At 37.2% G+C, this 72,089-nt stretch overlaps 1 protein-coding gene across 1 annotated transcript; it reads left to right on the forward strand.

Annotated features, from left to right (window-relative positions):
* Positions 1–4,267: 4,267 nt before the first annotated feature.
* LOC109097612 (cadherin-2) lies at positions 4,268–50,328 on the forward strand. Its single transcript, XM_019111240.2, has 16 exons — positions 4,268–4,535; positions 7,542–7,650; positions 29,016–29,224; positions 31,972–32,112; positions 32,273–32,428; positions 34,665–34,809; positions 34,895–35,067; positions 35,542–35,679; positions 35,774–35,959; positions 36,561–36,814; positions 37,739–37,881; positions 43,502–43,735; positions 43,852–44,085; positions 45,086–45,225; positions 46,455–46,619; positions 48,375–50,328. The coding sequence occupies exons 1-16, from the start codon at positions 4,488–4,490 to the stop codon at positions 48,579–48,581; spliced, it is 2,682 nt and encodes an 893-aa protein (XP_018966785.2). The 5' UTR covers positions 4,268–4,487; the 3' UTR covers positions 48,582–50,328.
* The last annotated feature ends 21,761 nt before the right edge of the window (positions 50,329–72,089 follow it).

Raw genomic sequence — 72,089 nt, forward strand, 5'->3', positions numbered from 1 at the left:
TCGTATAAGCTCTTACGATACACACAAAAACACTCTCAGCTCAACCTTTGGCCCTAATAACTGTTAAAGTACTCTAATACATCCATATCCATCTCTCAGCGGACCAATGAGACTCTACGTCCCCATTCAAAAGCCAATCACCGTGAAGTAAATTAATAATGAGCTACAGTTTCCGGCATGTCTCCTGCATCATTAATGCATGGATTCTAAATATTTCTAACTCATGTGAAGACTAGATAATAATTCTCCATATATCCGTATGGGACAGCATAATATTTGCACAATTTCACTTTATTGATATAGCAGATGCTGCAATTCAGCATAACTCAGGACTCAAAGGGACGCCAGGGTACGAAAAACATGGTCTGGTTGAAATATGGTTCAGGGCATGGAAAATGTAGTTTGGAGGAAAACAAATTATTTCTGGAGTCTGTAGGGAGTCTGAAGCTCAAGTGAGGGCCAGCCTCCCAAGAGGAGTGATGGCTAGTTAGCTATAATGCTAATGCTTTTACCATGACCATAATGCTTTTAGCATTGCAGGAGTAGTGGACTGCGTCTACATTTGGATTTTGAAAGGACAACACTGGTCATTTGTTCCCAAATTATTCATTAAGCAGCTAAATACGTGTGACTATTAAGTAGTCGCTATTATTAGTTGTACATAATGGGCCAATAAACATTTCAACCTCAATGAATTGCTATTACTATAACGATCAAGTAAGGCACAAGATTGTAGAATTGAATTTTAGTATGTCTGTTAAATTCCAAATTCACTTCCTCAATTTGAAATGAGGTGACAAACAGGGTGCAGAATTGCAGTTTGAGTTTAAAGAAGTAAAATTAAAATTAAATCAAGGATATTATATTTAACTAAAATTAAAACCATAAACAAAACATGAAATAAAATAAATGTTAACCAAAATAAACGTAATATTTTATTTTTATTTCAGCAACATTTAGCATTTTATTTAGTTTATTTTCATGTATACTAAAATAAACAGACTAAACTGAAATAAAAATTAATTAATATAGGCTTTTAAAAATGTCTTAAAATTCTAAAAAACAACAAAAATTACTAAAAATAACTAAAATTAAAATTAAAACAGAAATTATAGAAATAACATTTTTATTACAATTATTAATAAAAAAAACTTCAATAGTATCTAAAATAACACTGAAAGGAATAAAAATTATTCTCTATTCAACTGCTACAGGTATAGGTTTAGGTTTTATGAGGTATTTTTAGAAATACTGTATTAAATGATATTAACAACTAATGTTTAATATTCCTTGTATATAAATGTGTATTTGTATATATTTATTTGTATTAATTGCGCTAAATTTACATTATTTTATAATAAGATCATTTTATATAATAATGGTGGAATAATTGTATTCAAAATAAATAATAAAAATATATTTTATATCATTTAATATCAGTATTTGAGTTATGAGTTAAGTTTCTTAAAAAATGTCTACATTTAGGTGCTGTATGATATAATTCAAATCTTTCAAATCTTAATCGTTTTGCCAGTATTAACTATAATTTAAAGAAATGAATTTAAAAAAGAAAAAAAATATCTACATATCAGGAAACATAGTTGCTTTATCCGTAAAATTGAGCATGAATGCATTTGTTTTGTGACTGTATTGAATTCCTTCAAATAACAACAAAGAAAATTCCTCTTCTTGTTACTCCCATTCAAATTACAATTCGACATCCTGTGGAATGAAACCAATTAAATTCAAATTCACACTCATTATATGAATGGGGGCCAGTTCTTACATTCTGAATTGTGCCTAATCCTGCAAGGTAGCACTTCTCTATTAACTTTTCAGAATAAATTTGCATCAGGCAATGAGCTGATAGAATGTAATAAGGGTTCACAAAGCAGTTTCAGTTTCCTTAATGAGATGGAAGGAAGATGATATTACAGCTAATTTTGGTTTGCAGTCCAGGTAACTTTAAAATCTTCTTTAAGCCTCTTATAGAGAACACAAGATATCACTCGTCCAGTTCTGTTAGTATACCAGTCAAAAATAAATTCAGAGAAAAATAACACTGCTAAAGACAATACCAATCAAACATATGAATGTGATGAAATTCCCAGGTAACACCAATGTACAAAGATAGACTTTGTGAATACACTTTTTGAAAGTTTTGTCATCATTTACTCAACCTCATGCTTCTAAACCTGTATTTCTTTCTTTCTTCAGTGGAACCCCAAAGGCAAATTTTTAGGTGAATATCCTCACTTTTTCATAATGAAATTAAATAAGAATTGGGACTGGCAATATCTAAAATAACAGCAACAACAACAAAAGTGTAATAAAGGTCTTAGCTTTGTGTGAGAACCTGACTGAAATTATGTGATTATTCTTTAAAAATTCAACCTGTTCCACAGAAGAAATCAATTAATGTGGGTTTTGAATGAGCAAATGGTGCAATTATAATTTTTGTTGAATACCCTTTTAAAATGTATGGTAGGACTACAGGTTCCCCTTTGTTCTTCCCTCTTTATCGCTTATCTTTCTCGCTTTCTGTCAACGCCAACCTCTCTGACGTCACTCAGACAGACCGGCGTCTCCAGTTCGTGTGTGTTTGTGTGTTTCGGCCCGGGCCGGTAATGATGAGCAGATGGTGGTGCACGCTGATGACCGGAGACTCTCTCAGAGTGCGCAGGACATCTGCTCCGTAGACATTCGCTGCTGTCACAGGCACTCCAAGTGCCAGTTTCCCCATCCCTGTCCCTGCCTGTCACAACGAGAGACGCAGTCATGCCCACAAGACAGCAGTGGAACTAGACATCACCTGAGCAAATTCTCTAATCAAGTTTCAGCACTGTCATATAATCCATTAACATTGTCAATTCACACTGTTTAAGATTCACAGCAGAAGACAAGCATGATTTTCCCCATCTGATACTCATGAGATTTTTGGCGTAACTAAAACCAAATTGGCCTATATTGAATTACTTTATCTGAATTTATTACAGAGATTGCTGGAATACTTGATTCTGATTCTGACCATTCATCTTGAAAACTAATGTATAAATAAAGGTTCTTGCTGTTGATGGTTCCATAAAGAACCTTTAGCATACGTGGAAACTTTCCATTGTACACTCTTAAAATAAAGGTTCTTTTTTGGCATCTATGGTTTCCATTTTACAAAAGGTTCTTATAGTGGATTTTTTTTTTTTTTTTTTTTTTTTTTTTTTTTCAAATGTTCTTCACACTTTTAAGAACTGTTCACTGAAAGGTTCTTTGGGGAACCCAAAAATTCATAAAAATAAAATTAAATAAAAAAACAAAATAATAATAATAATAATAATAATAATAATAATAATTAACTAAAAGTAAAAGTAAATATAAAAACCCTATTTATAACGTTTCTTTTTAAGAGTGTGGAACCCAAAAAATGGTTATTCTACACTCTTAAAAATACAGTTTGTTTATTGGCATTGATGGTTCCATGAAGAAACTTTAACATCCAAGCAAACTTCTCATTCCACATAAGGATCTTTATCATAGAGACAGGTTATTATTAAAATGTTATTCACACTGTTCACTAAAATGTTCTTTGTGGGACCAAAAAAGGTTCTTCTATGGCATCACTGTGAAAACCTCTTTTTGAAACCTTTATTTCATTGCTGAAATATATATATATATATATATATATATATATATATATATATATATATATATATATATATATATATATATATATAAATATATAATTTTTTTTAAGTGTATGTGTTACTGCAAATGCTGTTTCATGTCCATACGTCTTAAAATATCCCTGTAAGGCAAAATAAACTCCCAACAAATCTCCCAACAATTTGTGAATTTGTTTTAACACTTCTCAGTTTCACCTCACATAATAAAATAATTTGAACTCCAATTTCAGGTGCATATATTTATTTATTTTTTAGTAGATGAACTTCTTGAGGGTCCAGATCACCCATAGGTTTATTTTGCAATAACAACCCGCTGACTGCGCATCATTCCTCGCATGAGGTCGTCGACAATACTTTTTGAATTACTATCACAAGATTTTTAAAGTAGGCCACCAGCATGAGACATGCACTTTAAATTCGAGTATTCTCAGTCCCTCTTGCCGATTAGCGGGCATTAAGGGGTTGGATGGGTTAAAGAAAGAAGATCTTCCCTTTGTTGTAGTGAAGAAGGAGGGGTCTTGTCTTCTTCGCTGTGACTTCCGGAGGCTGAAAGGGGTGACATAAGGAAAGAAGCCCCACTGTGGGACCACTTTGCGCTGCTAGAGGGCGCCGCTGAGAGCGCTGCTCTGCTGTTGAACTGCGCGAGCGAGCGGAGCCTCAGTACCAGACCGAGAACAGCACGGATCAGTGCCAGAGAGAGACGGAGGAACGATTCAGTCGCTACATGCCGCCGCTACATTACGGAACATTATAACGCAGCGGAAAACGGCCAACTCTATCGATTTCTTTACAAAGGACGGAATTTAAACGATGTACCGTTCGGGAGGCGTGATGCTGGGGCTTCTCGCCGCTCTGCAGGTAAAATTGAGAGTCCGAAAAGCGATGTGCGCGCGGGCACGAGCGCTGCTTTATGTTTGGGCTTTGGCGTATTTGCTGTTATTTATACTCTGCGGTGTTTGTAAACTGCGGAGGAATTATTTGTGTGCGTTTATTAGTCACAATACAAATAAACGATTTTGCTTAGTGGTAGCATATTTGAATAGGGCGATAGTGCCTAGATCAAATTCAGTATTACGGGATTTTCGGTTTGTCTCGAAGGGTTAAAGACTTCATGTCGCATCTAATTTGCTTCCTATGCAATTCTACAGAGTCTTTCTTTGTATTATTCTTGCTTCAGAATTGTTCACAGGAGGTGTAGACTCAGTGTGCGATGGTTTTGTGTTTGTGTAGCCGTTAGATTGTACTGGCAGCCCCGTTTAAACCGTCCCGTGCTGAACCGGAGCCAGTCGCAGATGAATGCGGGTTTTCAAACGCGCTCGCGCTTATTTTGGCACGAGATGGAAAAGTTGCCCTCGGGGAGGTGATTAGGTCACAATGGTCCCTTTCCGACTGATGAAACAAATGTAACAATAATCAGTTAATGAACAGCCCGTTGAGGTGTCCTCTTCCGCTGACTCTGTCTCTTTTAGAAGTGCAAATGAGAAATCTCACGGTGAACAACGGCTCTGTGCGTAACCCAAATATGACAAATCACTCTGACCCGAATCAGCGATCGGAGAAATGAATCGTGCTGTCAGGTTTCGGGTCTGCTGCCCTCTGAATTTCTGAAAATGGGGAGTCCAGCAGAATTAAGATTTGAACGCAGGGAGCAGTCATGCTCAGATGAGGAATTGCGAGCAAATTGTAATGTTATGATGGAAGCAAACGTGTGAAGTCTGCATGACAATAAAGTTAACATTTGGCCATCGGCCATTTGCCCCGGGGTTTAATGTTTTTTTATTGTATTTGTGGTCTGCAGTAAGTAGAAGTTGCAGTCCTGGCCTCGTAAATGTCTCATTGCGGCATGTTTTTAAAGTGTAACATTAATGTCGCATTTTACAACTGTTTGTGTGTGTTATAAAGGTTCCACATGTTTAAAAACCCGCTGCTGTTTGATAGCGATGTCCGATTGGTGAACGAGTCATTATGTTGAGTCGAATCTTTCCAGTGAATCATTTGAACCGGTTCTGCGAGCGAATTGGGCTGAGCTGTTGTCGAGCCAGCAACTCACTGGTTTACTGAACCGAGAATCGTCCGATTCGTAATGAGCCTTTCAAAAATTAAGCGCCCTGGAAATATGTTTAACACTAGATTGAAGAACAGTTCACATAGGCTACAATTCGCAGTTGTTTAAAAAATAACATTGTTTTAAACAAAAACGTTTTCATCCAAGAGATACGAATGATTTTTATCTTAACTACATCAGCACTGCAACAACCTGAACTGAAACACGTGTAATTATAATAAACAGACGTATTAGTAAAAACGTAATTAATACTAATGTTTAGGGCATGTAATATACAACACCGTAATGTCAATTAAGAGCCACGTGATGACGTAATTAGTGATGATGTAAAATAATCTTTTTTTTTTTTTTTTTTAAGATTATTTGAAGTGACCTGTTAGCGAAAAATAGTCAATGCACGTTTTTAAATAGGTTTAATTGTAACTTCTAAACACAAATCTCATTGTAATTTATCTCAGGCACTATAAAGCCATAGTGACAGTGTCTTTATTCAATCACCGTTGGCTTTATAGCGTCTGCTGCCTCTTTCTGCCTCTGATTCTTCATGTCAGCAGGGCCGCTGGTGCAGCTCCATCTAGAATCATTCGCTCTGTGTGGATGTGCAGAGGCAGCATATTGCTAAGCAATTGCTGACAGGACAGTTTAAAGTCAAATTTTCAAACACACCCCTGTAGTGCCAACTTTATACAGGCGTTCTGCAGATATATCATCAGCAAGGCAGCTGGAGATGACGACATCAAAAACCTGATCAGCTCATGGTTGATGATGATCTTTGTTAGCACACAAGCAAATGCTGGATGGGTCGTTGTGTGTAGGACATTAAGTCAGCATCCACTGAGCTAACAAGTAATTAACATGTTTGATAAATTGACTATGGGGCCATTAACAAACTCAGCCAGCCGTCTTCTTCAAGCCTCTGATCTTATTCCAACACAAAGAGGCTGTTTCACAGTGGACGTCACCTTTGATCTTCCCAAGCCTCTTTTAAAAACCAAATTCACCTATTTGCCTTCACTGAGATCCTGACTTTGGGTGTCATATCAGATGCTGTTCATGCTATTAAGATTGAATGATTCAAAGCTGGTTGTTTATTTTTCTAATGAGACAAGTCAAGATTCAAGAATGAATGAGGCTTTGTCCTGAGCGTTAAATGCTAGGTGTGTGTGCCTGTTTTAAGCGTAAACCATAAAGGAGGGTTTGTGACTTGTCGCCAGAGTGCTTTCACCAGCTGCGTGAGTGTGCGTTTGTGTTTTTATGTGATAAGTGCTCCACCAGACCATGCCATTCAAGGTAGAGTGTGCGTAGCCTGGTCAGCTCTGCTTTTCTAACGTCTCGCCCTCCTGACCTCATCAGTCTAATTACACCTACCTCAAAATAACAGATGCCCTAGTGCCGGAGGGGGAGGAGGTGAAAGAGAAACCCCTCGCTCTCCTTGAATAAGGAGAAATAGAGCAACGCAGTAAATCGTCATGCAATGAGCCTTATTTAATTTCGCTGATCTGCTGCAAATTAGCGAGTAATCGGTGAAAAATACAATAGCATTGGTAATTCAAAGAGTTCATTTGGAGCGTGATCAATGGACTCAGCGGCTCTGGAAAGGCTCATCACGGTGCTCTTCTTGAGCAGAGTTCTGCCTCATTTCCTCTGTTTATGGTGAAAGAGCGTGATCGTTATGTCCATCGATTCCTCTAGGGATGCTGGATATTTGGCTCATGCTGTGGTGTAGGTTGGCCCGTGCTGTTTATTAATCACCATTAATCGGGGGATTAATTTGTCTGGTGCTTTTGTGTTTTTGGCAGGTGGCGGTCCAGGGCACGGGAGCGATGCCATGTCAGCCGGGTTTCACAGAGAACGAGTACAACGTCATGACCGCCGACGTCATCACCGAGGGACAAGTTCTGCTCAAAGGTAAACAGAGATGTTTGCATTTATTCTCCTAATAAACGCCAAGTGAACTGGTGCGACAAAGCGCTCACTCGCCAGGCTTCGGTTTCCACCCTGATTCTGTTGGGAAGAAAAAGAGAGAGAGAAGGGAGGATGGGGGAAGGGTGGGCTTTATGTGTGTATGTGAAAGAACAAGATGGGGGGAGGGGGTTAAGTGTTAGGGTTGCTTTAGCAGGGGGTGTTTATAAAGGGGGATATGTGTGTGAGAGAACAGCTCAGTGTTTTGGTGGACTGTGTTTTGAAGGGTCACAGTGTAAAATATTTGGGGGGCTGAATTGCCCTCCCCCACCGTGCTTGAAACCCCTTGTTGTGATCAATAGCATTGATTAGACCAGCCCGTATCCATACAGTCAGTCGATGGCACAGATCCCTGTCAGCCATCTCAGTACATTCAGTCAGTCTGGCAGGGGCCATATTTGTGCTGCGGTTGTAAACTTTGGAGGCCTTATAACATCCAGGCATCAAGTCTAATTACAACACTGTTAAAAGAGCATAACTATGTGTTTTACATTTCCAGTAGATACACCCATGGCTTGTGATTCAGTCGAAATGTTATAGCTAAATTAGTGATGATTAAACATCATTGTTTCAGTCAATGATTTCAACCCCTCAAAAACTATTTAGACTGAAACCAAAACTGCTTTTTTTGCTGTTTCAGTGGAATTTTTTTTGGTTGTGCGTCACTAAGCAAAATATTTTTGTCCCAGAGAACCTTGGAGTTATTCTTTTTCTTGTCTAAAAGTGTTACTCGACTTCTAACAAGCTACATATTTTTACATTTCCATATCGTTGACTTATTCATGGATTACTGAGGAAGAGTGAGTCGTGGAATACGAACAGACGGTCGCAAGCTGTAGCTTTGTGGCTCTTGAGGTCTATTTGTGAACTGTGGGACACAAACACACGCACACACACCTGTGATAGTTACAATAAAAGTGAGAACACTTGCTTTAAATTTAACACTAAGAGTCGACATATCACACCCTGATAGGAATTTCCCAAGTGAGTGTGTGTTTGTGTGTGTGTGTGGGTCAGGAACTGCTGATAGCCGAGTTGTATCGCGCTAACAAAGACCGGTCCAGTCATTTGATCTCACAGTTGACTCACTGATTCACTTCTTATGTCCTTTTCAGTGGAAAGGTGAGCTGTATTGCATTGGGCACACAAACACAAAAGCGGCTCTCGTTTCATTACCATTTCAGCCTGTATGGTTAGCAAGTCAATGTGAACTCTGTTCCGCACAGTGCCTTTTGCCAAAGGACATAAGAATGTGCTTCCCATCATCATCCTCCCTCCCCCTTCACTCTTTCTCCATCTCCCCCTCCTGACTGAGGAGTCTCTTGTTAAACATGAGGTGGATGTTTTGTGTCTCTGACATTCATTCATCGCATCCTTTTTAGGCAAATGACTTAGGGATGAAGACTTTCTCTTCTCCCCTGCAGCCTCTCTTTCACTCTCTCTCCCCCTCTGTCCCTCCTTTTCTTTTTTTAGTGGGACAGAGGAATGTACAGTTAGTGCTGTCTCACTGAGCCCACTTGGTGATTCCTAACCAAAGAATGTGTTTATGCAGGCTTTGCTGCTCCAAAGGATTTTAATTTGCTTCCTGTGGGTCTGGAAGATGTATATACAAAGTAAAAGTTTTTTTTTTTTTGGCTGTTATTATATTTCGATATTTGTACGTGTCAATTTACAATAGCCATTGTTTGCTAAGTAGATTTAAAATGTGTAATGTAAGAAATAAAATATAGTAAACATTTAGTTTAACAAAATTAAAGATCAAAGCTTGTTTTTTTCATCTTATTTCTTAAATATACAAATATAGTAGTCTACAGCAAAATTTACATGTAATTATATAAAATTATGTAAAAAAGTTTTTATTTTATTCTATTTTTTGAATGCACTGCCATTCAAAAGTTTGGGCCTCTTATGATCACCAAGGCTGCATTTATTTTAATCAGAAAACAGTAATAATTTTAAATAACTGTTTTCTACTTCATATATTTTCCATTTTCATTTATACCTGTTACTGCAAAGCTGAATTTTCAGCACATGATCCTTAAGAAATCATTCTAATATGCTCATTTTGTTTCTTTGGTCATAAAATGTTTTTTTTTTTGTTGTTATTATTAATATTGATGAAAACAGTTGTTGTGGAAATTTAGATTTTTTTTCAGGATTTTTTTGATAAATGGTAATTCATTTGAAATATAAACATTTGCAATAGTTTTATTGTGTCCTTGATGAATAAAAGTTTCTTAATTTCATACTGACCCTTTTGACCTAATGTGAGTGAAGTCAAACAAATGACTGTCTTTAAAGTTTAAATCTGAGACATTCATATCAAGAAATTAGTGTCACGTCCTTTTTCAGAAACCTAATGGCCAAATAAAATGCATGTTTAAATCATTGTGTTATCCAAGTTGCTTGGTTTTATATTGTCAGCAAAACCATCTGAAACATATCATGAATATTCATGGTATGGAAAGCCCTACATGCCAGTGAACGATTTTTTTATCCTAATCCTCTTCTCCAGCTTTCATCTGTTTTTATTTTCCTCATATAATTCTCTCATCTATTCTGAACAGAGATATTGCTTTGAAGTTTGAGGACAAACTTGTTTTACTAGAGGAGACATTTTGTAACTTTTTTCCCCATGAAATACCTTACTCAAGCCTCTTTTAACCACTGAGAATTTGCACTCCACAGATTTCTCTCTCTCTGTGTCCTCCTTGTGTTCACAGGAACCTGTTTTTTACCTCGTTTGATCTGCTTGAAAAAAAGAGAGAGCAAATGATCAGAGGTAGATGCAGTAGGTGAGAGGTGATTGCCGTATTGCACGCATCGCACCGTGCCAGAAGGTGGTGTTTGTTTTTGATCGCTTCCGATCAGCGCGAACGAAATCCAACTTTCAACTCTGGCTGTTTTTGTGAACAAGTTAAAGAGCCGAAAAACAATAATGAGTCAACACAGAGGGGGGAAGAGAGTGACGGAGACAGAGTGGCTTTTTTGTCTGGCCCATGTGAGGGCTGTTGGTCACTGAGATTGACCAATCGGAACACGGCTGTAAGGTCATCAGCATGCGGGTCACTGCCCTTCAATGGGCTGACTGAGGTGGAATTAAAGAACGGTTACGGGAATGCAGAGAGCAAGGGGAGCGAGTGAAAAAAAAAAAAACACTGAGAGAAAGAAAGAGGTAGATTTGGGGGGTGGGCACGCACTCCTGGTGCTTTGTCCCTTCAGTGTTTTTAAATTTAATATGAAGTACCTAATGAGCTGTCTAAAGATTACCAAGCATGCTATTGTCTTATTTGTTCAGGCACTGTAATCCTTTGTTGTGTCCGTTTACATGTGATAATGCGCTGACATTTTTAATTAACCAAAAAAGAAACATAAAAACCCGGGTGAGAGGAAGCTTTGCAGGAGTGGATTGTTCTCTGCTTAGTTCACCATCAAAATTTGAGTCACAGAGTTCAGTTCAGTCCTAATTTGCCCGTTTACTTGAGTGACAGAGCGAGTCACCCAGTTTGGCCTTTGCTGTCATAGGTTTTGAAGATCACATCGCCAACGACTCTGCTTTCGGTCTTCATTTAAAACTATACTTCACCCAAAAATTAAAAATGAAACCATTTACTCACCCTCATGTTGTTCCAAACTCCTGTGACTTTCTTTTCCTGTGGAACACAAAAGAAAATGTTTAGATAAAAAGTTTTTTATTTTTTTCCCGATACATTGAAAGTCAATGCTGTCCATTTTCCTGTGGAACACAAAAGAATATATTGTCAAAAAGACAACAGAATGAAAGCCATAAAGTCATATTGATTTAGGACAGTTTTCATTTTTGTGTGAGCTGTCCCTTTAACAAACCATCTTCACAATTCTTTAAATGCAACAGGAGGGCGGGACATGCTTAATAAATTGGCGTGTGGAGAGGTAGTCTGTGTTAAAGAGGTAAAGTAGACCGGATGAGGGTAAAATGTGACCTCTGTAAAGTGTCAGCTGTGATCCGCATACAGTCAAACCACTGGGCTTGACAATCGTTCTCTCTCTCTTAGTGGTCGACCGATATTGGTTTTTTGACAGCCGGTGCCGATATCTTGGAAAGTAGGTGAGCCGATAGCCGATATATATATATATATATATATATATATATATATATATATATATATATATATAATTATTATTTTTATTATTATATTATTATTATTATTATTATTATTATTATTATTATTATTATTATTATTATTATTAATATGTAAGAAATTTGAAATCATTTGACAATGGATTAAAAAATAAATGTGTTAAATAAAAATAAACTACTTTATGTACAAAGTTACTTTTAATACAAAAGTATTTTTCACAAATAAATAAATAGATATTTAATAAAAATATAATTAAAAAGGAAGTAAACACTTTAACCAACAGGGCACTCTGTATTCTGGGAAGTTTGTGTGCACTGGGAATCATATTCTTCAAATAAAGCCTGGGTAACACTCATTTTACATACAGCACACAGAGAAAATGACATGAATATGACAGTGGGCAAATGCATAAAGCGCAGCATAATTTGAAATCTAAAGTTTAAAGCATTCAATTCACACAGACCGACCGTCACACAGAGAACACGCGATCATGCTGGATAAAAGTGCACACTTCACAAGATCTCACAACTGGATTCCACTATGTTTGCAAGGTTTGTTCAATTAAATGTTCATTGGCCATTCAAAGATTTGTTTAAATGATTTAAATGCGTATTTGCTTAATGATGACGGCAAACGAGAAAATATTATAATGTTTGCCTTTCTATTACTAATAATATAAAAGAAATCATTGTAATACTTTCTGTATACATTAATTCCTTCAATTAATTCCTAACCGTTCTATCTGATTATTAGACAGACTTCTATCTGTATTAGACAGAACTGTTAACGACAAAAGCGAACAAGAGGGAGAATGTGAGCTGTGTGCACTCAGGCGCTGCCTTTCTCAGCGCTGTCAAAATAAACCTCAAACACATCAGCCAAGCAGAACAACTTATCGGCTAGTGCCGATATTTGCAAAATGGCAAAAATTGGCCGATATATCGGCCTTGGCGATATATCGGTCGACCACTACTCTCTCTCCCTGATTTGGCCACATGGACTTTATTAGCCTAAATCAATCTGGCAAAACAAAGACCCTAAGAGTCTTGATCAGAGCATGCATATGTGAGAGAGCTGAGGCATGTGAGAAATGAAAGAAAGAGAGAAGAAAGAAAGGATTATTCCTTGGGTAGTAAACCTGGGAAGTACAGAAAAATAGATCTTTGGATGTCATAGTTCAATATAAATTCGAGTGGTCTGTACCAGACATATTAGGATTACTGTGGACCTCGAGATCTAGTGTGCTCTCATTAGCGTCTGTGGGTATGTACACCTGTTAATGTTGCATTAAATTACTGTAAAAATCTCAGTTACAGCACCACAATGTTTCTTTAGTCAGCTGGTCTCAAGGTTTGGTGTCGCGGGGGGAGGCGTGGAGCCCATCCAGGGTGACATCAACCCTTTCCACAGATATTTTTAGAGAATTGCTTTGCTCTAACATGTAAGCTGTGTTTTCAAAGAGTAAAGAATGACACGAAGCTGTGTTTGATGGTCATCACTGGCTGCTCATGGTGCTGGATTGTAGTTTTGGCAAAGCTTAAGCAGGGATCAACAATAAGGATTTTTTCTCATGACCAAGTCTGGCCAGTAGATCAGATTTGCACTCGGCCTGCCAACATTTTTTCGCAGGCCCCACCATAAAATAAGTTTTCTGTTTTTAGCATTTTTTAAAACAGCAGTATTAAAAAATAGTAAAATAAATGTATTTTAAGGAAAAAAAATTATATAATATAAAATATTATATAATTTAGATTATGGGCAACAAATGTAGTACATATAAATATATATATATATATATATATATATATATATATATATATATATATATATATATATATATATATAGTTTAATTTTTATATTTACAATTTTTAATCAAATAATTTTAAAAACATGGAAAATGTTGTCAAGAGTCGTAGCATTACCTGCCTACATATTTAAGAAAATGTAAAATATACAATTTCTTATAATTAAATGTGAATGTACTATAAAATATGATATAAAATATAAATGTAAAAATTAAATATTTTAATATATTTATCTTAAATATAATTTCTTACAATTAAATATAAATAAACTATAAAATATGAATATGAAATATAAATATATCATATTTTAATATTATGTTTATTACATATAACATATTTAATAAAAAAAATCTTTATTTAATTTAACAATATAGTTAATAAAAAATGGAAAACTGATTTGTTTATCATTTTTAGCCCATTCTAACTTGTGTAAGACTACCACAAGCCATAGCATTAACTTGGTGACATATTTAAACGTGTTAGAAAAATATTAATATAAAATATATGAATATATTAATGTAAATATTTATAAATAAAATGCATTTTATTTAAATAATAAAAACTGTATATACAATTCTTTTTATATTAATATAATTAAATGTAATATTTTAAATGAAATAATAAAAAAGTTGACATTAAAATCAGCAGAGTTCAACAATGCTCAGTACATCTCACACACACACACACACACAAAAGGCATAACAACAAATAACTAATATAATATGTAGTGACAGTGCAACAGTGGGCCAATAGAGCAAGTGACTGTCCTGTTAACTGGCCCGAGACTCTCCCACTGGGCTCGGGGCCGTCTTTGTTGTTGAGTCTTTTTTTTTTAAGGCTACTTGAGGGTGTTGGAACGGTAAGCAAACAACATCAAGTCATTCTGTCCTTTTCTATCTGTCTCTCACATGCACACGTAAGGCCCTTTTGACTGTTGGGGGATTATTATTGGGTGCTTTGGTGTCATGGCAACTGGCTGATTTCATTCTCTCAGGCTTTTTGTTGTCAGAGGTCAGGTGACCCAAAAACTCTGTTGTCTCTAATTTTGCTCTTGACTTTATTTCTCACACGCATACACAAGCACTAACACACATGCTTTTAAAACGACTACGCAAGTTCATACGGGATGCCCTAGTTTCCTTAGTAATGATGGAGTTCCTTCCCACTGTGCTGACCATATTGGATCGAGGGGAGAGGAGGGGTGGAGAGAGAGAAACAGAGGAGAAAAAGAGGGAACTTGGGTGTGGTTTGAGTTTTCATACTCAGAGGATTATTGATTGTTGAACAGAAGGCATTGACATCATTTATGCAGTAATGGTGTTTAACTGCAGGAAACGGGTAATTATATGGCATTTATGCTAATCATAGTGTGGTTACGCGGTGAGCCTAAGAGATCTCCATCGGATCGCGACTCTCGCTTTTTCTGAGCGTGTTTGAGTTCGTATTTATGCAGCACTGGCTGTAAAAGGCTGTTTTTGTGGGTCCGGACCACAATGTGTCATCGTTGACTGACCGCTGCTAAACAGAGCCCATGGTTCAGAAGCCCACTGCTCACGATCTCTCCCACACACACATACACTGGTCAGCGCCGCTGACCTCCACATGCCTGGAGTTTGCGGTTGGGTGCATGCCGAGGTGACTGGGTGCTGGAGCGCTGGGAGAATGCGGGGGTGGCTGAACTACACTGAAGTCTGGTTTCAATCATCAGGCCAAGGCAGGGGCTTTCAGGGGAGAGGATGATTGAGAGATATGAAGGTTTGATCCAAATGCTGGAGTGGAATGCAGAGCACAGTCAAGGTTTAAAACAAGATGGTCAACTAGTCCAAGAACCAACTAGTCAGTTAGTGAGGACTAGTTCATCTAGTTTTTTTTCTATATTATTATTATTATTATTAAGAAGAAGAAGAATTATATTTGTATTAGTTTTATATATGTATACAACATATTTTTTTCATGTAATAATAATATGCATAGAATATGATATAATAATAATAATAATAATAATAATATGATTTGAGTGATGAGACAATAAAATAAAATAAAAAACTAGATGAGGTTGTGAATTTATGAATAATTACTAAATAATATGTATATAACAAATAATATATGAATAACTATTTAACCAAGTTTTAAATATTTTTATCTAGTTAACTAGTTTATGTGTGTGTGTGTGTGTGTGTGTGTGTGTGTTTCACATTACATAAAAGAAAACTGTTTAGACAGGACAAAAATGGACAGAAACAAATGACTGGATTTACTGTGTTTCTTGTTGATTTTAGATGGTGGCTGTGAATGTATGAATCACTCCTGAATCCTGTTAGAGTGTCGCAATTACATGGCAAGGCCAATTATGATGTCATCAATACCAACCCAATGATTCATAGTACTCATAAACAAAACACCACAGTGCTAAAACAGCCCACTGAAAAGAGCGATGCTTTTCTCCCAGTGTCTGTTTGTGTGTGTGTGTCTGTTTGTGTGTGTGTGTGTGTGTGTGTGTGTGTGTGTGTGTGTGTGTATAGATCCGCTCCTATGGCTGTGGTCTATTTCATGCTCTGCCAAATCTCTCCTTCTCCCATACTGCAGAGGGAAGATATGGGACACACACTCTTAGCGTACAGTTGTGTGTGTGTGTGTGTGTTTGTTGGATGGTTTAAAATGCCTGGCAGGAGCTCCTTTAATGCTTTATTAGTGTTTATGTTACCTTGACTTGTGGCGCATACGGCTACCGCAGACGTGAAGAATGCAAGTCGACGCACTTCAAATTCACACACATTCCAGTGAACCCTGCAGACGTTATCCCGTCTCCGTCTCGCCACCCGTCCAAAACACCCTCCCCCTCACCCCTAATCTGAGCAGTATTTGAGTTATTCTAATCTTCATCCATAAAGGGTTACAGCCGTAGACGTTATTGTGCATGAGTGTGCGAGCTATTCACGCCATTTATTCAATAATGGTGAACGACGGGTTAATCCTGTCCTAATGGCATTTGACAACAACACTGGATTTCCGTTTGCACATATGCATGTGTGTGTGTATATATATGGATGTATGCCATCAGAGCCCACTGGTTGACAGCTGCAAGTACCCCCTACCCTCAAGCCCCCGACAATCAGGATAGTTAGTATATCCTTCATCACAGAAGTTATCGTAATTTTTCCCCCTCCGTCTAAGTGTGTGTGTGTGTATGTGTTTTTACAGGAGTTAGGATAGCCTTCATCATAGTGGGGACAGCTGGACTGGCATGTGTCCATCTTCACTTCAAACGAATGCTCTCATCCCCTCATTATTACACTCGTCCTCTCATTCCCCTTCTCCTCACACCTCTGCTTCTGCTATCAGCTCGCTCACCAATTTAGGTGTGTCAGCAGCTAAGCGAGGGGAGAGAGTGTGAAGTGGAATTCTTGCGTTTTCCCGTAAGATGGAGGGATATATTTGGATCAGGGTAAAGCTAGCATGACCTTAATACAGGACAATGGATCGCAGCTGTGCCCGATATGGGTCCGCTTTTTTAAACGCACACACACACAACAGGGGAGGAAGGAATGGCGATTAAAAATGATTTCTCTGGTGTTTAATGAGAAAAGACATAGCTGGCGCAGGAGTTAGCGGGTGCAGGAGGTGATAATTGGACCAGCTCATGTGACTTCTGTTCTCCAGCATAAAGCAGTAGTTCACCCAAAAAATAATTTACTTAGTCTGGTGACAGCCAAACCAGTGTTATTTTCTTTCTTAAGTGAAACACAAAAGGAGATGTTAAGCAGAATGGACAAGCAGCTCTTGACAGTGGATGGTGGTTTTTAATGTTAAACATCAAAAAGCACAAAAAAATAAAAAATAAATAAATAAAAGGTGCATGTTGCCATATTTTGGCCTGAACTTAAGACTGACATTTTTGAATTGCATATCAAATTGGATTACAATGGATTACACAGTTTTAACATGAACAAACATATAAGAACTGATTCATATTTGTCAGTCATAACACAGGTAAGAAACAGGTTTGATTTCAATAGTACTAAAAAGTGCATGTGTTTTTACATACACAGTAACACTTTTGCATTTATTATCAGTAAATTTCATACAGTTTGAATAAAATGAATTTTGGAAATTATTTAATTAAAATCAGATAGATGCAAATAGTTAGAAAACAAACTATGCCATGTTTTTCTCATGGCTTTATTTATTATACTAAATTCTATTGATTAATTGTGTATTTTGCTAATATTTAAAAAAAAAATCACCCTTATTATTTGTTCTGTTTTGCTCCTATTTTTAATAATCCCTAATATTCTGTTTTCTTCCTGTTTTGTTTATTGCTTGAAGTTTTATTTGATCGCCTATTTTTTGTACTTCATTTATACATGTTCTACATTTTCCCTACATTTATGTATTTCCTGTTTATCTGTTAATACCCAATATTGTTGGGGTTTCTAAGATGGCCGCAAGTGACCTGACTTTTGTGAGCTTCAGTGAAGGGGAAGATTTTCAGTGAATTCGGTTCTGTTTATTACAGAATTTCTCAAAATAAGACTTAGATAGCCTTACTGTTATGGTTTTTGGCATTATAAATCACCATTCACTTTCACTGTCTGAAAAAGAACAGCTTGGACCTTGATTCAGCTTTCCTCTGAGGGGCCATCTGAAAACTTACAGCGCTGACATCATCTCGGTCTGTCTCCCTCCGTTTCTCTCTCTCTCTCTTTTCTCACTCTCCCCGGCTGTCTCATCCTGATATTCTTGTCTTTGTGTTGTATTGTCTCAGCCTTTCCTTTGAAGCATCGTTTACTAGTGTACGCTCTCGCAGTTTTTACACTCAGCCATTTCTCAAAGGACACAAGCTTTTGTGTCTTTTGTTACGTTCTCCGTGGCCCCTTTTCTGAGCCCCACTTTTATTCCGCTATCATCTTTCCGTCTTTTATTTTCACAATACCTGTGTGAATGATACGGTTAATACGGCGCCGCCCATGTGCTGCAATGTAAACTCACATATCTGTGCTGGCCGAGCGTTGCGGATGCATTATTACAATGTTTCCCATATGGCCAGAGAGGTGAGAATGTGGGCTTCCCTCGAGCGAGATTTATTGGCCACATATTGATGTCCTTGGGCGTTGCCGATTGATTTGACATGGCCGGCATTGTTTTACGAGCCTGGGGGGAGGTGTTTTGTGAGAGCATGCGGCTGAATGAAACACTATTCCGCCCTTTGCAAAAACCCTTCCCTTTTGCTCCCAAGCTGGAGGCCTTGGGGTTGTCAGGGGCGACCAGCATGGCGCTAGGCAACCTGGCCTAATTCGTCCCATTTGACTGAGCTCGGTTGAGCAGGGACTATTGTTCCTGAGTCAACAGAAAACTAGCCAGGCGCAAATGTGACCGCACAGCCGGAGGAATCTTTGACGTCCACTACAAATCAAAAGCGTATGCTTGTCCAGGAGGGATGTTTGATAGTTTTAGCTGCGTGTTACATCTGCACATAGTTATGTAATTTGAGAATTGTGAAATATATCTCTTGCTTATTTTTCTTCTGCTCGGTTGGCGATAATCCTCACACACACACACACACCTCCCAGCACTCGCACACATATCAAAGTACTAAGTCCGCCCTTGTCCGCAACACTATATCCCACTGTCTCTCCAGCTGTCACCATTCACACACAGAAGCTGACACACTTATGCTAACAGACATCAAATGCGTTCGTTCTTCTGCTAACAGAGGATGCGTTAAAGTCCGCTAAAAGAAAAGCATGTAACTTTATTCCAGACAACTCGTAAAGGCAAATCGAAATGCGTTCACGCTCACACAGACTTCTCCATTGGGGGCTTGGTTATCTGGGTCAGTGCCTGTACAAATCTCATTACACTCCAGTCTGCTATCCTGATGCACTATGGGTTATGTAGTTCTGACCTAGTATTAGAAACAACACCTCAGGCACATGCATTACTTTTGAACTCCTTTCTGCATGGGATTTGATTTGCTTTTAGCATTTGTAGTAGGCATACACCCTCCCTTTGCCTTTAAAAAGGTATCGAGTGTCTCACAGAGGAGCGTCGATAATGAAAGACGATCCTCCATTGCTCATTTTGCGCTGTATGTGTGTGCACAAGCGTATTTGAAACCTCTGTAGGCTCGCTGGAGTCACGTTTCACACAGTCTGCCTGTATCATTAACACACCTGAGGACGGGTACTTCACTTCCTCGCACACCCTGTTCAAAAACATTTTGGCTCTGTTATCTTCTTATATGGATGTTTCTCTCTGAACTGCAGGATCTAATGGGCATCTGTTATGAACAGGAGGTTATGGATTTCTGCTTGCCAAAAAATCAATACTTCAACCCTCACCACATCCGAGTGTGCAAAATCGCAAACGTGGTTCGTTCACAATTTTGTTTGCATCGTATTTGGCCCTCATCGGAGATGCTATGCAGATTTTCTCATACGCAAATATTGTTCCCTTAGGGTTTACCGTGATTCTACACAACAATGTTTTCCGGTTTTGTGTTACAGTTTGTCTTTTTGCTTTTGTCTGTGTGAACGTACCTTTATTGACACAGGAGGTTTTATCACCCTCATCCTCGGCTTCTGTGTGTCAGATGAAGAGATCAAAGAGGAAGAACCTTTTAAACAAATAACGCCGGGATGCCAACACACATGCTACACACGCACTATAAATTTAATCAGGGCTTGAGCTCAAATCACTATTGTTTTCCCAGGAACTCAAGATTTGAGGAAGTCTAATCCTGCTTTTGTCTTCGTTTGTTTGCAGTTTGCTTTTTCAATCTGTGCTTTCTAAATACGGATTAAAAGAAGTCGTGAAAACACGCACGGCACAGAGGTACATACACAAATACTGGGATGTTTTTTTAGAAGAGGAAGATTATAAAATCTGTCATAGATTAAAGTGACTGTTTTTAGCAAGGTGTACTACCACAGGCAGTCAGATAAATTAACACACAGTGCTGTTTCAAAAACTCAAAACAGAGTTGGGTTTGTTGAGCAATCTTGGTAAATTACAGTATCATCTGCGTTCAGCACTGCGAGAGGAAGTGCAGATGTTTGCAATTATTTGCTGTTTGTTATTTCCTGTCAGTCACACAATGAAGAGCGATTACAGTGGTCAGCGTTACTGACCCGAGGGAGTCTTCAATCACTCACACACACATAATCTGAAGCCTCTATAATCCCCTCCTCCCTCCATCAACCTCCAATTAATGATTCCTGTGGCTTACCATGCATTCAAACTCAAACTCTGAACACTTGATAAGAGTATGTGTTTGCAGGTTCACAACGACCCAGTAAATGTTAGTCTTCAAATTATTTATGTACTTCCTTTTTTAAAGGGTACTTACTGTTCTGGAAAATCACAATTTTTATTGTGTTTTACAGGCCTTAAAATGTCATGAATAATAACTGTATATTATTAAATAAATGTAAATATGTATATATACTTTATATTAAATTCATGGTAATTTCTTTAAGATATTTCTATAGTTAATATTTTTAGAATGTTCTGGGCCATTTAGCTAGATATTGAGACAAATTTGAGTGAATAGATTTTTTTTTTTAAAGATAAATCTAAGTGATCTGAATAATTTCAGTCATGGAAATTCATTGGTCAAAGGGGGTGGAAACCTGTCTGTGTTATTTTTGAGTCAACATGTAAATTTTTTTTTTTTCCCATTTATTTATTTCCCCCTTTGTTACTGAACAATAATAAAAGAACCTCTCCCTGAATTACTGCGCTAGTGCCGTCTTTGTAACGATGTCCATTCATGATACTGCAGTGCTTTGTGCTGGTATAATGCAGCAGATCAGTGTTTTTCTTTTGTGTCACTGTCAGACATGCTTCTCTCGTTGTGCTTCTGATCCTCAAGCAGAATCAGGGCTGTGACCACCATAGGCATTGAGAGGGACATATTGATATTCAGATCAATATGGTTTTCAGTGAACCGTTCTATACATTCACTACAGTCTTGGTTATATCCTTACTTCAGATCAAACTACAGTAACCCGACCACATTTAAGTAACAGCAACAGAGAGCTGCTTTAAAGACAACATGAAGTCAAAACTAAATTTATCAGTAAATGTCTCCGGTCATCAGTGTGAAAAGAAATGTGCACTTATATCTAATTCTAGGCCTTTTCCACCTTTGAAACATACCCAAGGCCAGGTGCAAAACAATATTAATATAATATCATAATTTAACATGTTTTCACTTGGCATGATCCAATCAAATACTAAGATATAATCCTGCCCTACATTATCGCCTGCTGAATGTTCTGTTTCACCCTGAAATACCCTCATTACCACACTTAAATGGGTTGTGAATATGGTGAATATGTTATCTTATGTATGCTTTTCTGAATCCCTAATCCCTACTCACATTTAATACATCATGTTTCTCACATTTTCATGATGTATTAAATGTGAGTACTTTAAATGTGTATTACGTGTAGGTACAGGAGGCAAGGGAAGAAGGTTGCAACAGTAATGTCTGTCCATTGACACAGAAAATTTTGTGACCCAGTCAGCATCCCCACAGGCAACATTGTCACAAAAGCAGTTATCTGGGTTTTCAAACACATTATCACACATTATAATAGGCGCCATGTTATAGTGCAATTAAAAGAGTAAATACAAAGTGAAAGTCTCAAACAACATGTAATATGGAATTATGTGATCTGTTATGAATCCTAATGCAATTAATTTGCCTAAATGTTTATAATGTTTGAATTAGCTCAGAAAAGATGGAGCCATTAGCTGTGACATGGTCCGATGTGTTTGAAACAATTTCTGGTTAATGGTGAGAGATGAAGGTGCTGCAGTGTGCTTGTTTAACTGTTGGATTGCATTTTTAAAGGCCCAAGATGTGCTTGTCAGGTAGTCAGAGGCCTTAAATATCAGTTTGTGTTCATGTATTTTGTAAAACAACAGTTTTTATGTGTTTGTGAGGTCAGACAGTAAAGGAATGCGCTGCCGCCCCTGCCATATGCTGCATGTGTGTGTGTGTGTGTGTGTGTGTGTGTGTGTGTGTGTGTGTGTGTGTGTGTGTGTGTGTGTGTGTGTGTGGCTCTGTGCACAGTCATAAATCCCAAGTCCTCGCAGACACCACCAATCTAGCGAGGTCAGAGGTTAAAATGACATCGCACGCATGCGTACATACACAAACACACATGCGAAACTGGAGCGTCGCTATGAAAATTTGTGATTGAAAAAATAACCTAAAGGCCCTTAGTGCTATTATGATGCAGACTGAATAATTGAGTTTGTCTGTGACAGGGATTATCCGGTGAATGCCAGAAAAAAAGATTTTTTTCACTGCATTCAGTATCACACATTTTATTTGGGTCTGTTTTGGAGGTGTCTGCTGTATTGGTATTTATGAAGCTGACAGTGTGAGGTATAGGCCTAGTTGTATTCTGCGTTTTGTTGGCATGTTTAGCATCCACATTGTGTACAAAACATTACTACACACCTTCTAGGGCAAAGCATTTGTCAAAACTCAGAATTTGTATGTAAATCCAAAATATTCAAATGATGTTGTCAGGCTTGTCAGCAGCGAGTAACCAAATGACCCGTTCAGAAATATACTGTGGTGCTACCATGGTGCAGTGACGGGATCAGATTGTAGATGGTAATTGGAGTATCATATGGTATTTACATGGTAATAATTAGATTAGCACAAAATACTGCAAAGTACTTTAAAAAATACCATGTAATACTGTGGTGCATGGCTCCAGGGCTCAACAATATGTAGAAATTGCAAGAATGAGTTGGTCTTAGAAGCATCTGTTAGAATGTGTGGAAAATTGTAAACATTTTAGGGTGTTAAAGTTACATAACGGACAATATAACGACTACTGAGTTTATTTTATTCTATTTTAAAGGCAATTTTTAAGTTTATTGGAGTTGAATTACATTTTATAATATACAATATAGATTTGTATCTATCAGTTTAGATATAATATAGGTTTTTTTTTTTTTTTTTACATTAAACTTGTTTAATATACAATATAATTAGTTTTTGTTATTTTATTTCATTTGAAAGAAAACATTTAATGGAGTTACATTAAAATGTTTTAATATACAATATAGCTGCAATTGTTTTTATTTGAAACAGTTATTTTAATGACAACAATATAGTATGTTGTTTAAAATAAAATGTGTGTTTTTAGTGGTGGAAAAGTAAAAAAAAAAAAGATGAATACTTACTGAGCTGAAGCTGAATGCTCTTTTTGTTAGTGACATATAAAAATATACAAATCTCCCAGTCCTGTGGATGAATTAAATAAAGCATTCTGTTACACTGACATTACACTATAGTGTGGCAGAAAATGAGTGTAATGTCGCTGTTCTCTCTACACATATTTATATGCGAGCGCATGCATTTGCATGTGATCAAGTCATTTAACAGGTTGAGATTGAGCTTAATCAACCGTGAGATTCACCATGTTCTTTTAATCTAAAGTATAAATCTGAACAAATGAGGAAAGAGACGAGAGGATTTTATAAGGGCGGATGTCATATTCTCTTTCTATATTTTACTCGCTTTGTTTGAGGGGAAACAGCATGAGGCGAGTAGATATGATATGTTGTTAGTTGTACTTTTGGATCAAAGGCTTAGATGATTCACATTAACAGAGGAACACATAAAAGCAGCTGTTATTCACCATTATATCATTTTGGCAACTAATCAATAGCCATTGGCTCATTATAGGAGCTACATATTGTGCTAGTTTCCAAAAGAGATAATGAATCCCTTTATGAGCTGAAAAGCTCTAACAGTTTAATGCGCACTTTGGTTTTTGAATTGATTTAGTTCCCATTGGTGCATTTTCTCAGTCTGTGTTAAGGTGTGTTTGTGAATGTGTCTTTTCTTTTTGTGTGTGCATTCTTGATGAGGGAAGTGCATACGAGTTAAACCTAAGTTGATATGCCCACCGAGGGATGTGCCTGAGCGATGTGGCCATTAGAGGAAGCTCACCCTTAGAAAAATCATGGAAAAAGGGCAATTATAGGCAGGCGGTACAAAAGACAGCTTTGCTCAGTGCAGAGTGGGATCGTAAGTGCCACATCTATCTGAATTCTTTCACAGGAAGGCTCAGTATGTCTCAGAGAGCATGAAACCCCAAACGATGATATTAAAACAGTTATTTTACGTTCTTTCATGGGGGTGGGGGACTAAACAAAACTATTTTTCCATTACTTTCCTCATTTATGTCTTGCTGTTACTAAAAGCTTGTACCAGTTGAAGCTGGCTCGTATTAAAACAAAACAAGAGTCCCGTTGGGAGGGAATAACGGGGACATGGTAAAGATGTGATGTTGAATGCTAAATGCTAATGGCAGAAAGAGATAGCTTACAGAGCACATTAAGCTTCAATGTGTGCGCATGGCCAGGTCTTCATTTGTGCTTTTTTGGAAAAAGTATGAGATTTCAAACCTGGATGTGGAATTATTATATTTATTTATTTTATTTTTTTGGAGCATAAAATAAACATTTGTTATGCAGCTATACCACCATGTCATACTACTAAAAGCATTTCCAGGCTTTCTGAGTCAAATTATTCACTGAAAGTCTTGTGTTTTGTCCATAGTCTGTTAATCACAAAAAGATATCTTCTTTGAAATAACAAAATAACGACTTTTCAGTCTGTTCATCACATAAAGCTGTTTTATTCCTTCAGAACAGTTGGAATATAGTACACAAGTCATATGGATGATACTTTTTATTGTGTTTTTTTCCTATTTTGGAGCTTGACAGCCTCTGGTTACAATACAGTGTGGTGTAGGACAAGAATTGCGAAAAAGATTTGTACTTTCGTGCTCCTCAAAAGAAATAACAGCATACAGGTTTGAAAGTTCCCCTTCAATCTGCCTCTTAAAACTCATTCTGGTGATTTTGAAGAGACATAGTGAAGGGCATCTGACTCTCGTCTTGCTTCTCAAACACGTCTGTGGTGTCTGATCACCTTCTCACACACACAAACACGCATACGTGCGCATATCACGCCTCCTAAATCTCCAGCTTGCATTTAGCACTTTGACAAATTATTTTCCATCTCATTGGTCAAGGTGACAGAAAATAGATCTTTTTGTTGTTGTTGTTAATTGCCTCTTATTTAGATTGTATCAGTTCATCACAGATAAATCAAGACCTTGTTTGTCACATGATTTTGTAGCTAAAGGATTGGATATTTTATGTTGTGCATCCTACATCATCAATACTTAACAAATAATACCAGACATAAATGTCTTAAGTACAGACAAGGTTGGTGAATATTATCAGGTTCACAGTGTAGCTGGAGAAACCTGGTTTGTAGAATAAAATATATTTTATCCTAATCAATTTGCGGTTTGAAGACCCATATACGGGCTCATTTGTTGAGGTTTGTGAGAAAACACATGCAAGCTACCTCAGATGTAAATGAATGAATTATTTTAAGCAAACTCTGTCTTACATTAAATCACCCTTGTAATTAAATCACTTTCCACTGTTTTTGCCGTAAGTGTGTTTACTTGCAAGACGTGATGAGTAATGTGGCTTTTACGCGCCGCATTAAGCCGAGTTTGCAGAGATTGCGATGAGAAGAAAGACTCAAAGACACTGCTCTCTCTGTTTCATCCGTTAGAAGAGTAGCCTCAGTAATGGAAGGAGACAGCGCGGTAGACATATAGCACTCGACAACACCCTCCCCCCATCCTCATGAAAACTGCACGAGAAAATGCAGCTGCAGGCAAAACTGATGCACCCATCTAATAAAACGTACTCTGTGCACTTCGTCAAGGTAGACTGATACACACACACACACACCACAAGCACCTACCTCACACCTGCTGAGCGGCACATCTTGTGCCGTCAGGGCAATCGCGTTACATTAAATGCATTACTCTGTGATGGGTACCATTGTGCCAGGGGCTAGAAAGAGGAGTCTTTTAATTTTGAAGAACAAAAATTAAACAACATAGGAGGCACTTTACGCAAGTAACATGCAAGGACGACGGGACTACCAATATTAACAATCAGATAAACATAATAATTGCTCACCCCCTTCAGCAGGTCTTTATCTAATAATCGGTAATAAGGTCTCATTTGTTGCCATGTCTAATAATAGTGAGCGATTATTTTAGCCTACTGTAATACCCTGAGAGGTCCTCACATAATAAATGTGATTAACAAGAGTGAAATGTGTAATTTACCTACAAACCTGCCTAATTGCTATACGGAAAATGCGTTTTACCTCTCACATTTATGTGTGAGCGAAGAATCCAACCCAACTCGCAAAAACAACGCAACACACACACACACACACACACTGAAAGCAGATGGTTTGAAAACCACCTATGAGAGCGAAATTCAGCCTGTGCTCGCTGGTATGTGTCTCTCTGTGAGAGAAAGGATGGAAATTTCCATGGAGATGGAAAATTGGCTTTTGCACCCTTTTTATTGACATTGATAGTAGAGAAAGGACAGGAAATGTTCAGGAGTGACATGAGCTCAACTTTTCCTGTAGGACTATCATAATTCAATGCAATCCAACTCAATCCGAGAAGCTTAGCCATCTTCAAGAAATGAAAAAACTAAAAAATAAAAAAAAAAAAATAAAAAATAAATATATATACAAGTTGAAACTAAGTCTTAGCAATGTATTTGCTACGTATACTGTGTTAAGCTAACCGAAACTTGTCATTTGCACTTACATATTGTTGCTAACCGAAACTTGTCATTTGCACTTACATATTGTTGCTCTTTTGTTTGTTTTGATTGCTTCTATTGTCCTCATTTGTAAGTCACTTTGGATAAAAGCATTTGCTAAATGACTAAATGTAAATGTAATGTTTCATGATTCATTGTGTTACTACTAGGCTGAGGCACAATTGTATAGTTTGTAGAGCTGTGTGTCGATACAGATTTCCTGATTCGATTCAATTCAGATTCAGAAGATCTTGATTTAATTTGATGCCAATTCATTTGGATGTGTTTTTATTATAAAGTCCATTTTCCTGACATATGAAATAATTTTTATCTCTGCTAATGCTGTGAATAATATTTAAACAATTGTTATATTGTATTTCAGACTGATTAAATCTGTAATTTGTCTTTTTGAAAAAGATCTGTGTCATAAGATTCAATAATTTGGGCTACACTAGTGGCACACTGTATTTTTAATTCACTGAAAAGATTCAATTCAATTAGAGTCATTTGTTTGTGAATTGGACTAGTTATATTGGTCAAGTTCTGTGTGTGTTTTTGCATGCAACACACAAGGACCGCAGACTGAATTTGTGCAAAGTTAATTGTTATTATCTGAGAAAATATTATGTTAATGTTATTTGGAGAATGTAATTGGAAACTCAATTTTAAAGTAAATTTGTCAAATTTACTGTGATGAGCCTTGTGAAGATCATTTGTTTACAAATTTGACATGCTATTAATAGCTAATAACCCATGCAGGATGACTCGTATCTGCCTCTCGTATTTGTTTTCACATATTAGTCTTGTAAACATTCTTGTTAAATAATATGCAAATTGATAATGCATATTTAACGGTGTATGCATGTGCCAAAATTGAAGTATCACACCCACCTTAGTGTGCTTACAGTTGTTTTTTATTAATAGTTCATGTCCTGACAGGACTGATGAACAGTAAAATGAATCCCTGTCAGTAATCGTATGTCCTCTGCAGCTATACCGTGTCACGTTAACACTTGGCGATAAATCAGGTGCGCTGTCCACCTGGACTCGATAATGAGAGCTGGCGTTCTGCTTAAAAGATGAAAAATGTCAGACAAATGAGCCCATACGAGGCTCCTCGCAAACAAATGCGTCCTGATAGAAGAGCGTCCCGGCGTCTCTTTCAGTTCTGGGCGTGTAATTGTCTGTCTGTGTTCTCTAATTGCGGCATAATAAATAAAGCACATTCATTTGTTTATGTCTGTACTTCTAATGCGATTCCCTCCAGTGCTGTGCCGCAGATACCGCTCAACTCTGCTTTTTCTCAGTTTTCTCTCTTTTTCCCTCCCCTCATCCCTCTCTCTCTCTTTGTCTCCTTGTCCTCCTGTTCCTCCGTTCCTCAGCACACCTGGGGGCCTGCAGGGGATGTCTCAGCATGAATAATGCAGGAGAGCTTCAGAAGTTGTACCTGCTCTCCTTTCCTACCATCTCTCTCTCTTTTCTCTGCTTTATTCTCGATCTCTCTCTCTCTGTCAGTGCACACTTTCCATCTCTCGCTCTCCTTGTCCTCACTTTTCAAGTAAAACCATTATTCCCTTGCAGAGGAGTGGAATGTGAATTCCTGTGTGCTTGTTTGTAAAAAAAAGATGTTTGCAGTTTAAAAACAAAGGCGAGCCTGCACTCAGTCCACCCACTCTCTCTCTTTTGCAGTGGATTTCGTTGACTGTGGCAGAGGTTCTGGTTTGCGTTTTGAGAGCGGAGACCCTGCGGATTTCCGGATAGAGGCCGACGGGACGGTTGTCGCAGCGCGAACCCTGCAGCTCTCTGACAGGAAGGGGCGGAGCTTGGAGATTAAGGCCAAGGACGTGAAGTCTCAAGAGCAATGGCTGGTGCACGTCAACTTCACCCAACCCAAGCAGGTAAGAAATCATGCACTCTCGCACGTTAACAGCGAACGGTAGATGCTTGACTGCGAATTCACACTAATTATATAACCGTGTCAGATCGCTAACAGCACATGGCATTTCTAAACTAGCCTCACGCTGCAATTACACCATCAAACAACCATTGTGCGAATGTGAGCTCACAAAAATGTCTTTCTTCATCCGTAGGCCCTCTGTGACAAAGCCAAAGCTCTAATAAAACTGTATTAGAAAATTAGCAGAGCACTAACACGTTGATAGTAGGGCTGTAATTAATGTTTAACGATGCTAAAGAGACATTAAGGCGAGAGGAGGATACATTAGACAGCAGAGATCTGGACCCTCAGCTTGGGAACACTAACCATATGTCTCATAGCCCTGCCTTCTGCTTGGAGACAAGAAGAATTTACTCTTTATTACTGATACACACATGCCCACACACTGCCGCCAAGGGGAAGGAGGACGAGAGGAGCCAGCGGAAGAGAGAGCAGATAAGGGCTAGATAAAGGTTGATATGGACGAGGAGGCAAAGGAGGAGAGGGTGAAGAGTTTAGACTAAGGCTGGCTAGTCATGATGCATTCCCGATGAGTTTGCTGCAATGTTCAAACCAAGCCACACTGGGAATATCACTGCGATTTTAATGAGCTTTTAATTTGGCCATTAAGTTTTCTAAAGAACGTGTCATTAGACTAGTTTTGCAACCGGTCTCCTTCCTTGTCATGTGAGATTTAACTGCGTCTGTGATTTAAAGTTGCAAAAGCAATGTTAAAATGGATATGTTTGATTAATTTGTGTTTTAATGAATTGATTCATATCTTAACGATTCGTCATTACTCAAATGTGGTATAAGTCTGCATGGCATTTTTTGTGGATTAAACTGGTAAAAATATATGTAACCATTCAAAAGTTTGGGAAGATCGGTACGATTTTTAAATGTTTTTGAAAGAAGGAAAACAGTAATATTATTAAGTATTTTATATCTTTACTGTTACTTTTGATAAGTTTAATGCATTCTTGGAAAATAAAAGTATTGATTCCTTCCTTTGACGTGACGTGACATACAGCCAAGTATGGTGACCCATACTCAGAATTTGTGCTCTGCATTTAACCTATCCAAAGTGCACACACAGAAGTGAACACACACACACACCATGAACACACACCCAGAGCAGTGGGCAGCCATTTATGCTGCGGCGCCCAGGAAGCAGTTGGGGGTTCGGTGCCTTGCTCAAGGGCACCTCAGTCGTGGTATTGCCGGCCCGAGACTCGAACCCACAACCTTAGGGTTAGGAGTCAAACTCTCTAACCATTAGGCCACGACTTCCCCACAACGTTTGAACAGTAGTGTAGATAAATATAGCTTTTTATTACTATGTATTGATTTATTGGTGCATGTGAATGAAAATAATTACAGTATATACAGGGTTCTCATGATCTTGAAAAACATCATGGAGTTCATCATGGAGAAAAAAAAAAAAGTGCTTTCCAGGGCTGCAAAAATCAAGGAAATTAATAAATGATAATTAATGAAATCTTAAAAGGCCATGGTCCATAGACAATATAAATATTTCTAGACAAGTTCAAGTATTTATTTAGCTACAGATGACTTGATAAGGTGTAAACTCTATAAAAATTCTTATTAAGTAATCTGAAATGGCTAATTCATGGATATGTCATAGAAATGTGTTGGCCAGAAAGTATGGGAACCCTGTATACATTATTCTCGAGTTCATTTAGTGAAATTGTGGAAAAACATGCCTTGCTTATTGTAGAGTAATTTCTTATTGTTTTATTCTTCTTGCATTGAACATTCTGAATGTTTAATGCTAGAAAAAAATAAACATGTTAAATGAAATGAAATAAAATAAACAAATTAAATTAAATGAAAAATATATATATATCGAATATCATCAAAAGCCCAGCCCTGTTTCTAGAGAGAACATGAAAGAGAGAAGCATGAAATGTGGAATGATAGAGAAATTAGATAAATGGAAAGTTAACGAGAAGGAACAGAGGTGAAAGATGTTTTTCCATTAATTCAGTTGATGTTTATGTTGTTGGTGAGTTCGTATGAAGAGATGGTGCGACTGTGAGTAGGTACAAGGGTAATGAGTTAGCTCATCACCTGAGTCAAAGCAGAGAGAGAGAAAAACGAGAGAATCTACCTCGTTCTTCAACACCGAACTGCCGCCCACCCCATGTGTCTGTCATTACCAGCAATATTTCACCACCGAGAGGAAGAGAGAAGATAGGTCAAGAAAAAGGGAGGATTCGTTGATATCAACTGAGAGAAAATATTGAATCACCTTATAAGGGAGAATGCTCTGAGAATTTGTACTGGCATAAAGAATTCATTCTTAAATGAACATTCAGAGGGATTTTGTTCTCTATAACACTAAGAGCAGGGCAAATGTCTGGTCAAGCACATCTCTGGCTGCCTTTGGCTCTGAATAAGAAGGCTCAGGGAGAAAGAAAATGGAACAATACTGCAAACTCAACACACACACTCTGACATTCACTATGTGGGTGTTACTGCTGTGGGATTTAATGATGGAGCTGCAGTGATATTTATGACCCCATTACAGAGGGTAAAATTAATTCTGTAATTATTTGGGGACGGGGCAGATGTGTTGAAAGTGCCGCAGTGTGTATATGTGTGTGTGTGCATCACATAATGTACATTGAGCGTGTGGGTGTTTGTGAATGTAACTGTTGTTCTTTTCGCTGTTTTTTACTTTGCCAGGTGCCAGAGATACTGTTTCCGCGGCACAGTGTGGTTGTCAAGGGCGACGGCAGTGTGAATCGCGTGAAAAGAGACTGGGTCATTCCTCCTGTCAACGTGCTTGAGAACTCCAGAAAACAATTCCCTGAAGAGCTTGTGAAAGTGAGTGTGTACACAGAAAAACAACACTGGTTCATCATGTGAAGTGTATTTTCGAAAACGTACTATCAAAATGGTAATTCATTCATCGGCTTGTTATTCAAGTGCAAGAGTAACTCAATTTTATGTTTATCCTGCAATTTGGTGTGTGTGTGTGTTTCAGATCCAGTCAGATAAGGACAAGAGTAACACTCTGCGCTATAGTGTGACCGGACCAGGAGCCGACCAAAACCCCACCGGCCTGTTTATCATCGACCCCATTACAGGAATCCTGTCCGTCACCAAACCACTGGATAGAGAACACATCCCCAATTTCCATGTGAGTGTGTGTGTAAACTTTTGTGTAGATTTCATCCAAATTATTTATATTTTCAACATTTTTCAGATTTATGAAATCTTATTGAATGCCTGCGTAAGGGTTTTATCTTAAAATACCTATTTTTAATGGAAGATTCCCTACTGAAATAACCACGAGATGTGATGCAATGCATTTAACAGTACTAACACTCAGAAAATAAGTGATGCAGATGGTACATCAAACGTGCCCATAAATGTACATTATACTTGTACAAAAAATATATATATTTTTTCTCAGTTACTTTTCATAAAATATCCTTAAAACAAAAGCCATTTTCCATTCACCTTATGAATATTTGCGTAAGATTTCCATTATTATTCCATTTTAGTGGAAGATTCACTAATGATCATATCATTCTGTTTTACTAGTCCATGACCTCATCTGCATATAATTGCCATATGCATATTGACATCCAGATATGTAATGAAATGCCTGTCTGTATTACACTTGTAAGATAAGATATATGTATTATAAAAAAAAAAAAAGTTTTTTTTTAGTAAATGTTTATTAAAAAATGTTTTTAGAACAAGATCATTACCAAATTTTTCTTTTTATAGCTTATGTTCTAATGCATATTCAAGTAATTCATTAAATTGAATGTAATTTTATTTCTCCTGCATAATGATAAAAGTATAAAGGTGGCATTTTTTTATAATACAGAAATGCAGAGTTTTGAATTGTTCCGTTCATTATTTGGCCACTAGAGTCTCCAAATCATCCAGTCAAATGTTGGTTTATTATTTCAATTTCAATTAAAAGTTTATTTTTTATAACTACAAATGTATGCGTAAGATGGTGTAAACACTTTCCAGTACTTGTTTTGAGCACACGCATTGTTTAAAGATCAGACCTTTTGTCTATAGATCCATGCATTCCATCCAGGATAGAGAGAAACGCTCTAAAACTCCCAATAAATTATATGTGTCAGGGTAACCATGGCAGCCAGTCTGAGAATGTGACCTTTGACATCCCTTTAATCCACTGTACCATGAAGAGGAGAGCAGACAAAATTAAACTCGGAGGAGCTTATCCTGACACTAAGTCACACACACACACATAGAAGTAGTTGCAAACTTTTCCTGCCTGGTTTCAATACGCTTCCACTTCACCACTGGACCCAAGAGGCTGTTAACCTCCCTCAGTGTCCACATAATCCACATTCAGATTCAAATTACACAGAGATTACATGAATATGAAATGATTTGCTTCCTAATGGTGCCAAAGGTGGAGCATCAGGCTTCTTTCTGTCAGCTCATGCATATATGCAGCAGACCTAAGACTGCTCTAGCACGCAAACTGCAACCTGCAAGTCAGCTGCAGGAGTACCTTAATGCGAACAACTGCTGTAAATGAGTGTGGTGGTTGAGAGCCTCTTTTCCACTCACAGTGTATAGCCGTTGCTGTTACAGTTTTACAATTTGTTCACTTTAACTTCTGAATGTTGTATCAAAAACAGCTTGTGATGGCATAAAGACACTGAAAAAAAATACTGCAGAACTTGTAAGACTCAAATAGTGCAAATCTGATTCTTAGAGCAACATACCTCACACCTTCTTTAAATAAATTAATGCTTTTATTCAGCAAAGATGCATTAAATTGATCAAAAATAAGAGTAAAGAAGTTTACAGTGTTACAAAAAATTCTATTTTAACTAATTGCTGTTCTTTTGAACTTTCTGTTCATCTTTGAATCCTTAAAAATGTATCACGATTTCCACAAAAATATTAAGCAGCACGACTGTTTTTAACATTTATAATAATAAGAAATGTTTCTTGAGCACCAAATTTGCATTTTAGAATGATTTCTGAAGGATCGTGTGACACTGAAGACTGTAGTAATGACTGTTGAAAATTCAGCTTTACATAAAAAAAAACAAATATATATATATAAAACAGTATTTTAAAATCTAAAAATATATATATATATATATATATACAGAAAACCATTATCTTAAATTGTAACAATATTTCATAATCTTACTGTTTTTACTTTATTGTGATCACATCAGGCAGCCTTGTTGAATATTAGACTTCTTTAAAAAAAAAAAAAAAAAACATAAGAAAAGGTTTGACCCCAAATGGTAGTGTAAAAGGAAATGATAGTAAATGGTAGAAATGGGGTAGATTTTGTTTGCATAGCTGCTCAGATTGAGTTTTGTTTTTCCACAATGAGTTTTCGTGTGTGTTTGCGTTTACAGTTACGTGCTCATGCTGTGGACATCAATGGGAACCAGATGGAGAACCCCATCGACATCATCATCAATGTCATTGATATGAATGACAACCGGCCCGAGTTCACACACCAGATCTGGAACGGAACCGTGGATGAGGGCGCCAAACCAGGTACACCTGTCAGCATTCATGGTTTTAACAGTTTAACACACCTTCACCAATGAAGTGAACACTGATGTTTATTGCTCGGCTGTAGGTACATTTGTGATGACAGTGACCGCCCAGGATAAGGATGACCCAACTACAGCCAATGGAATGCTCAGATACAAGATCCTCTCCCAGACCCCAGAGAGCCCCTCTTCCAACATGTTTACTATCAACAACAAGACCGGCAAAATCATCACTGTTGCTGCAGGTCTAGATCGTGAGGTAGGAGGAAGTGTTTGCTAATGTATCATCAACAATATACAACAATACTGTAAACCAGAGGTCCTCAACCAATATTAACACCAAGAGCGATAACTATATTAGTGTTCACACTAATGGACGAAAACGGTTTGTGTATTATGAAGAGGTGCAGTTACTTTGTCTGCTGCTTTAAATAACTTTAAATGCTTGAGCTCAGGTGGATTCTGATTGGCTGTCAATGTTTTTAATTGTTCATCAACTAGAAAGTGTCTTTCTGCGAGTGATTCCAACAATACTGGAATATAACCAATAACAACAATGTTGTCAAATGGTGTGTCAGAACCAAAAAATGTGCCGCTAGTCTATTTTGATACAGTTAAGTAATAAGCAAACATAATGTTTCCCAGACTCCTCATCTTGTTAACCACTACTGTAAACATTTCTACCTTGTGTTTTCAACCTAACTTATCTTGTTTTGCTTTTGGTGCCGAGCAGAAGGTGCCTCAGTACACCCTGATCATTCAGGCTACCGATATGGAGGGAAACCCCATGTACGGTCTGTCCAACACCGCCACTGCTGTCATACGTCTGCTGGATGTCAATGACAACACTCCAGAGTTTACCCGAGAGACTGTGAGTGACACACACACACACACACACACTTGAACACGTGTCTCACCAAAGCCATCTTTGCTGAAAATCGATCTCTCTCTGTCTGTCTCTGTAGTTCCACGGTGAGGTCCCAGAGAACCGTGTGAATGTGATAGTGACGAATCTCACCGTGACTGACAAAGATGAACCAGGGTCTCCGGCCTGGAATGCAGTCTACCGGATCATAGCAGGGGACCCAACCGGACGCTTTTCCATCCCTACTGATCCTGTTACTAATGAAGGCCTCGTCACCGTCGTCAAGGTAACAAGCACGACAACACATTAAGAAGCTTACTAAGAAATGAACATACTGACTAATGGTCTGGAACAAAGTATGTAAGTGGTTCCACTCCGGGTTTTACATATCCTGCTTACTCATGAGAGAAATCAGAGCAGCAGAAAATCACTGTACCTCCAAATATCCCTCTACTTTCAATCCGCACCGCTCACATACTCTGGTCGGGAATGTCATAAACAGAGAAGCGGAGTGATACAAACAGTGAAAAGTCCCAGGACTCTGTTCAACCAATCAGATTCATGGACCAGAACTAATTGTTGTATAAATGCTGTAATTGGGTTGCACTGCTATTCGCTAGAATCTCGGTAGAGTCCCTTAGGCAGGGGTTCAAATACAGAGCAAAAGACGGTCTCCATGGAAACAGCTTCCACTTGCTGTTCAGCTGAGTTAATGGTTTATGTCTCTTAATTGAGAACGAGTCATTCATTAATTATTATTCAAACATTTCTCCTCTGTGTATTTAATTGCAACATGATCCATTCATTGTATCATTTTGATTCTTTTTATCTAACAGATTATGACACTGTTAACTTGATTGTGTGTGTTTGTGTATCCTTGTGTACAGCCAATTGATTTTGAGATGAATCGATCATTCATGCTGACCGTTGTCGCTGACAATGAGGTGCCGCTGACGAGTGGGATCCATCGCAATCGTCAGTCTACATCCACCGTGTCCATACGTGTCATCGACGTGAACGAAAGCCCAAATTTTGACCCCAACCCCAAACAGGTCAAACTGGAAGAAGGCCTTCCACAGTGGTCGATGCTAACGACTTTCACAGCTCATGATCCAGACAGATACATGCAGCAGACTATTAGGTATTAAAACACACACATGCATGTACATTTACATGTATAGGCCAGCGCTTGTGTATGCATTTTGGAAATGATTTTTGGAAATAGCAGAGTTTGATGTACTATGAAGACCAAAGCAGAGCTTTCTTGCTATGGAATGGAAACTATTATGGAAACTAAGTTGCAAACATGTATCACTCAGAAATCATAACTCAGTCAATCATATCAGAAGTTATTTACATATAGAAGTCTTAAAGGTGAAGTAGCAAACAAAAGAGGTTGCAAAATAGTCATGTAGACTGGATGGTAATGAATATGGCCTGTTTAATTAATTGTTAATGGCTATGCTCGGAAAGGAATACTAGCTTACTACTTACTGAATATTTCATCATTTAAATTGTTCACTGTCTAGTATTTTTAAAAATAAAATGAAAAAGAGTAGGCATTATGTAATGATAAATGTTAAAAACACTACCATGCTACATTTTTGTCACATGACCTCATAATTTGTTGTATTTATTGATAAACAATATTTATAAAAACATTGATAAACATTTTTATCAAACATTGATAAAATAATTTAACCTAAAAATGCCATTTGGCAGTTACAATTGATAATATTTCTGATACATCCATCACACTGATTGTTATTTTAGTATTATTTATGTACTATTATAGTATTTAATAATAATTTGAAATAAATTAGCTTTTATTTGTATGTTTTCATTTTAATTTTACTTTTAAGTTTTAGTAATTTTATGTGCTTTTTTCATATTTCTATAGATCTGTAATTTATTTTTGTTTCAGTTTTAGATTTAGTAATCTCAGTACTTCAGCTTAAACATTAAAACCTTAAAAATTTGGAAGTTTTATTTTATTTTATTTTTGAACCCCTTTATTTTGACAATGAAGTAAATGTTAACCACCTTTGTATGGTGTGTTTTAAAGGTACTCTAAATTGTTTGACCCCGCCAACTGGCTAGAGATCGACCCCAACAATGGACGAATTTCCACCATTGCTGTCCTGGACCGAGAGTCTCCATATGTCAAAAACAACCTCTACAACGCCACATTCTTGGCCTCTGATAACGGTAGGAGCAACTTGTGTTTGAGTGTGTATGTATGCAAAAGCAGTTGAGATTGAGTGATTCCATTGATTTTAGCTCTAGGGAGGAATTGCAACCCGAACAAACTGCAACAGTGATATACACAGGCCACACATCCATGTTAATGATCACACCAACAACATATCCAAACTCATTCGGAATGTGTATGTGTTCACTTTCACTGGGTTTTTTTCTTTGAAGCAAACTCTTCCTCTCTTTCTAACATACACATATGCACATACACTACCTACTGTGTGAAAGAGTCTACAGAAGTCTGCTAGGCCCTATTCTGCTGTGGTGTTTAACATTCTCACTGCATCAGAGCTGTGAAACAAACCCCCTCTCACACACACACGCTGTACATTTGAAAGCTTGTCTCCAGAAGCACCCACTAAACAGTTGGTCCATTTTGTATGCAATATTTCAGCAGAAAAATTTACCTGTAATCCAGTTCATCTAGACACTAAATGCACTGAAATAGCTAAGCACTGTATGTAAATTAAGTCATTGTCAATCTTTTTAGCACAAACACACCTTTCTATGTAAATCAAGCTTGTTATAGATCAGCACTATTTGTGCAAACTCAGCGCTAGTTGCATGGCCAATTATCATTGTTCTGGAAAACAGGGTGTAATTTTATTAAGCAATTTTATTTCATTTAAATATTAAACAAATTTTTCAATTGAAAGGGTTGTTTGTATACATTTTCCAGTGATAATTGCAGCTGTAGTTCATGAAATGATGGAGGTTAGTGTTATATCCAGCTGTGTGGTGCAGTCAAGTGCACTTTCTGTCTTTTAAAGGTGTCTGGATCACAGTGGTGCAGTGATGCTGTACATTTACTGAAAAGTATTTTGTATTGTAGAAGTCTGCTGTATCCACCATAATCGAGCACTCAGAACCAATCTGGGGTGTATATATCCATATACAGTGGGTATAGAAAAGAGCCCCCCTCCTTTAAAATAATCACATTTTGTTGCTTTGTAGCCTGAAATGAAGACGGACACAGTTTTTTTTTTTTATCCAGTTGTATTTACTCAGTACAACTTACAACATCCAAGTAAAAGATAAAACACGATAGATTGATACAAACCAAAAAAAAAAAATCAAAGGCTTAATCAATGCCTAGAAGCACAATGAAGTCTATTATTACGAAGTGGAAGGTATTTGGTACAACACAGACCCTCCTTGGATCAGGACGTGGCTCTAAACTGGATAAAAGAGTCAGGAAGAGGAAACTGGTCAGAGAGGCGACCAAGAGGCCTACAGCAACTCTGAAGCAGTTGCACAAATATATAAAAAAAGAGTGGTCGTTGTGTGCATGTGACAACAATATCACAAATTCTCCAAATTTGGCTTGTATGGGAGGGTTACAAAAAAAAGCCACTCCTCAAGAAAGGCCACATGCAGTCACGAGTAAGCTTTGCCAAAACACACCTTTCTGAAGATTCTGAAGCAGATGAGACTAAAATTGAATTATTTGGCCTCAACACCAAACGATATGTCTGGCGGAAATCCAATACAGCTCACCATCCAAATAACCTCATTCCTACAGTAAAGCATGGATGTGGTAATGTCCTGTTATAGGGTGTTGTCAGGATAGAAGGAAAACTGGATGGGGCAAAATACTGTCAAATTCTTGAGGAAAATCTGCTGCCCTCTGCCAGAAAGTTGTCAAGTGGAAAAGGGTTTACCTTCCAACATGACAATGACGCAAAGCACACAGTGGTTGAAGGAGAAAAAGATGAATGTCCTTGAAGGCCTAGTCAGAGCCCAGACTTAAACCCCACTGAAAATCTGTGGAATGACTGGAATACTGCAGTCTACAAACACTCACTTTCAAATTGAACTGAACTTGAGCAGTTCTGCAAAGAAGAATGGGCAAATATTGCAAAGTCTAGATGTGCAATGTTAGTAGTTTAAGGGCAACAGGTCAATTTAGCTCAAAGGGAATCATTTTATAAAGATTTTATAGGGAATTTGGACAGAATCACGGCTGATCACTGAGTCGGCCAGCGATTCACTGAACGAGCTGTATAGCATCAACTCTGCAGTGGATATTAAAATCCAAAATATAGTGAAAACACTATTAATTAGCACAGTAACAAGATCTGCAGTTTAAGACATTAACTTGTAAGCACAAAACACAAGATACTTCTCTTTTCAATATGAGTAAGACATTATTGGATAAATCTAAGACCATATAAACTAATCTAACACAAACACACGCACTCACACATTCACACAAGTTGCAGGAAGAGAGAAACTGAGGAAAGAATGGGTTTAAGAGAATGAAAACGTGAAATCCCAAGTTTACAGCAATATGTGCAATTGCATAGACCAACAACCGTCAATCACTTAATTAACCCTCGAATTGAGTTCCTCAGTTAGGTTAAAATTTATATTAAATGCACCAGTTCAGTTAGAATCTGGAGGTACTTGTGTTGCCTGTGTAAGAGGTTCTCTTTGTTGTCATCATTGTAGAAAAGGGGGTTTCTCAAGGTTGCTGATTGGCTGGAAGTTCAGTCGTTGAAGTGACGGGAAGCCAGTGGTTGGGCGTTGGCTGAAGATGCAGAGTTGTGGGCTGGTTGAAGTTTTGAGGCAGTCACAGACCCGAGGAGACAGTTTCCGTGCCATACTGTGAACATAAGGACATGTTCTGTGAAGACCGGAGAGGTTAAAAGGTCCCCTAAGGAATTTCAGTCTGGTTCTTGTCCTGGGTAGGGCTGTGTATTGCCAAGAATCTGGCGATACGATACATATCACAGGGGTTGCGATACGATATTTTGCGATACATTGCGATACTGTAAGCAAGGAGATATATTGGGATATTTCTTATTTTAGGAATAGGATATATTTTTAGGAAAGCTGTCATTAAGAACACACCAACATATGCAAACCTTAGCAATAAATAAATAAATAAATAAAAATTATTTAACCAGAACACAGTGGGATCTGCATATGCAATAATCAGTCCCTGTAACATTCAACGTTATTGAAACACTTTTTGTGCAGTATGAGTAAAGGGGGAAAAAATAAAGTGCTTGCAGGATCCTTTAGTTAAATGTATAATACGGTAATAAATGTATTTTATTAAAAAGACATATATATTTTTAGACCCTGCTTTAAAGGTTCACAGTTTAAGTTTACAATTGTAACAACAATGTCATAACATTTTGAAAACAAAATATTACATCTGCTTAATATCAATGAAAAAATAAAAGTGCTTACAGTAATAAAGAAAGCTGAGATCGTGATGCAAGCACCGGCCCAACTGAACAAAATGCCCCCACCATTACAAAGCTTCATCAACCCTAACTTATGTTCCACGTGGAATCACAGAGACCGCGACACGAACACCGCCCCAACGACACAAAACGCCCCCAAAATGAGAGAAAGCTGCGCCCCGCGCGGTGACCCTACCACCCGCTGGGATATAAACTCAAAACGAAACACTTGTATGATTTTTTTTTTTTTTTAATATCGATATTCCATTTTTGAGAATCGATACAGTATCGCCAAACAAAATATCGCGATACTCACATGTATAGATAATTTCTTACACCCCTAGTCCTGGATGGGGGTAAGTCAATCCAAAGAGCTCGTGACCATTATTACTATCAAGGATTTACATGTGATGGTCATGCTGTGCATCTCTTTGACCATCAATCTTGCTTACTTGCCCCAAAATTTACAATCTCCTTCCTGAGTTGTTATGATAAATGTGTTCTTTTGTGTTAATGTTAAAAGCTGTTCTGCGAAAGAGTTGGTTGGTTTGGCTTGCTTCAGACTATCTGGCGCTAGGATCAGATTTACGAACATCCTGTGTCTTGGGCCTCCTTTGTGGAATTTGGCTCCTCATGTTTCAACCATGTTCTTGATTGAATCTTAAATTGTCTGATTTAAAGTCTGATACCCTACAACAGAGACAGAGACATATCCCAACAGACTAAAGGCTGTAATTAAAGCAAAAGGTGGTTCAACAAAATACTGACACGAGTGGGTGATCCTTTTCCCAACTCAGTGATTGTTTTGTTTTGTTGTTGTTGTTGTTTATTTTTTTATTTTTATTTTTTTCTGACATGTTTTATAAATATCAAACACATCCATACAAAAATTTATAAATTTCATTTCAGACTGCAAAGCAACAAAATGTGATTATTTTAACAGGGGGTGATTCCTTTCTATACCCACTGTATATGCAAATTTCATTCTACCTCTAGTTTGTAAAGAATGAAAGCACTGTTTTTAGTATCCAGAGAGTAAGACAGAACCCATGATTGAAACAAGCATCTGTAAATACAGCTAAACAATACAAAGAAATATATACCATCTTTGTTATTTACAGCAATAATCTGACATTAATTTAATCTCAAACGGATTAATTTCCTACTCACGGATAATAGATGCCATCTTTGTTATTTATACTAACTTAATATTCTTAGTGAATTCCTTTCTCAGTTCAGTTGAATCTTTGTGTGCAAGATAATGCAGACAGACCGTACAAATACACAACGCTAACTTAATATTCTTAGTGAATTCCTTTCTCAGTTCAGTTGAATCTTTGTGTGCAAGTAGCAGTGCTGATCGGCTTCCTTTCCCACAAAGAAGCTTTTTTATATCTAGTTCAATGCTGATTCGCCCTCCTGATTCAATAAATTAAGGATACTTAGTCGTACTTGAGTTAGTGGTTTTCAGGGCTGGAACGGATTAAAAAATGTGTTGTGAATGCCAGGAGTAGAACAGAAAGTCGCCGCTCCGTCAGCCTGCCGCACAGCTCTGCCCGTCTCTTGTTCTTTGTTTAAAGATCAGTGAAGTTGAAAGGTCTTGTTACTCTTGTTGAAAAAGAAACTAAGCTCTTTTCTAGGGACTGATGGTCCAGTCTGTGCTGGGTAAAAGGGCTCTTGTTCGCAGATACTTCATGGACGTGGGCAGGTTGATTGGATCTTATAGACTGTGCATTATGGGTTGTAAATTAGTTTTCATGCCCAGCAACCCAGAAGAGAGCAACCTAAAGTCGTTAACTGCTGTAGTTCGTCTGTATTGTCAGTTTTCAACTATTAGTCTCAAGCTCAGATGTCACACCCACGAAACTTTCACGGTCATGATGCATATTGCACAGCAAAACAATAAGAGCTGAATAGAATCAGTTTCTAGGACTCCAGGTGCACAAGTTTTGCTATTAATCTTCCCGTCATGCAGGTTGCATTTTTTTAACTACGTGTTGAAAATAGTCTTTAGAAGTTTTAAAATTCAATTTTTAAAAATTGGAACTAGCCTACGGAGGATTGCATCGCATCTTACTAAGACATGTCAACATTTAAACCAAGTTGATATTCAAGTTTAAACGCAAAACTTACATTTAATTGTGTAATCCAGCATTTTCTCTCAAAAAAATCATGTCTTCAATGGCATTGAATCTTGAGATAGTCTGGGCTGTAAAGGATCCATCTGTTGTATTCTTCATGGTCCGGGAAACAAAGGCCGCATTTTGAGGCCACATTTGATGGAGCCTTCAAATTGGTTTGGAACAGCCTCTGAATTGGGACAGAGCTTATGTTTGTATTAACTTCGCCTCTGTCTTTTTCCTTCTGTCCCTCAACAGGTGTCCCCCCTGCGAGCGGAACGGGTACTCTGCAGATCAACCTGCTGGACATAAACGATAATGCACCTCGAGTCTTCCCTCAAGAAGCAGAAGTGTGCGAGCGTCCCGAACCCAACGCCATCAATATCACAGCCGTAGACGGAGACCTCAACCCCAACGCAGGGCCCTATGCTTTCGAACTGCCCAACCGACCCTCTGACATTCGCAGGAACTGGACACTGACTCGAATCAGTGGTACGCCACATCGAAAAGATTTCGCTGGGATTAACATTTACTCAATTCTATTTTTATTTTTCTTGCCAGACTTTATCTGAACCATTTGTTTTGTCATACTTGTGGTTGGTTTTTAGGCGACCATGCCCAGTTAAGTCTGAAGATTAGTTACCTGGAAAGCGGGATATACGAGCTGCCCATCAGCATCACAGACTCGGGGAACCTGCCCATGTCCAACACCACCTACCTGCGCATTAAAGTGTGCCAGTGCGATCACCACGGCGACTGTGTGGACATGGAACGCATCATGGCAGCCGGGCTGGGCACCGGAGCCATCATCGCCATACTTATCTGCATCATCATTCTGCTGGGTAAGACACACACTAGACAGAGATTGTAGTTTTTTCTAGGCAGTGGAGTTCTTTTCAATTGGTCACATCAGTTGCCGAGCACATGTGATCTGCTTTTGGTCCCAGAGGGGTTATAGTCACAAAAGATTTAATTTCATGTGCATTAAAAAAATAAAAATAATAATAAAAAAAACCTTAAAGCTCTATTGAGGTGGATTAATGTTTTATTCAGCAAGACATAAACACATAAACTATGATGGAAACACATTGTGCCTCATGTGCATCGAGTCATGTGATTGAATAGTTCACTTCAGACCAATATCATTGCATAAACTGGGCTCTGGTCTTCAAAAAACACTGGTGCCAAATCCTGTCAACAAAACGATTGGTTACTTTCACCTTCCAAAACAGGTTGACACACACCATCGCCCCTCAAATATAAGTCATTTACTAGCAACGACATTTTTCTGAATGTTTTGTCTCTGCGCTCTAAAGTAATTTATTACATTTAATAAAAAAGCCACAGTAGTTTTCCCAATAGCCACAACTTCCATTTCTGTTTTGCTCAAACTTCTGTGAAAGTGACAATTTTGTTCTCTCGATCACATGGGATGTAAAACCTGTTTTTCGTTAAATTAAATTTGCAGTTTGGATGGAAAAATAGCTTGTGATTAACTCTTGCACAATTCTGATTCCAAGTCTCTGCAGTCTTAAATCACTTTACTTGCATAATTTACATATTAAACTTACAAAAAAAAAAACAGCAGATGAAATACTTTGACGTGAATAATATCACAGAATAAATGCAGAATATTAATTGAGCATACCTATTGAGCTCATTTTACAGAAAAAAAGTCACAAAAATATAGCTTGTCTGAGTGAACAACAGTAACAGATGGGGGCGGAGCTTAGCGAAACGTTTGTAGTGCTAAAAAATACACACTGCACCTTTAACTGTCTGATCTCAAGTCATTTTGCTCTTTTTATATTGATTTTTATCTCACTTTCTGTCTTTCTGCAGTGCTGGTGTTGATGTTTGTGATGTGGATGAAGAGACGGGATAAAGAGAGACAGGCCAAGCAGCTGCTGATCGATCCAGAGGACGACGTGCGAGACAACATACTCAAATACGATGAGGAGGGCGGTGGAGAGGAAGACCAGGTACATGCACTCCCTCTCTATTGCTGCTGCTGCTGGGCATACACAGTTATTTTCAGCTCAGAATTGCTCTTTACAATCTAGCTTGTTTAATAAAAACATTTTAAAAAGTTTCATTTTAACCAGTCGTTAAATGTTCACAATTTTAATTTAAGCTGCATGGTGCACATTTAACGACTGACTGATTTGCCACATTCATTGTGCAAGTAATGCTGATTATAAGTCATAGCATGTAAGCGACTAATTTTAAATTGATGAAACAGTTCCTGCTTTGCCTGGTGGTGTGAGTATGTGCGAGACTCACAGATTTGCATTTGAGCCAAACTGTGTTTTTTGCGACACTCACACACACACACACACACACAAAAACACTCAAACATTTTCTGTTTTATCATTTTGGAGACTTGTCTATGGTTTTCACGAGTTAATGATATTTTCTATCCCACTAAAACAAACTCCCCCAGGAACCATTTGGCATTTTTAGATTTTTAATTAAAACATTAAATTTAAAAAAATCCATTAGTAATGTACTTAAGCCCGGGGGTTTGCTGTTTTTTCCACTTGCTTCAACATCTTGCACAGTGTTCTAGCATTTTCAAAGGAATACTCCGTAAACAGGCACTTACAGACATGTCATATTTTTAACCAAGTCTTGGAAAAGGCAGGTATATTCTCCTTGCATTTCCATTTCTGTTGTTTAAACTTTAAACTATGGTTATTTTTATTGCCATTTTCTGTCATCTTTTTCAACTAGTTCTTGAAAACAGCAGCCCAGCTGTGCAGTGTGTATGTCTGTATCACCGAATCATATTTTATAGAATAGTTTTGGCTATTGGCTAGCTAAGTAAAGGAGGTAATACGATAGAGTTTGACTGTTTTTTTGTTTTGTTTTTTACACTAATTATGACTACTTGCTAACCTAAAAGACACAAATGAATGTTAGAATAAATAAAACTTTTATTTATTTTTGACGTTTTTATTTAGTGTTTTATGTATTCTAAACTAAGGCATTCTAAAATTTTTCACAAGGAAGGTTTTATCATATTTAGCTAAATTCTGAAAAGAAAGTCCACATGAATATCCCTCTTATGGAACAAAGCAAATTGAAATTACATTACTAAGGTCAAAACGTTCCTTGTTCTTCATCCAGATGTTTCCAGAAAACCAAGGGCTTTGAGCAGACCTCTAACCCTATTTGTGATTGTCTCTTCCCGCTATCTGTGTTTCTTCAGGACTATGATCTGAGCCAGCTGCAGCAGCCCGATACTCTGGAGCCAGACATGATCAAGCCCGTCGGGATCCGCCGGCTGGATGAGCGACCGATGCACTCCGAGCCCAACTATCCCATCCGCTCGGCCGCACCCCATCCCGGAGACATAGGAGAGTTCATCCATGAGGTACGCCGTGTGTGCGCTCTTCTGATGTCGCGTCATATAAAATGGCTCGATGGCACCAGTGATAAGACTTAATGGTGATTGATTGGTTAATTGGAACAAGGTGCTTTTAGTTTTGTTGATTATTAGCCAGGCTCAGGGATTCAGTATCTCATGCTACACTCTGTGGATGCATGCCCTCCCACGCACACGCACACATGCAGACCTCACATGCTCTAAGCAGTGCGACTGCACTCAAAGCAGTTTGAGATTAGCGAGAAACTGAAAAAATCAAATAAATAAAAAAACAAAAACTAAAAATCACAACACCCACACAAAAAACACACACACTCTTTAGAAGACAGCATCATCCAAAAAACTTTTTAAAAAAAAAACACAGCAGTTAGGATTTTTAGCTGTTTTTTAGTATTCCAACAAAAATTGTCACTTATGAGTTTTGTTTATGTCTGCAGAACGATTTGTTTGGACAAGTGATTTCAGGATTCAGAATTATGTCAACTGCACGTCTATACAGTGTTTAGTCTATGCTAGCACTCTGCCTGGACTGTGTTATGCCAAGAATAGAACTTTATTTGTACAATATGGCAGGCTTTCAAAACCAAGTGAGCTGCCTACCTAGACAGCATTTTTAAGCACTAAAGGTATCTTAAACATTCAAATTTAATGTGCATTCGGATGTTTGATTCACTACCAAAATCAGTTGGGAACATGTAAATCAAACATTTGAATTTGTCCGTGATGCTCATAAATGTTTTACCTGCGTTAGAATGTTTGTGCCTCGCGTTTTGTATCTAAATTTGTGTGCGAAATGCTGCACTTAGTACTACTCGTTTTCCATTTGAAGGAAATGCCATTTCAAATGCTTTTTTTTTTACATTTTGTATAGTTTTTAATAATATTATTACAGACAAAGCATGCAAATAAGAAGTGACTCCACAAACGAAGAAATCAGAAAATTAAATTAAGTGAATGTATTAATACAGTTCAATACATGGAATTTCAAAACAACCAGCAATCAAGAGATGGTTAATATATTAGTATTTATAACATTTGAAAATTACTGTATTCTAATGTATTCATTTGATTATGAGAAACTTCAAAGATTAAACTTCAGGGGAACTTCTAAAGAGGTTAAAAAATTAGCTGGAGCCACATGTTACATTTTGAATAGACTGCAGGTTTTCAGAGAGGCAAGACACATTTCCTTACATAATAGGAAATGGTCAGTACACAGTGGTCTTTGTGTTCGTTCAAATTTTCAGATTCACATGCACACATACAATATACTACAAAATGGTGCAGAAGTATGTGAAATAGGATGCACACACTCTTTTTACTTAATGGGTTTCAGTTGTATTGTCACTCCTTCCTCCTTCCTTCCTTCCTTTTCTCACTTCAGTTGTTTCTCATCCAGTGCCCTGACAGAGCGTTCAGTGTTTCATTGTTTAATTGCGCGAGCTCAGACTGTGCTTAGCTGTGCCATTTCCAGAACGTAGCCGCTTATAAATAAATGCTTTAGCCTGTTCCAGAGCCCAGCATCTGTTTGCACGGCGACCCCAATCCTTCTCTGACTTCCCTCTCCTCCCATCTCCCCTCCTCCTCTTTTGTTCCTACTTCTTTTTCTCCATCCCATCCCCCTCTGCACTTAAACAGCAATACCAAATGAGTAATTTAAATGGTTGTACTAGACAGTGTTGATGTGCTATATTTGAAATGTGTCTATTATAAAACCACATCCGTTCTCATCATGTTCCCCAGGGTCTCAAGGCGGCCGATACGGATCCCACGGCCCCTCCGTACGACTCCCTGCTGGTCTTCGACTATGAGGGCAGCGGCTCCACAGCCGGATCGCTCAGCTCCCTTCACTCTTCCAGCAGCGGAGGCGACCAGGACTATGACTACCTCAACGACTGGGGCCCTCGCTTCCGCAAACTTGCCGACATGTACGGAGGCAACGACGACTAGCTTACGCCATCACTGCAGGACCACAGAAAGAGAAGGAAGAACCGGAGGAGGAGGAAAATTAAAAGAAAAAACATCAAAAAAACAGTGTGGCACTTTTTTTTTATTGTGGGACGTGGACAGTGTGCAGAATCAAAACAATGAAGAAACCAATATACCCTAAAGAGACAGAGAATGAAGACTAAAAAACGAAGAGACAAGAAAGTGGAAGGAAGATCACCATGGCAACAAAACCAGGTCTCTCCGAGGTCTTGTCTACAACAGAGGGGGTCTAATGAAGGAAGTCTGCCTAGTTTCGGTTCAGTCCAGGATTTTTTCGCCCTAAGTTTGAAGGATCATCGGTACGAAACGTGTGAAGGAACGCTTGAAGAACGTTAAATGAATGCTAAGTTACACTTGAATCTCACAGTACAGAAGCACTGGGATATTATGTGCCTTTTTGTACATTTTTTTTGGTTTCATTTTTACTTTCTTTTTCGGTCTTTGTTGATTTGATCTGATGATGTTTTTCTGTTCAATGGCTTTGGTGGCTCAGAGTTTTGGAGTGTTTTTGTCGTGAGCCTGTTTATAACGTATGTTTATAACGTATGCTTCTACACACTTCTGTTTGTGTTTCTCACCATCGCGCTATTCGTTCACGTATTAAAACAAAGACTTTGGAAGAGTGAGAGCATCTAGACAGAGAGAACAGCTTTGTACAGTATGCTAGAAAATAGATTTCAGTTTCTCGTTTTTGTTGCGTTTTCCTCTTTTTTTATAAATATATATATATATTCACAGTTTTTCCACCAAAACGTTAACTTATGCAGCTGGTTGCGAAATGGGAGACGAGCATTATTATTTGGTAGCAGAACGTTTTGTTTTGTTCATTTATTTCTCTCTCTCTGCATTTTATTGAAGTGGTTTAGGATTTTGCAAATGAAAACATCCTGTTATTTTTTTTCAAATGTCATCTGCCTTAGTCATCCTGGTATTCTTTCATTTTTTTTACTCCACTGTAAATTAAATGGTGTGTACATAGTTTTTTATTTTGTTTCTCCTCTTTTGATGTAGTCTACGAAAAAGAACAGGGCATGAAGAACTTGTATATGTATAATTTGGACTACAGACACAAGGATTTTTGCATGTTTTTATCTTTTCCGTATAAAACAGTCAAATTTATTTCCACACAATTAAAGAAATGCCCACCTCGGAGGAGACTAAAGCAAATAAGTTTCAGAGAAGTTTGGTCCAAATACCCACTGCTTTCATTCCTTTTTGGTTTCGCCCTTTAGGCCCAGTTAATGACCTTCCATTTCTGTCAAGGATTCCGTGTTGACCTTTCGCTTCTTTTGTTCTTCTCTGCTACGTTCTGCATTTCCATTGTCTTCTCCCCCAGGCCACTCTCATGGATCAAAGAGGTCGATTGACGTTCGAGGCCATACTCCTAAATGCATGATCCTTCGGGATCTTCATGTTTGAACTAAACTGAAAAGGTGGACCGAAGCCCTCATCATAACCGTCTCTGCCTGTTAGAGAACCGTGTGTGTGTGCGCGTGTGTATCACTGGATGCCGTCAGAGAGGGCCCATTAAAAGAGCAGGATGGAAGTACAAGGCCAGTCCACTCATGAGGCTCAGCCATAAGATGATTAACAGCTTTTTAATGAACGATGGCTGTCCAGAGTTCTGTCGGCTCTGGTTGCAGTTACTTGTTGATATTATGACCCATTACAGCCCAAATGACCAATAAAAGTCTAATTTTGGAGATGATGATTTGTTGGTTTTCTTTGCTACATTAGTGTTTTAGCTCTGTTCCGAAACCTAGCAAGTCCCTAGATAGACAGTTGGCTTCCAAGACAGGAACCTAAGCATCATGGGATCTCACTAGTGACCGATATAGACAAGCAAATCATAAATAGTGCTCCACATGGGAGAATCGACTCCCAGTTGATTTAAATAGAGTTAGTATGTTGCTGAACTAAGAGCTTTCTTAATAAATCATAGCTTGAAATCTTCATAAGCATAAAAATTTGTGATGCATCGAAATTTAGGCACCCAAAAAACTAAGGTTAAAAATAAATGAATGAAATAATTCAGTTTATATAACTAAAATAAACATTTAATATTTTTACTACAAGTGCTTTAAATTATCACCTAAGAGCATGATACAATAAATGATAACACTGATAAATACATCGCAAAATAAATGCATTCGTTTATATGTAAAATAATACATTTTTCATTACACAGAACAATTTATTATCAGTATTTTTCAGTATTGAATAAAATACTTATCTATAAATAACATTTCTCTGGCCTTATCCACCATTTTACAAATTATTATTTGCTGAGCTCAACGCAGTGCATTATGGGATCACCTATTGCTGCCTTTGGATAAAATTAGGTATGTTAATTAACTAGCCGACATTTCAGAACAGCCTTTGTGTCTGAGATGTTCTAAAATGCTGCCTATGTAGGCAGCTCACTAGGTTTTGGTATGAGATAATTGTATATATGCATGCTAAATGGGCTCCATTAAATGGAAAAGGAAATGCCGTTGCATACCTTGACCTCAGAAGTGATTACTGGCAGCTGGGTCATTATCTGGGTCTGTGCGTGCCTGCCTCCATCATTTGAGTCAGTCTACAGTCCACACACACACCCCAACTTGTGTATTTCTATATTCCCTTCAGGGCTATCCTTTGCTCCGCCTTCTCTATCTAACGTTCTCCAGGGACTAAGATTATTGTGCCAACATCAAAGCCTGGCCTCCCCACGTCCCATTGTGTGTGACAGAGAGAAGGAGAGAGCTAAAAAGTGGAAGTCTTGTCTCTTAAGGTCACATGAAGGATGGGGAAAAAGCTTTTCTCTGTGCTGCTATCTCCTTCATTCCACACTCGCTACGTACAGTATATACACACATATAAAACTCCTTCCTGCATTTTATATTTAGAGTTCTTTTCCTATTTCCTTTTTATATTCCATGTTCCATCCCCCTCTTTCTCTGTCCTTTGTTTCAATTTTTTGTGCTTGGTTTTGTCAGTAATGGTCTGGCCAGTCCAGTGGAACACTTGATCCTTTGTTACGCCAAAGGGGTACGTGTGTGTGTGTGTGTGTGTGTGTGTGTGTGTGTGTGTGTGTGTGTGTGTGTGTGTGTGTGTGTGTGTGTGAATAATAAAGAGAAGGAAAGGCAGTGCAGGGATTTACTAGGGAAAAGTTTTAATACATATTTTTGTTCATGTGTTTGTATACCCATTGTAGGAGTATTTTTATCTTTTTGTTTGTATGTTTTAAATAAGAGGATCATATAAAAAAAACTTTACTGTTATGCAGCTTCTTTTGCAGTACATTTTTATGTAGTGTTTTTTTTTTTAATACAGAATACGGATATATGTAAAAATGTCTTTAGGCTTAGCCCACACCTCTGCAGATGTATATGGAGTTATCCATTGATTAAATATTGAAATCGTATATACGTGAATATTAAATATATAAATATATGTTGTGAAATTTTATATCTGTAAAGAATCACAGTAAATTTTACATTTTAATGGAGATTTTTTTAAATAAATAAATACATAGGCTACATAATAAATGAATGAATGAATGAATGAATGAATGTCTTAAAATACTTTCCCAAAAAATAACACACAAAGCAGTAAGTGAATCAAATGTTGATTCATTAGGTGAATCACTATGATCGATTCAGTTCAGAGAATAATTAATTACACTGATTTAGACAGGAAACTCGTCTTTTTGAACTATTAAAAAAGCCCGGCTCATTCAGAAATAAGGCTATACTGGCTCATGCATTGCAAAGCTCAGGGCCACGCTGTTCACAATGCAGGTTTTTGATTCACTAATATGAGCTGCTCGAGTCATAAGGGTCATTTGTCCATTTGTGAATTGAACTATACTAGTCGTCGCGGTAAGTTTGTTTACGCGCCCGAGAGGACGACACAACAGAAAGTCGTTTCTTGAGATTATTTGGCGATACAAGGTCTTCTGAATCACACAGAATACAGACTGAGAACTCCCATTCACAACACAAGGTAAATAGGCCATGATTTATTTGACCGTGGTGCTGAAAAGCACTGCAGGAACACTGTTTTATGTTCTTTCCTATTTATAACCAAGTAGGTTAATCATCTTAGAAGGGTATTCTGCAAGGGGAATGTAAATTTATGAGCACAGCTGTAAATTGTACAAAAGTAAAGGGAAAGGGAGGCCTGCATGTGTATGTAAGGGAAAGAGTGTGTGAAGGGGAGTTTGAGTTTGAGTCTCTAAAAATAGGACTTAGTGCAGGCTGGAGGATAGAGATGACATTGATCAACTGATACAGGGAGAACAACTCTCATCCCCCACCTCACTCTCTTTCTCTCTGTTTCTTTTCCGAGGTCTTAACTCTGCCTTTTACATTCCTGCTTTGCCATTGCTGTCAGGGTCAAACTCACTCCTTCACAGTGTAGTGAGTGTGTACGTGTTTGCGTGACTCAGTTTTTTTCCCTTATGCTGTAATAAAGGCTAAAGAGGGAAAGATTTTCGGTGACAAATCCAACATACTCTCAAGGCACACTGTGAGTTTTTGTTCTGGTGAACTTGTGGTTAATTCACATGAATTTGTACAATCTCAGTTTTCATATGATCTGCTTACACCCCAGTGATGGTTATGTTTAGGGGTGGACCTTCATGCCAACCTTTTTCTAAAAAAAAAAAAAATGCATTTCTATACAAATCACACTGTAAGAATTCATACAAAAGTACCACTTTGTAAAACAGATACATTTTCTCGAGGGTGGGTTGGCAAAAACACTACACATCTTTCTTTTTCTTTTTTTTTGTCATATGGCTTCAGAAGACTTAAAATATAGTCATATGGATTACTTTGATGATATTTTTATGCTTTTTGTTATTTTTGTAGCTTGAAAACCTCAGTCTCCATTCACGTTGATTAAAAAACTATCTTGTGTAAGATAGATTTAAAATTGGTGTAGAAACTATTTTCAATTAGAAATTGCTAGAAAATTTCACAAACAATTACAACAAGATGGCAAGTGTCACATCAGATTGAATGTTACATTTTTAAGTAGAAAAACTTAAATAGTATTTTCATGTAAAACATATTCCTTGCAATATCCTGTGAATAATTTTTACAGTGTATATCAGCATCCAGTGCATTCTTCAAAAAATCTCCTTAAATTCACCCAACGAACAAACAAAGAAAGAAAAAAGAGCATGAAATGCCTTGCAATATCCTGTGAATAAATGACAGAAATGTCATTATTGGTCAAATTATTTCTGTAATTATAGTATAGGAGGGTAGCATGTTTGGTGAGTGGGATTTTGTGCTCCCACATAGCAGCTACATTAATGAATCTGACTTAATTGAAACATCCAGTCTATGATTGATGCGTAGATTCCTAATGTACTACAAATCATAATGTACCCTTCATTTTGCGTTTGAAATTGCTCAGACATGCTCGGACATTCAAGATCACATGACGAAAGGAATGATGCAGGACGTTACTTTGGCTTGTCGTCCACAGAAATGGCCTGAAGAGTAAACAAGGGCTTCTCTCTCTCTGTCTGTACTGATGTGAGTGGACATGAGAGCGAGATTGGGCCAGCTATATCATTGTACTGACAGGGTCTGTCCACATCTCTGGGGAAGAGAGAGTCATTCACATAATGCATTCAGTCCCATTTTGGATGTGGTCTGCTGAAATATCAAGTAAATCAGAGCACTTTGCCATGCTGTGTCTCAAAAACAGGCTGCTTAAGACAAATGTCCTCTGATGAAATATCATACTGCCTGTTTTCAGGTGGTTTACTGTAGGTGCTTCTTGAAACCAGCTTTAATCAGAACATCTTAAACCATATGCTTGTGGACACTGCAGGAAAATGACAAAGGTTTTTTTTGTTTGTTTTGTTTTATTTTTTTTTTCTCCTAAAGGAATAGTTCATACAACAATGAAGATTTGCCAAAAATATACTCACTCTCTGGCCATCCAAGACGTAGATGACTTTGTTTCTTAGGAACAGATTTGGAGAAAATTTGGTGAAATTTAGCATTACATCACTTGCCCACCAATGGATCCTTTGCAGTGAATGGGTGCCGTCAGAATGAGAGTACAAACAGAGGATAGAAACATCACAATAATCTACACAAATCCAGTCCATCAATCAATCTTGTGCAGAGACAAGCTGTGTTTGTAACAAGTTTTTAATGTCAAACCATTGCTTCTGGCTAAAATATGAGTCGTCTATCCATAATATTGCTTTCTCCAGTGAAAAGTCATCCTGTCTGAATTAGGAGAGAAATATGCACAGATTAAGCACAGAAACAGTTATGTATATAACAAATATGTGGGTAGATTTGGATATGAGAGGACAACAGGAAGAAGCATTATTACGGATTATGAACTCTGTTTAAAGAAACAACGGTTTAAAGTTTAAATGCCTTGTTTAATTTTCTTACAAACATGCTTCACTTTCAGCTTTTGACTTAAAACTTAAGACATTAATTGATGGACTGAAGTCATGTGGATTACTTGTGAATTATTATGACTCCACAATCTCAAACAGTGCTCTGATTTTGCGAGATTGAATTCTGCAATCAAAAATTAGGTTTCAGTATATGAACACAAATGTTTCTCCTCAAAATTTTGGAGGAGCATTTATTTGGCTATAGCCTTCACATTAATGTCTTCATTCTCATATTGTATGTCAGAATTGTCTCATTTGTGTTCATTTTTAATCCTCATAAGGAGTTTTCAGAGAAGCATCTAAATAACTGAAAACTGCATTAAGTCTACTGAGCTATTAAAAAGCAACTTCTGAGCAGTGAGCAGTAAAGTTTTACTCTCCATAACCACATCACGCATATAAATGTGTGTGTGAACAGCTGAATAATTTTATGGTGTGAGTATGTTACAAACTGCTGGGTCGGGAAATGTGTCTTACTGCTCATAATGATATAATCCAGCAATGGGAGCATTACATTAAACAGACCCAAAGCAAGTGAAAGGATAGAAAGCAGACCTACATCAAACTAGCAAGCGGAAATAAAGGCCTTGTGTCTGTGAATACTCCTGGAGAATAATAGACTTTTACAAAGGAATATGCCACGGTACAAAAGCATGAATACTGCTTAACGCCTCTAAAGCCAGATTCTGCTTTCGGACAAGAAACATTCCAAGATGTTATTATTCCTGCTGAGGTGAAAATAGTGTTTTGAAGAGCATGTTTGTGGTCCTACACATTTCGAAATGTTTGTTTGAATAATTTAGCCAGAGTGCCCAAGTCTAGTGCCTTTTCCTCTCATTCCTCCTCTTTAGCTAAGAGATGGTCTCTTTTCATTACATATGGCACGTATTTTTCTCTGTTCCTTAATTGTTTTCCTCTTCTCTGTCCTACTCTGTTGTCCCTCTTTGCATTACAACAGAGTATGCTAAAATGTTTGCCTTCTTAATGCATATTTTTGGTTTTATTGTGAAGTTTATCAGTGTATGTCAAAACCTTTTTATATTTATAATGTTTGATTAGGTCATGTAAGGAAGAATCAAATATTTCATAATATTTTGACATACACTACCGTTCTACACTACATTACACTACACTGTATAATGTTTAGAATGTTTATCATTTATAATGTTACAAAAGATTTCTATTTCAAATTGATGTTGTTCTTTCGAAAATCTTGAAAAAAGTATCAGAGTTTCCACCAAAAAAATATTAAGCAGCACAGTATTGATAAGTGGCCCCAAAATGTACTTCCTTTTCTGTGACATCACTTAAAGGCATAGTTCACCCAAAAATAACAATTTACTCACCCTCCACTTCCTCCAAACCTAATAGGAGTTAAACACTCTGTTTGTTAAACACAAATAAAGATATTTTGATGCTGCTAACTAGATAGTTGATGGTAGCCACTGACATCCATAGTATTTTTTTTTAATACTATGGAAGTCAATGGCTTCTGTCAACTAAATAGTTAAACGGCTAAACCAAGAGGTCAAGGTTTTGCTACAGTAGATAGCATGTTCCTGATAGCTCCTGTTCCATTATGTTATGTAAAGCCCACCATCCCAAATAAAATGTTTTTTCTTCTTCCTCTTCTTCTTCTTGCATATGCTTTTTCATTTGGAAATACAGCAATTCCCATTGATGCAGAACCAAAAAGAGAATCTTTATGAACTGCTAAATGCCTGTGCACTAAATTAAAATGTATGGCTTTATGAAAGTCTCATGCACCATTTTCTTTTTTTCTTCATCCCTCATTTCAAGGTACAATGGCGCCCAGTAAAGCCTGGCTGTAATATGTGTGTGTCTCTCTCCTTCTCTATTAGAGTATAGCCTCTAGTCTTGTTATCTATAGCATTATTCCACTGAGATACGGGGGAGGAGGGTCTTAATGCTCCAACATTGCATTACAATCACTGTAACAGTTTTCTTCTGTGTGGATTTGTGTGCCTTTGTGCATGGGTTTATACGCAGTGTGTTTGTTGCTTTCATTTCACCCTGTCTTCCATAAAAGCTGCTTGATACAGCAAAACTACAGTTTCAGGACTGAAACACTCTCTAGACATGGAGACATTCAGTCCCACCCTGCAGCTTGTCACAGACGATGAAAGACAGAAATGAGCAAAAAAATAAATAAATAAATGAAACAAGCCAGCCTCACGTCACCACATTTAATATTTAATACTTCAATACAGACTAGTGCAACTATCTAATAACTCTTTTAATTAGCGCTGGCTAATAGAATTTGCTTTCTCCATGTTTCATTGTCTATCTCCCACTCCCTTCTCTTTTCTGTTTCATTCATACTATCTATCTCTGTTCTCTCGTTGCCCCTGGGGGTTTTCTCTCCTCTTGGTTGTGGGAAAACTGGGATTTGAGTTAGAAGACAATGAAGTTGGACTCCATCTTGCGGCAAAGCCCAGAGGGCAGTTGGTGGACCATGCATTATGGAGCATACCTTCACTTCTCTGCACCGCTAGTTTAAGCATCACTCGCTTGCATTCCACTGCCGTGCCAACTGTCACTCTCACAAGTTCACACATCACCAACCAATACAAAATTAGCACCGTTTGGGTGGGCCTTTAAATAAATGGGCGGGCCTACAGGCAAACTGGTGCAGTAATTCGTAGAGGAATTTTGTGTTTCTATAAATACAGCTTAACAGAAAACATTTAAAAACGCATTTGACAGTTGAAGTATAAATCAGAATAAGATTTACACTTAAGAATATTCAGTCAGAATTAGATTGTGACAACATATAGTTTGTCTAGGTTCTTTACACAGCTTTGGGTATTTTCACAAGAGTGGAACATAAAGGATGTTCATGCAAGAATTGCTTACACTGTGGCCTAAACAGCCACGACATGGGATTCTATTTTTAAAATGGTTTATATTTCTGGGACTTCATGGCTGACAGCTCAATGATTATCTCCAGAACATGTGTGTTTTTTACAGTATTAAATTGGTTTGAGTTCAGATGTCATTATTGTGTGACTCATAATAAAATCACCAATTAATTTACCTTAGATCTTAATAATAACTTAAAAAATGTTCAAACTGTGAACTCTGTGGAGAAACAAGTGTTGTATGACAAATATTGTATCAGTCACCAAGAATTTGTTTTGAATGTTCAAATTGTTTAATTTTCATAAATTTGATTATGTACTTACCCAATTTGTTGCATGTGCGAGACAGCAGTGTGCTTGCATAGAGCCTGCCTAGTGCCCACATACTCTGATTGGCTGATCGGTTTTTGTTTTTTATATATATATATATTACACACACAAGTATCTCTCCCAACTGCAAGGTTGCTGTCTACACTATCATTCAAAAGATTGGAGTTGGTTAGATTTTTGTATGTTTTTTAAATCTTGTCTTTAAGTCTGGTGCTGAACATGCTTATAACATGCAATTTTATTCTTGTGATTCAAAGCATAATTTTCAGCATTATTACTCCAGTCTTCAGTGTCACATGATCATTCAGAAATCATTCTAATGTGCTGATTTTGCTGCTTTGATGAGGAAAACATTTCTTTGATGAGCAGAAAGATCAAAGGAAATAAAAGTCTTTACTGTCACTTTTGATCAATTTAATGTGTCTTTGCTGAATAATAGTGTTAATGTATTATAAATACTTCCAAAAAGTAACTTTTTGAACTTTTGAAAGGTACTCTATAGGAAACACTCCAGATTGGTCACTTATGAGGTTCCATGTCTGTTGGGATATTGTCTCAGAAGGCAGTTGTTTTGGAAGAAAGCTAAGCTTCCCACTCTGATCCATACACAGTGAAGTGACTGCTAGGTTTGAATCACCATTTTGACACTAATCTAGATCATTACATAAGCTGATGTATTGTTTTGTGGTAATGTGAAACACCATTTGCCGGAGTGTTGAGGGTTGGAGCTCAGAGTGTGATTATGGGAGATCTGGCTGTGGGGAGCAGAGGATCTCCTGCTGTGAGACAGTATGTCTGAGGAGCACAACAGGAGCCTGGGGGCTAGACACGGATGACAGGTTTAATGGTGCGTCTGTGCATTAACGTCACAATATGCTACTCAAACTCGCTCCTGTCTAATTTCCTGATGTTTGATACTTCTAAAATGTCCTAATTCCTGAAGATTAGCCACTGTTATCTTCCTCATATATTTGCAGTTTGTAGCCTGTGTCTGCTGTCTTACTGGACCATCTGGAGAGTATTCTCCCTGACCCAGCAGCCATATGGGTCCAGTCCAGGATTCACGTCCGTTCTGGTACCATCTGATGCACCACACACACAAAATTTCACAGCAGGGAGAAAAGTTTCAGACTCATTTGCTTGATATCCTGATGAGTTATTGGGGTGACTAAGTGGATGTCAATATATGCTAATGTAAGTTTGTGCATCTAAAGTGCTTAAAGCACACAACCCTGGTGTTTATCTCGCATAAGCTGTATTTGGATTGGACTAGTTTTCCCTGAGGAAGTTATTGGAGTTTCGCAGACGTAGGTTTAATTCTTACACAGCCTTGGTAAAAATTACAGAGTTAATTACAGTGTTTTTCAGCTAACTCGGGGGTTCCTCTAAGAAATCTTAATTCAGTTCTCAGTTAATTATATTCATAACACTATAATTATATTGCAAATCATTTTTTTCAATTGTTTTCATGATGCACACATCCAGAGCACTTGACCTTCCAAAGCACCTACTTATAAACAACAAACACTCCTGGTAATCAAAACTGAATTCTGGAAAGCGTAATTGCATACTAGTCTTATAATTTTTTGTGGTGTTTCTTCATCTGTAGATGCTATTGGACCTTTAGTTTAGCAAAGGCCAATGTTACATATTCATACATGTAAATTCATTTTTGTAATTCTTTTTTCTTTTTCTTTAAATTTTTCTGAAGGTCACAAACATTTCCACCACATCTCAAATTATGTTTTATTTTTTATAGCATTCTGTGGAGGAAATTATGGTAACAAAGCTGACATTTTTACATTTTTAAAGAGAATGGATGTCTTTTGTCTTGCTAAAGTTAATTTCATAGCTAGCATTTTTGTATCCTTTATTATGTATATATTCGCTATGAGAAAAACTGCAAGTGAAGTGATACAAACAGTGAAACAGTTTGAGTTCTGTTATCACTAGAATATTGCACCGTTGGAAAAAGCTCTCAGCCAATCAGATTTAAGGACCATATATGTTGGCAATTTGAGCCTGATGAATCTTGGCATACATCCTGGAATGTGGACATGGTACATCTTCCAACATGGTTGTTTGTGAAATTAAATGGTATGCACTACAGCAGTTATTGTTAAAAGAATTGTTGCCAAACATAACAGAAACATATTAATTGCTTTAATAATGATCCAATCCTAGACTCTTCAGTATTTGCTTATTTAAAATCTGAGATAAAGGTAAAATAGTCCAATCTTTACATAGCACATAATTTATTTTAGTAAATTATTGATGAAGGCATGGTAAAACGTTTCCAAGACAGTTGGGTAACTCTTATTTTCTTACTTTTTTTTTTTTTTTTTTTCTTTTTTTTTTTTTTTTTTGCATCTTTATTACTTTTTACTTCAGTACATATTTTCAAAAAGCAGCCCATAATAAAGTTTAGTTTGGTGTGATGAAAATTGCAGTAAAAACTATAGGTCATTTTTTTTTTTAAAAGAAAGATTTAAGTCATTTCTACACAATAAACATTGAAATTGCTCATTTATTTCACAATTTGTTTAGATTACCTCATTTTTAATCACCTAATCATTTCTAATTGTATAACCATGATTTAAGAATAAAAGTCTCAGATAAGTGTAAAATAGTAAAATCTGTACATAGTAAAAATGAATGCTGAATTTCAAAGACAGTTTTAAAGCCTCCGTGAAATCAAAATTGACAGTTCTTATTTTCTTTCAATGTAATGTTACAGTGTTTATTATAAATGATTTATCCATGCACATTATATTTTTTTCATTATTTTCATGCCAAATTGAATTTGACCTTCATATGACAAATAGTTGAACAACATTTAGAAAGTCGAAGTAATGTCAAACTACAGAGATCCGATTTCAATCTGATTCAGTACATGATGTCCTTTATAAATAATTGTAGCTCTAACGTCTTTAAAAAACAAAACAAAAAAACTATCATATTCTAGTGTGTGTGTAATGCATGTGCTAATCTTGTGTAACCTCTTCTAAGTTCACTGTGACCATGGGCACTCTTGCCTTCTTTTTCCACATTCTGGTCGGCGTGCCGGTTCTCTAATCAGCAGAGTTAAAGATAAAAGTATCTCCAGTGGGATTGCATGTATCTCATTATTAAAAAAAAAAAGCATTTTGAAAGTTCCTATCCTGCCCCACAGCACAACTGTTATTCTAATGAGATGGGTTTGACCTTTGTCACACAAACTGCTGTTCTGAAAGTGCGTGTGCTCCGGGGGCATTCAGATCCTTCCACATTTGCTATGCTGGCCCAAGGAAATCTTGGCCAATGCCGGCTTTCATCTCGGTTCCTTTCAGCAGACTGTAAATATTGAGCTCCCAAAAGAGGGTATAGTGTCTGGTTTCTGTTTTATTTCAGAAACGCCACACACAAAAAAAAATGTAGTACATTTGGATGCATCATTTGAAAACAGCCCGTTATGTATAAACATGTTTGTATGCAGAAGGTTATGTTTTAATGATTGCCTCTGTTAACGGCAGCGTTCATGAGTAATTGGTTCTAGTGGAAGACGCTAACCCCTCACTACATGGAGCAGAGTTATAAAAACAATTGAAAATATGCATCAGGGAATGCTAACCTCAGACAAGCACTCTTGCATTACCTTCTCGACCACTGGAGAGAGCATTGATTGCTGCCACAAAAACTAATTAAAGAAGCATTTGCTGTGCATTCCCTAATCAGGGGAAAACTTTTTAAGAGAGCAGCTTTGCATGTCATTAGCTTCCATAAGAGAAACCCTTGCGAGAGGCTAATTGAACACAGTTGCCTGTGAGCAGACACTGCTACGACTGCACTAGTGTTATTGAGAGATTTTAGCTTTAGCATTTATTTAGCCAGTGAAGGGGAATAAAGCTGCAGGAGACTGAAATCATCGTGGGATGAGTGTTAATAACCAGGCCTTTGCATCTATCTAATGGGCACCGCGCACCAAACATACACTTATATGAGCACAATGCCTGACTAGCACAATCACACAATCGGTCTCACACAGATGAATAAATATAATTTCATCCCAAAATTGCACATAATCCTCTTGAATAAACAAGCAGCAACACAGCAGGGTTTTAAAGAAAATTGGCAAGCTGTTCAAGCTACCAGTAGCATAACTATGCAGTATTTTACAAAAATAAAACGTAGCAAACTGGCCGCTGTTAGCTGTTAGTGTATGTTTTCATCCTATGCTTATTGGAAAAATGTGCCTCTACCTACATTTTGCAAAATTCCAAAAACATACCAGTACATAAATTTATACAATGTACAATGTTATATATTATGCCATGACTACTTTCAATTAACTCCTCAGTTCCCTTTAAGTCGGTCACTCTCGATTAATTGCGATATCCCAATTTGTTGATCACTGACGTGATGTCTCCATTCAGGGAATGAGGTAAACCAGAAACTAAAAAGTTAAAGTGTTTAAATATTATAAAAATTATAAAAAAATTTTAACACTGTCATTTATATCCGTCACTTCACTGTGTCAGTGTTACACATCACCAAAAAGTAATTAAGCTCGTCACCACATAACAAATAATTTATTAATTAATAATAATGAATTATACAGCTAGGATAGAATAATGCAGTAGAATAATACAGTACAAGCACGTTGAGAGGTATGTACCATGTAGCAAATATTTTGTTAGGTTATATGGTCAAAAATTATATTTGAAAAACCATTTTAACGGGATATTAAAAGTTGGAAAACAGTATATCCATGCCTGCATACCTACAGTACAATCCACATTTAGTATATTGTATAAAATCTTAACTGTAATTGTTTAACTTGCAAAATGGTAGCAGACAAACAGTAAATACAGTACACTCACATGAAGTGAGATAAAGCAAATCTCGACAACCTGATTTTTTTTTTTTTGTCAAATAATTTAACTATATAATAATTTAATAATTGCTGTTAATATTGTTCATCGTCTGTTTGATTACGTCTTTACTGTAATTGATTTTTCCATACATTTCTGCCATATGTACATAAACTGACAGTCACTACTGATAAGCTACTACTAAATATTGTAGAAACATAATTTTCTGTAAAGTTGCTTTGAAACGATTTGTATCGTAAAAAGCGCTTTACAAATAAACTTGAATTGAATTGAATTGAATTATTATCACCCAGCTATTTATATAAAGTGTGTCCAACTTTATTCCTATACATTCAGTATACTCACATAGAATGGTATATTATTTTATACAACAGTTCTTTCTGGTATTCGAATCTGATTTGCTGAGAGCCTTTTCCAGCAATGCGATATTCTAGTGATAACAGAAGTCTAACCATTTCACTGTTTGTATCACCCCGCTTGCAGTATTTTACAGTGAGTGTCATAATGGATGCCTAAATCCACTCTAATTGTATAAATAATACTGTTTTTGTGTCACGTAATTAATATTAAAGAATTTACTAGTCTAGAATTCAAATATAAAGACTTCAAATAAATATAACCTCAATAAAAAAAATTTCTACTAGAAAATTTGCTTTGACGTTTTGAGCTCCAGGGCATCAGCGTCCGTTCAGCACTCACGAACCCGCCGAGAGCAGCCTCACCTCGGCCAGTTCTTCTGAAATTTGCAGCTTGCTCTGATGTCTTAAACATGTTTAAGTGGTTAAACATGAGATTAAATTTATTTTAAGAAAATCTAACGGGCAGTCTTTGGTCTCATTAATCGATTATCTGTTCCAGAGCAAATAATTTTGGCTGAGGGCAAAGTCTCATAACATTATATCTTATATAACTCTAATGCTATATATCTGAGCGCTGGCTTTGTACTTTTGACTGAATTGCCTAGCAACTTTTATGATGGCTGTTGTTTATTAAATAGTGAGAGCCATTATTCACAAATGGCAAAAACATGGAACAGTGGAGAACCTTCCCAGGAATGGCCGACCGACCAAAATTACCCCAAGAGCACACTGACGACTCATCCAAGAGGTCACAAAAGACCCCACAACAACATCCAAAGAACTGCAGGCCTCACTTGCCTCAGTTAAGGTCAGTGTTCATGGCTCCACCATAAGAAAGAGACTGGGCAAAAATGGTCTGCGTGGCAGAGTTCCAAGATTAAAACCGCTGCTGAGTAAAAAGAACATAAAGGCTCATCTCAGTTTTGCCAGAAAACATCTTGATGATCCCCAAACTTTTGGGAAAATACTCTGTGGACGGACGAGACAAAAGTTGAACTTTTTGGAAGATTATGTCTGGCATAAAAGTAACACCACATTTCAGAAAAAGAACATCATACCAACAGTAAAATATGGTGGTGGTAGTGTAATGGTCTGGGGCTGTTTTGCTGCTTCAGGACCTAGAAGACTTGCTGTGAAAAATGGAACCATGAATTCTGCTGTTCACCAAAAAATCCAGAAGGAGAATGTCTGACCATCTGCTCGTGACCTCAAGCTGAAACGAACTTCTGAATGGCTGAAGAAAAACAAAATGAAGACTTTGGAGTGGCCTAGTCAAAGTCCTGACCTGAATCCTATTGAGATGCTGTGGCATGACCTTAAAAAGGTAGTTCGTGCTCGAAAACCCTCCAATGTGGCTGAATTACAACAATTCTGCATAGATGAGTGCACCAAAATTCCTCCACAGCACTGTAACAGACTCATTGCAAGTTATCGCAAATGTTTGATTGCATAAGATTCTCCCAAGGGTGGCCCAACTAGTTATTAGGTTTCGGGGGCAAACACTTTTTCAAACAGGGCCATGTAGTTTTGGATTTTGTTTTCCCTTAGTAATAAAAACCTTCATTTAAAAACTGCATGTTGTGTTCACTTGTGTTATCTTTTACTAATATTAAAATTTGTTTGATGATCTGAAACATTAAAGTGTGACAAACATGCAAAAAAAAACAAGAATTCAGGAAGGGGGCCAACACTTTTTATATATTATTATTATAGCACATGGGCGTCAGAAGCAACAAAAATGTGGGTGGGTCCAAGATTGTGTAAGTGTAACTGTTATTCAGTGCTGCAACAAAGACTATATGATGCCTTTAAAAGTGACAGGCGAACAAATGATGAACATTCGATTAAATAGCAGCTTGTTTAGTGACAGTATGTGAGCACACAGCCAGACCCACCTGAGCAGGAGAGAAGCTGAGATGCTTTATCTTGCTGTGTCGCGGGAGTGCAGCAGGCGCGAGTACTGAAAATATGGAATGGTGTTTAATTTATATGGACTTTGAATGAGCCAAGCAGAATGAATTTGAGGAAGCAGTATTGTAGAAGTCAAGGCTGTAGATAAAATGTGGAAAGGAGTTTAATTTATTAAGGCATTCCTCAAGTGGAATGGATTTGAGTGGTGGCGCTATGAAAAGTGAACAAACATATGCACTGAAATAGAGACGGTAAAAGTGGGTCCAATATCATTGTTTTGTTCTTTTAAAGTGGGTGGGTCTTGTGGTTCCGATGCCCATGTTATGGCATAATTCAACTACTTGATTGCTTGTATAGTCACAAAATTTAAACTATATTATCACCCAGTTCTAGGGTTGGTTAGGGTTAGGGTTACGGTTAGGGTAACCCCAAACACAACCCTAACCCTAACCAACCCTAACCCTAATCTGCTAAATACAACTATAAGGCATGAAGATGTTAAGAAGAATTAATATCATGATTGTCTGTTGCTTTGAAAAAAAAAATGTATTATGAAAAGCACTATACAAATCAATTTGACGACTGCAGTTTCTATCTAAAATGAACACTAAAGGCAGTACAACATGAACAACTTTTATCACAAATCATGATTACAGAGGCAGATTATTGATTAATAAAGATTATCACACAATACTATGCTATGACCTCAAAACATTTGTAATGTAATGCATGATTTGTAAATGAATATATTTGACATTTGCTTCACATAACAAGCTCCATATGTATGGCTTTTCTAACTTAAGAAACTTGCTTGTTAGCTCACCCGATACAACATTATAATTGCAATGTGGCGCACTCGGATACAAGTCCCATAAAACAACACTCTATAAAAGAGATCAAAGAGTTGTAGAAGAGTTGTCAAATGGCCTGGTTGCTTCAGCAAATGCATTTTCACCTCACATTTGCTTTTGTTAACACTATCGGTTAGGTTTAGGGTAGTGCTTAGTGTAGGCAGTACATTATTTTCAAACACTTTAAGCCACTCACCAGACTTTTTATTTTTGAACTGCCATGATACAAACAACTCAGTAAAAGATTCACATTTTATATAAACACTTTAAGCACCACTTACTAGAAAGTGAAACTCAAAATGTGCAAGAAGCTACAAAATATATCTTTTTCAAGATTTCCGCCACAGGCCAATTTTTCCAATGAGTCTGGATTGTATATTTCACACTTCCAAAGTCTCACCTCTCAAATGCTAGATATAACAGCGAGAGATGTACCAAACACGCATAAAACTTTGAACACTCTCCATGCTAGCTGGAAAACACAGGAGCAACATCTAAATTATAAACGCAATATTTGACATGGACTGTGCTTCATCTTCCAATCACACACATCTCAGCCAGTTTTGGAGCTCTTTTTGATGTTGAAACTTTGAACAGAAGTTCTTGGAGGCAGTTCCTGTAGTGGAGGTCATTTCATTCTGTTTGAAAGCGCTAGATGTGAGTTAGTTAGAACAAGAGCAAAGACGTCTACTTTAGACTTTAAATGAGGAGTGCAGACCTTTAAATCTAATTGATTGCCATCTTTTGTGCCACGACTGAGAAGTTCTTTGCAACGTGGAGTTTGAGATCTCTTATGGTAGACCAGTTTAGCAGACTTTATCAAGTTTCAACTAGGCTGCAGTTGGAGTACGGCGGTTCAGCTTTCATAAAGCGAGACACCTTCTTGCCCTCTGGTCACCTATCATAAGTGATGTATATCACCCTATCATTGTTGTAAGATAGGAGGATAAATTCTCATAATAAAATCTATAATGAAACTCCTGTCAGAACATTGTGACTCTACAAAGGCTGTTACATCATTTCAGGTCTGGATTTCACCATTGTTTCTGCACAGCATGGCTGATGTGTTCAAATTGCTCATATCTCTCTTAATGTTTTCTGCAGTGGGCCGTCGTCTCAGAAACTCTCATTAGATGAACAGCTTGTTAGTATGCCTCCAACACACTTGCAATCCCAAATGAAAAATACATTGCTTATGGAGGAAGTTCCATTACATATAGACACACTGGGGTGGATTCACTAAACAGGCATTCTGTATTTGGTGCAAACATCTTCATCTTATTCACTAACCACCTGCAATCCAGTTTAATCAGCCACTAAATGTGCATGAATAGCTCTGTTTAAATGAAGAATTGTCATTCTTTTAAGCGCAAACATGCACATTCTATGCAAATGGGGCTTATTATAGATAAATGCGCTTTATTCACAAAACTTTTTGCCTAAAAAAAAAGCGCTATTTGCCTAGTGCAATTAACTTTGTGCTGTCACCGCCTGTGGAATGAGAATTTTAATTAAAGATCTGTTTGTATGCATTTTCTGTTGATCTTAATGGTTGCAGTAAATCATCAAATGTTGAGCATTTTAACTGCATATATATCTAGATGCAGGCACCATTTTTGTATTGTGAAGAGACGATTTAGGCACTGAATCGCTGTGTTGCTGTATGGTTCCAGTTAAATATGCTGGATCATGGTAGTCTGCTGTATCATCCATAACCTACACTCAGAGCTGGGTATTAAGCAAGTACATCTGATCTGGATTATTAATTGTTAGCTTTTCATTAATCTCACAAACCTCCTGCAGGTCTTTCAAACACTCCAGTTTGGGAGTCCTGACTTAATTTAATGTTTATTGCACTTCATGCTGTCAATAACAAAGAATGGAATACATTCTATAATCCTTAAGAACACACAAGTACTTATCCAGTGTTATTATTAAAATTGCAAAAATAAAATGTATTCTAAAATATCAACTGTAATGTACATTACATTTTAAGTTATTTAGTTCCTGCTTATTGTGTTATTTATTTTCTTGTGTGTTACCCTGATTTTAAGTTGTAAAGTATACAAGCATCAAAATGCCATCTCATAATATCTGAAATGTTACTGCCATTTTTTACAGAATATTTCTGACAGGATTTGACACTTTTCTTTTTTTACAGTGTAGCATTCAACCAGCCTGGAAAATGAGAAATTGCTCTATTGCTTTCAGCACTAATTTAATAATAATCGATATATGATGTTACCTGATTCTTCTTGTAAATCAAATGCTAAACAACACAAATAAACAACAATCAGTTTTGAGTCTCTCTTACTAATTTAAATGAACACATCCGCTATATTTAGGTTTCTTCTCATAATACACTCTCTCATTATCTTTAAGTGTATCTTTTTCATTCTCTTTTTATAATCCTTGCCTCGGAACTGTCTTAAGGTTACAGACTGTGAACATGTCGATTTGTTAGTTCCCGTACATTTCCCTGCTAATGTGCTCCTCTAGCTCTCAGCTGTGAGCTCTAAGCCCTTGACTCTTCTAGTTAGCTCATTCTTCTAGAGTCTCGAGCATGTGGATCCATTCCAGCACTGAAGTGTGATGATAATTACCATTATATACTAACATAATCAACCCATTCATTCACTCGCTGCTCCCTTTTTCTCTCATACCCTCTTCCTATCCAAAAAAATGATGGAACCCAGTCTGGTTGCCATCCCATATGAGGAAGTACTCTGGTGTTACTGTGATTCAGTGATGATATCTGAAAGTCGTATCATAATTAAATGGTAGTCCTATGATATTGATTGTTGTTGGAGTGGGGGGTTGTGAAAAAGCACTGGTTTTGATGTCACAAAATAGCAGATTTGCTCATAAATATGTATTATTTGTGAATGTTACATGACTTTTAATGTATTTGTTTAGAGTATTTAGATAATTTGTTTGTTTTCAAGTCAAAACTGAAACGTACGATTAGAAATGCCCAAAAATCTACAAATGACCATTTTAATAGTGAGTATTTTTCAACATAAAAATTCTCATTACACAGCGGTTTGATACTGAAATTATTCTTACTTAAAAATTCAAGTGGGCAAATGAATTTGTGACATTTAATTTGACAGCTTCAATCTGACATCTGCTGCCGTCAGTACCGTTTTGTTAGGTCAGTGGATAAATGTGCATATTAGCAACTAAAAGTTATGAATGTCTTTGAGTCAGTGGTAACATTTTGGCTTTGAAAATAAATGGTTTTGGTTTCCAATCCTCCTTATATAGCCATTCTTTTTATTAAACCAATATTTCATGATTCAGTTAAAATGGTGGGGACAGAATAAGGATTGTTCGTTATTGATTGATCCAGAGTGACTTTAAGGAAAAAACATTTAGGAAAAAGAATTGTGATTCCATTGAAAAATAAATACATTTAAAACATTTTTTGCTACGATTTTTAAATGGCTTTTCACAGTCATTTTAGAGGTGTAACTGTACCTCATGTAAACGCAGTACTTTGATCAAATCAATGTGATTAAGCTCATAATAGTAGCACCCTTAATCATATTAAAATGCAGTATGTGCTGATTTCAACAGCAATAAGCAGGCCATAAACCCTTTAATCACATCTGTTCCACTTTGACCAAAGTGTGCATGTGCTTGTGATGTACACAGATGATGTGTCACTGTCTTTTAGTGATGCCCAAATTTCTTTCAATAAAGAAGGCATCACATTTTGGGGGTGCCAAAGAAACTGAGTTCATGTTGACAATGCGAAGTGAATATAATGCAGTATATTAAGGGTATGTGATTAATGGCAGTATAAACAACCACTTTTTTGGCAAATAATCAGAATAATGAAAGTGAGTCTCAGTGTTTAGTTAGCTGTAAGCTGTATGTGTTTGATTCACTGAAAAGAACTGTCTTATAAGAGTGATTAATTTGGGAATCAGACTAAACTGCTTGTACTGTAGATTCAGTAGCAATGTTGTGGCACCACTGAATACTAGTGCAGGGTATTTTAGTACCGGGTCATGCATGTACTTTTTAACAGAACTGAACATCAATGATTTTTTCAAAATATTTTAATTTTTAAAAAATCTTTTTAGAACCACTTATTGGTTCCAAATTTACATCCCCCAAATGTTTGGATTAGTGGTGGATCAGTGTGCAGTTTTCAATAACTGAATCCTAAGCTTTGACATTTACATTTCAAGATCTCTCCGATCTTGAATATTTGGTTACATTGTTGAATCTAAGAAAACAATCACATAACTGCATCTTTCGCACAGCAAACTGCTGTTTTTATTATCACAGTCTTGCATTTCTATATACATCCTCTAAGATAAAACTCCTCTGAGATGTATTGGACCTCTATGTTTTTTTTTCAGTACATGGTAGATGGGAAAAGATTAACTTGGGGAGGCTGTGTCTGCTTCAGTGTATCAAGTTGTTCTGCTCTAGGCGTTTCTCCAAGTGTTAAACAAAATCAAGGTGAGAAGAGCAGAAATGCATGAAAATATGCTGCAACACTGCAGCTCTCCATGAATAAAAGGACAAATACTTTACAAGAAAACACAAGTTTGTTTGCCTCAGTGTGCAGTGGGTGCATGGGTGATCAGAAGTGCATACGCTTAGGGGGAAAGTGTTTTGAATATTTGACTTTGATTGCGATAGTATTACAGGAGTTCTGCAAGTATGTTTTTGTTTTAAGGTTGTGGTCATGACTTCAAAATATTGTTCAAGTGTGTGTGTGTGTGTGTGTGTGTGTGTGTGTGTGTGTGTGTGTGTGTGTGTGTGTGTGTGTGTGTGTGTGTGTGTGTGTGTGTGTGTGTGTGTGTGTGTGTGTGTGTGTGTGTTTGTGTGTGTGAGCTCAGTTCTGCTTCAAGATCAGGAACAGGATTTAAAGTCCTGTGGGAATGCTACCGATCTGCACTATCACTTTGTGTCACCTCAGACAGAACAGGCTCCAACCAGACACAAAACACACACACACAGTGCTAGTCCAACTTCTTATCAGATGAGACTTTGATGGGTTAATTTGATCAGTCCTTGAGGATTACACACTGAATCCTTTAGCGTGGTGTAGTCGGCCAATTTGGAAGTTGCTTTCAAACATCAATCTGAAACAACCACAGTTGGAGTCCAAAGGTAAAGCATGCCAGCACTCACACATGTGCACATTTACACACCGCCTGCTGCAGAGTTGCAGTTTGCCACATCTGCTTCAGTTGCGTGTTGCAGCTCTGCATCATTAAACTATAGTTAGAGAGACATTTGGCTAATTATCTTCATCTCCGCTGCTTGCATTTCCTTTGCCCTCATTTCCTTTTTTAAATGTGTCTTACCAAGCGTCCAGGTTTGGCTGGTTTGCATAGACATTTAGCCCCTGCTGGTAGATGTTGTAATTACACCATTCTGAAGGCAAAAAGCATCTGACAGCCATTCAAATCTAACTGTATGCAGTATTCTTTTTCTTTTTAATATATTAACAAAAGTATTTATTTTTAAATGTATTATATATGTATGATATATTTTTAACATACTTTATAAGATTATTTTAGTATATGTATTAATGTATTTATTTTTAACATTAACTTTTATTTTTATTGTAACTTTTAAAAAAGCATTATATTATGTTATCATACTAAAATTTTCATTTTTTTTTTTTTTTTTTTTTTTTTTTTTTTTTTTTGATGGTCTTACTAACTTACAACTTAATTTACAACTTAAAATACATTAACTTACAACTTATATATATATATATAATTTTTCACTGTAGCCCTTGACATCAAAGCAAAAAAAAGAAAAGTTAATTCGAGAGTTGAACAACACTGATTATGTTGTATTTTGAACCAA

The sequence above is a fragment of the Cyprinus carpio genome, chromosome A20, assembly GCF_018340385.1.
Source record: "Cyprinus carpio isolate SPL01 chromosome A20, ASM1834038v1, whole genome shotgun sequence".
NCBI classification, from domain to species: Eukaryota; Metazoa; Chordata; class Actinopteri; order Cypriniformes; family Cyprinidae; genus Cyprinus; species Cyprinus carpio.

Excerpts from the sequence above, each read along its gene's own strand:
- LOC109097612 (XM_019111240.2), top strand. The coding sequence starts at position 4,488 with ATGTACCGTTCGGGAGGCGTGATGCTGGGGCTTCTCGCCGCTCTGCAG. Across the intron at positions 35,680-35,773 it reads CAGAGTTTACCCGAGAGACT|TTCCACGGTGAGGTCCCAGA; the intron begins GTGAGTGACACA and ends CTGTCTCTGTAG. Across the intron at positions 35,960-36,560 it reads GCCTCGTCACCGTCGTCAAG|CCAATTGATTTTGAGATGAA; the intron begins GTAACAAGCACG and ends CCTTGTGTACAG.